The sequence below is a fragment of the Malus sylvestris genome, chromosome 16 (genome assembly GCF_916048215.2).
Source record: "Malus sylvestris chromosome 16, drMalSylv7.2, whole genome shotgun sequence".
In the NCBI taxonomy this organism is placed as follows: Eukaryota; Viridiplantae; Streptophyta; class Magnoliopsida; order Rosales; family Rosaceae; genus Malus; species Malus sylvestris.
The window spans coordinates 32843375-32915463 of record NC_062275.1 but is presented as its reverse complement, the minus strand read 5'-3'; the positions used below and the strand labels follow the sequence as shown (position 1 = coordinate 32915463).

At 38.1% G+C, this 72089-nt stretch overlaps 3 protein-coding genes across 7 annotated transcripts; all 3 read right to left on the bottom strand.

Moving 5' to 3' along the window:
- Positions 1–21324: 21324 nt before the first annotated feature.
- Positions 21325–25895, bottom strand: LOC126608547 (tobamovirus multiplication protein 2A-like). Its single transcript, XM_050276495.1, has 7 exons — positions 25738–25895; positions 24902–25161; positions 24355–24454; positions 24131–24211; positions 23940–24044; positions 22027–22242; positions 21325–21730 (listed from the first exon to the last, which is right to left on the bottom strand). Exons 2-7 carry the CDS (start codon positions 25138–25140, stop codon positions 21623–21625), a joined length of 849 nt encoding a protein of 282 aa, XP_050132452.1. The 5' UTR covers positions 25141–25161; positions 25738–25895; the 3' UTR covers positions 21325–21622.
- LOC126609299 (uncharacterized) lies at positions 25785–27267 on the bottom strand. The gene is given in 4 exon segments (XM_050277248.1): positions 25785–26082; positions 26180–26852; positions 26963–27071; positions 27153–27267. Coding segments are annotated over 3 exon segments (717 nt in total). The 3' UTR covers positions 25785–26082; positions 26180–26359.
- A 10258-nt stretch (positions 27268–37525) lies between these two features.
- On the bottom strand, positions 37526–43283 carry LOC126608644 (two-component response regulator-like APRR2). Of its 5 annotated transcripts, none has more exons than XM_050276603.1 (13): positions 43067–43283; positions 42584–42626; positions 42034–42254; positions 41431–41510; positions 41229–41295; positions 41048–41094; positions 40819–40896; positions 40171–40722; positions 39806–39946; positions 39140–39460; positions 38984–39052; positions 38794–38883; positions 37526–38146 (listed from the first exon to the last, which is right to left on the bottom strand). In XM_050276603.1, the coding sequence occupies exons 3-13, from the start codon at positions 42161–42163 to the stop codon at positions 37982–37984; spliced, it is 1740 nt and encodes a 579-aa protein (XP_050132560.1). In that variant the 5' UTR covers positions 42164–42254; positions 42584–42626; positions 43067–43283; the 3' UTR covers positions 37526–37981. The 5 variants fall into 5 exon arrangements, with proteins under 5 accessions (XP_050132560.1, XP_050132558.1, XP_050132562.1 ...); XM_050276601.1 differs by lacking the exon at positions 43067–43283 and adding an exon at positions 42802–42979; XM_050276606.1 differs by lacking the exon at positions 43067–43283 and adding an exon at positions 42802–42981 and having other exon boundaries at positions 38076–38212.
- Between the last annotated feature and the right edge of the window lie 28806 nt (positions 43284–72089).

Here is a 72089-nt window from a genome sequence, read left to right as displayed (position 1 = left end):
GTGGTCATGTTTAAGTTCGAGATGAAGCATCAACGGCCCTTAAAGAAATCACAAGTCCGATTCAAGATCAAGTGTCTACCACCCTTGAATCAAATCCAGTTCAAGATTAAGTCTGTGGAAAGTCCTTTGGAGGAAACCAGAAAACCCTCCAATCCAGTTCAAGATTAAGCCTGTGGAAAATCAACAATTGGAGGAAACTATAAAATCTTCCAGCCAAATTCAAGATCAAGCCTTAATGGCCCTTGAAGAAATTACCAACCCAGTTCAAGATCAAGCCTCAACGACCTTCGGATCGACATCTGCAGTAAGGGACTTCAAAACGCATCTTCTACACGTGACAAGCACATGTATACGACGCGCCTTAAAGTGGGGGCATTTGTAGACATCGAAATTTTGATGAAATAAATGTTGATCAATAATTTAAATTTCAACGTTCATGTGTCACATAAATTTTACACATAGCATGTGACTAAACGAAAAATTAAAATAAATCGGAAAAGTCATCAAACAGGACACGTGTCAACACCTGGTAAAAATGATTTATTTCATCTGATTATTTAAATCCAAAAAATCAAGTTTTGGAATTCTATAAATAGGAGGCCAAGGCATTCATTTTGGGGGACACCAATTCATAACCAATTCACCTCACACCACAACCTTGAAGCTTTGAAACTCCAAAGCTCCCAAGCAAATCCCGGAGGACTAAGAAAGCTCTCTTCGTTCTTCGTCAAATCCTCATTCAAAATCAAGCCCCAACGGCCCTTGAAGAACTTCCACTAATTCAAGATCAAGCCCCGACGGCCCTTGAAGAAAGTGTCCATCATTCATCATTCGTTCATCCCTAGATCAAGCCCCGACAGCCCTTTGGATCAACGACGTCAACAAATCCGCACAACTGTTTATCCCAAGATCAAGCCCCGACGGCCCTTTGGACCAACAACATCAAATCCACCCATTACAAAGATAGAATCAGAGGCTAAATTTGTAGAAGAGATTGTAACCCCTAAATCATCAATACAAATATTATTTTGTACACGTGTTCTTGTCTCGTTCATCGCAGGAATTTCCGTGTTTACAGCCGCGGTAAAGCGAAACACCGGAGAAGTTTTTTTTTTACCATTACCGAGGCTGACGGAAGAGGGGAAATCTCAATCTAGTGTGCCTGCTCCCACGGTTGTGATCTATGAAGCCGAGTTCGACAAGCTATGAGCGTTGGGGCCTGCGTTTCCAGTAGAACACGAGATTAAGATTCCCTTCTCCATCGCTAAGAAAGCTCCCATCACCACGCTGTCACGGAAATAGTCTGAATTCGGTGTCATCGAAGCTCTTGCTCTAGGGCTAGACGCCGGTGTCCAGTACTCTGATGATGATGTCACCGACCGAGTCAGATTGGGGCATTACCTTGGTGGTCTGGCCAAGTCCGAGGAACTCGGGGGTCTGAGTCGTGTGGAGCTCGTACTTGAGTTCAGGAAGCACGGAGAGTACTCTGGGTTGTGAACTGAGTGACGCTGCCTGCTCCGGCGTCAGCCTGGTGGAGAAGCCATAGATGGTAGAGGTGTAAGTGTAGAGCATTTCGACCGAGTCGGAGACGAATTTGAGCGACGAATCGTACCAGTGGGTGTGATGCTCAAAACTCGCGGGCATTTGGGATTTGGCCATGTGGATGATGTAAGTAGGAGGCGTGGTTTTGGGGTGGGAGACATCGGTATTGTCCGCCACCGCTGCTGCAGTGGAGAATCAGCAGAAAGCCTAGAAGGAGAAGAAGCAGCAGCAAAACTAACCCATTTTTGTTACTTTTTTGCAGTCGGTGAGTTTTGGGGTTCTCTCAGCTCAGAGACAGAAAGAGCTCTCTAGAGAGAGAAATGAGAGAGAAGCTAGAGAGAGAAAGAAAAAGATAGAGAGAGATTTGGATCTTTTCTGTTTTTGGGTTTTTGTGATTTTGCAGATTCACGGTGGAGGTGAAAAAATGGAAGAGAATCGACACAACTTTTCGTATCGATTCCCACAGACAGTGCCAAATGTTGATGCACAAAACTAGAGGTCTTGGTACAACGTAAATCTGACCGTGAATCTGCAAGAAATGTAAATAACACAAGATGTATCATGGTTCACCCCAAGGTTTGGGCTACGTCCACACTAATTATGTATTTATCTGAGGGAGAGAGAGCCTCTGTAATGTGAGAGGGGATGTGAGAGGATGAGAGCTTAAGGCATAGGAATTAGGCTCAGAAATGGCCTCCTCTAATTGTGAGGGTGAGGGTTCATTTTATAGATTAAGGACTCCTCACTTATTACATATTTGCCCCTTCTTTTATCACATAATTACATTTAAGTCCCCCGAGTATTTATACGAGGTCTAAATACGGAGGCCATAAGTATGGTATAAACAGCTTTCAATGTTAAGGCTAATGAAAAGGGCTTCGTATTCGGCTTGATTGTTGGTACAAATGAAATCCAACTTGAGAGAAAAATACCATATGTAGTAGTCAAGTGATTAGATGACAATGCCAACATCGGCCGAGGTCACAGTACTAGAACTGTCGAAATACATCGTCCAATTATTGTCACGTGTTAACACCCTGCCAATTTTGACGCCGTTGCCCCCAAAATCGTATGGAGAATGATGTTGAGCTAAGAAATCGGCCAGAGCCTGACCTTTGACGGCTTTTAAGGCATGTACTGCAAACTACATTCAGATAACTCCATTTTCCATTTTCCAATTCGACTTTTAACTATCGGCCGAGTGAGCATATATCGTGTTTATACCATATTTAAGGCCTCGTATTTATACCTCGTATAAATACTCGAGGGACTTAAATGTAATTATGTAATAAAGGAAGGGGCGAATATGTAATAAGTGAGGAGTCCTTATTCTATAAAAGGACCCTTCACCCTTACAATTGGGAGAGGCTCATTCTCACCCTCAGATGCCAATTCCTAGGCCCTCTTACCCCCTCTCAAAGCTCTCACTCTCAGGGTTCTCTCTCCCTCAAATAAATACATAATCAATGTGGACGTAGCCCAAACCTTGGGGTGAACCACGATACATCTTGTGTTATTTACATTTCATGTAGATTCACGGTCGGATTTACATTGTTCCAAGACCTCCGTTTTTGTGCATCAACATTTGGCACCGTCTATGGGAATCAACACGAAAAGCTATGTCGGTTCTTTCATTTTTTTCACCTCCACTATGAATCTGCAGAAACCCAAGAACCATCAACCCAACACCCACATTCAGAGACACACCCATTCAATCTACAGAGAGAAAGAGAGTGCTAGAGAGAGAAAGAGATGAGAAGGATTAGAAACAGAGAGCTATAGAGTTACTCAAGCCACCCACCGTTGAATGGCAAACCATGTAAACCCAGCAGCATCAAAAGTCCTGAAAACTATCAGGTCGCTTAACTCTGCCTCCTCTATCACCATCTCTGCCATCTTCCAGCCAATTGGCCACACCGAAAAATCACCACACCCCACTACCACCACCACCGATGCCGACAGCGTGAAATTTTAAATTTCCAACTTTGATGATGTAGACAAGCTCTTTCCGTCGATCTCCACGTCGAGGCTATTGAGGGTGGCGATAAACCCCCACATGGTGGTGGTGGAGCTGATGATAGATGTTGGGATGCGGATCATGCGTTCCAAGCTCATGCATACTCCGTTGATCAAAGACGTGATCTTGGGGTGATACGGTCAATGATTTATGACCACTTTTGCACCGACGAAGACGCTGTTGCCGTCGAAAAGTAGGTGATGGAGCTGAACGAGGCGGGGCTGAGAGGGATGCTGGTTTACGCTTTGGAGTACGCCGGCAATAACAAAGCTTGTGATAGGAACTTGCAAGGGTTCTTGGACACTGCCGAATCCACCAAATCCCTGCCACCTTCTTCGGTAAGCTGTATCATTATACCTCTGCTCAAGTTGCTCTAGTTCTGATGCATTTTTTCTATTACTCCACCGTAAGAACAGTTAAAAGAGTGAACTCATATTGAAATCTAGGAGAAGACGATATGAGGGTTTTTCTCTCTCATTATGTTTACTCTCTCTGTGACGCCATCCACCGCATTCCTCATGCTTAGGACTTCACCGTCATCTCTTTCCTCCTCCGCCTCCGCTGCTTACTCTTCATCACCGTCGTCTTCTTCTCAGCTATACTTGGTCTCTCTGAGGTGGCGGAGCTCCGCCTGTCCTTGCTTGTTTTCCACCTTGAAGGTGACTACCATGGTGAAGCTGGTGAAGAACACAGAGTCTGTTTCTTTGTTGCCCATTCAGTGTGCAGAGAGGTAGGAGACTAACCATTCTCGCACCTTTCTCAATGCGTCATATCCATTGCTTCAACTGCTATCTGCAATAAGGAATAAAGCAGTAGCAAGCATGGCTTCCCACACGCCGAACCTGGAGTGCCAGATGTATGAAACGCGGTACTCGGATGTTGACATGGCGGTGATGATCTAGGTGAAGAACATCACCGACATAGGCACCTACGTCTCTCTTCTCGAGTACAACAACATCGAGGGCATGATTCTCTTCTCCGAGTTCTCCCACCGTCAGATTCGGAGTGTCAGCAGCCTCATCAAGGTCGGACACATCAAGCCCGTCATGGTCCTTAGGACCGACAAGGATGGAGAAGATGATGAGGTTACTGTTATGGTGGAGTCCACCAAACCTGCCACATCTACCAATGGAAAACAAAAAGATAAGCTTTTTTTTGCTTTCTTTTTATCTTATTCCCTTTGCATGTGGCAGACAACACAAAGGATAAAGACAGTAGGTGAAGCAACCAACAACATCAGCACATGGAAACATGAAAAAACAACCCTTTGTTATTAGCGGTGTTGGTGGGGGCAGCTTATGGATTCCTTTTATCATAATCTGACCGAGGAGGAACTTAAACGTGTACATGAGTATAACTTTGACCATCCTGATGCATTGGACACCAAGAAACTGTTATCTTCAATGGACAAGTTGAAGCATGGGCAAGCAGTAGATATTCCAAACTATGATTTCAAAAGTTACAAAAATAGTGTACTTGAAATTCCCCCGCTTTGTTGATGCTGTGGCACAACTTGATGGCCCAGATCAGAGCACACCCCAAGAGCACCACCTAAGAAATAGAGTAGGTACCGCCGGCGACCCGCACTTCCAGTTCCTCTCATCAACTTTTCGGCCAACCAAATTTCTGCTCTGCCTAGCAACGCAAAAGAAAAAGAAAAAGAGAGATCTTACTAAAGCCAAAGAAGATACCCACACTTTCATCATCCATGTTCCTATTTTCTAAGAAAGCTATGGGAAGACCTAGGAGGAAGATAAGGATTTCCTTACTTTAAAATGATGTAATTTATTTTTCTTATCTTTCGGAGACATCTGTATAAACCCCATCAGAGGGTAATATGTATAAACCCCACCAGAGGGTAAAAAAATAAAAAAATAAAAAAACGAAAAACACCAAAAAAAATGGGCTGGCATGTTGTGGAGGGCGAAGGCCCATAAGACCAAAATAGCACCAACCAGGTGATCAAAAGTACGCCCAGTACTCCATAATTATTCCGCAACCCGCCGCTATTACCACCAACCAGGTGATCAAAAGTACGCCCAGTACTCCACAATTATTCGGCAACCCACCACTATTACCACCAACCAGATGATCAAAAGTACGCCAGTACTCCATAATTATTCGGCAACCCGCCGCTATTACCACCAACCAGGTGATCAAAAGTAAGCCCAGTACTCCAAAATTATTCGGCAACCTGCCGCTATTACCACCAACCAGGTGATGAAATGTACAACCCGTACTCTAATATCATTTGGCAACTAGCCATTCATGCCACCAACCAGGTGATGAAATGTACAACCCGTACTCTCCTTCATGCCACCAACCAGGTGATCAAAAGTACGCCCAGTACTCCAAATTATACATGAGCATTACTCATATCATTCATACATAAACATTCATGAGCATCACTCATGACAATCATACATAAACATTCATGACCATCATTCATGTCAACATTCATGACCATCACTCATGTTAACATTCATAAGCATCACTCATGACAACATCCATGAGCATCACTCATGTCAATCAACATAAACATTCATGAGCATCATTCATGTCAATCAGCTTCAAAAGCTTCATTTACAAAGCTTTAGCTTTAAAAAGCGTCATTCACAAAGCTCTAGCTTCAAAGCTTCACTTGCAAAGCTTCACCTACAAAGCTTCAGTGCAGGGTATACAAATACCGCCTCCGAACAACCGCCACTTCGGCCCATACATGGATTCAATTTGAAGTCTCCAGCCAACAGACTCTATTGACCAAAGACTTGGGGGACTACACTATACACCATATATTGGGCCTCAACTAGGCCTCATGAAAAATAATTGGGGGACTCTAGCCCATTATTTATGTATTGAGGAGCGAGCCCTTATTTTATAAAAGGGACTCCCTCACCATCATTAGAGCAACATCAACTCTAGCCCATTATTCATGTACTGAAGAGCGAGCCCTTATTTTATAAAAAGGACTCCCTCACCATCATTAGAGAGCAACGCCACCAGTTGAGCAACCGCCTCGCCGCCAGCATCACTCCTAACCTATCACTTATGTATTGAAGAGCGAGCCCTTATTCTATAAAAGAGACCCCTAATGCGAATAATATAAGCACACAAATTAAACCCTCTTTTGACAATTGTAGCAAAGTATGTAAGTAGGGATCGTTCTAAACCGGGGATTAGGAGGGCTTGCTAAAACCTCTAAACTGACTAAAAAAACAAAAAGAAACAAAGTTAAAAATGTAAACAAAAGATTTTAAAACAAGAAAGTAAAAGGGGGATTTGAGTTTGGTGAAGTTGAAAGTAAAAACGAATAAACTAAAAACTTAAATAGATTTTAAACAATTTTGGGTTGAATGGATAATGGAAGGCTAGCTAAGGGGTTCTTCTCCACACATGTCTTGCTTGCATACAAAATGATTTTCAATTGCTCTTCAATAAGTTATGAATACTCAACGCCCCAAATTAACCGTGAATTGCACTAATTAACTCTCAGTTTTTCAACAAGTTATTAGATTGGATGATTGCATACGACAACCCAAAACATTCCCTACAAGTTCCCTACATGAATTGCATAATAGAGATACAAGCAAGAATCATTAAGTTCTATGAAAAACATAAGCATTGACGAGGCACTCGTTACTATGATTTGCATGAAACTTATGCCAAGAATTTACTTAACGTGATTGTGACTAGCAACCTTCACTACTTGTGAATATAAGTTCATAACGATTAGGTGAAACTCCCTTATATTCTAGCGTCAAATTCATGCATGAAAATTAAGCGTGCACTCTCAACCAACATACACAAATTAGTTTTTATACGAACGGATAAGTAAATTGAATTCACAATTCAAGAAACGCAATTGGAAGTAATCAAATCATATAGCAAGCATAAACATGGTTTTGAATCCCCCCCTAGCCAAGGGGGGTTTAGTTCCTCATTATTACAAAACAAAGATAAACAAATTTAACCATTGAAAAACAAAGGGAAGAAAGCACCTAAACGTTCCAACGATCCATGTTGGATAGCAAGCGCGTCCAAGGACTTTTCTCCTTCTCCTTGCCGCCACAACAAGGTTGGAATGATGTTGAAGGGTTGGTTATTTGGAGGAATGGATGGGAAGGGGTTTAGATATGTAGGAGAGGCAAGGAAATGCTTGGAGAATGGTTAATTTCTGGATGATTTGAATGAGGTTGCTGCCATGGTATTTATAGGAAGAGGATGGACATGTTTAATGCAAAAATTTGGTGGAATGAAGTAGGTAAGGCATGGCAAGGTGGAGAATTGTTGGTGAGGGTAGGTTTTGAGTCATCCACTCACATGTCATGGTGAGTTAAGCATTGCATCATCCACTCAAATGTCATGGTGAGTTAAGCATTACATCATCCACTCAAATGTCATAGTGAGATAGGCATTGCATCATCACTAAAAAATCTATGGAAGTAAAACAAAGGGAAGGCCACGGCATTGATGAATTTTATGGGGTATGCATGGTTTTGAGTGAAGTTTTGGCCAATCCTTCTAGAAATTTATCCCTTCTTGCAACTTGTATTTGTTTCACCAGATTTTTAGCATGTTCCTAGCCTCTTTTTTTCTTCAAATTCGTCCATCCATCTTGCTCATATCATAAGTAATCCATTCCAAGCTCAAAACTGCTCCAAAATGCACCAAAATGCACTTTCTTGCTACCTTAACCCTTTGGACCTACAAACACACGAAAATGGCTTAAAGTACTAAAATAACTAAGAACTAATAACGTAAATGCAAGAAAACTAGTTAACTAAGTCGCATAAATATGCGTCTATCAACCCCCTCACCTTCAAGCGCCACAAGTCGAGCCAACCAAGGCAACATTAGCTACGAGCCGAGCGACCTCGCAGCATGTGCTACTTCTAGTTGAGCATCATTTCAGATTGAGCACCACCTCATACCAAGCATTAGTTCAAGACAACATCTAGTTACTTCGGCCCATACATAGACTGAATTTCAAGTCTCTAGGTAAAAGACTCTCTTGACTGAAGACTTGGGGGACTACTGTTTATATCATATTTAGGGCCTCGTATTTAGACCTTGTATAAATACTTGGGGGACTTAAATGTAATTATGTAATAAAGGAAGGGGCGAATATGTAATAAGTGAGGAGTGGTCACCCTCACAATTTGGAGAGGCTCATTCTCACCCTCAGAGGCCAATTCCTAGGCCCTCTTACCCCCTCTCAAAGCTCTCACTCTCAAGTCTCTCTCTCCCTCAAATAAATACATAATCAGTGTGGACGTAGCCCAAACCTTGGGGTGAACCATGATACATCTGTTGGAAATGTGCCCTAAATCCAATCATATGATGATACTTTACGGACATTTCACATGTTAAACTAATCTAGTTTAACTATAAAAGGCAAAGATTATTGTTTGAGCCGTCTCATATAAATGTTATATGCTTAAACGATAAAGTCCAAGGAATATGTGATTGGGAGAATGTAATCTAATGAAGTTAGATTCATGAGACCATTCTTTCGTAGACACATCCTAAATGTTCCTGATCATAGGATTGCCAATTGGGCATTGACAGTCCGTCAAGATCGGTACGTGCTATGTCTTCTCTCAGGGAGAGTGACTAGTCTCGAGTCATTGGTGTGTGTGACATCAAGACAAGTACGTAGGTGCTCAGTAGAGAATGAGTTCACTGAACGCGATCAACGAAGAGTTCTCATACTCATGTCACATGAGAATTCATGGTTGGGATAATGCAAAGTAGTCCTTTGACCTGAGGCATCACAGTTGTCTTGTGGTTAAGTCCTTGATCTTTGATTATGTCAAACGTCATTCCATTGGAGTGTCCACGGCATCGTTGGGGTTAAGCCACTTAGTCATGGAGGCAAGTGAATGCGCAACAAGGGATCTCTAACCTTCAAACTGTTTGAGGGAGAATACTCTATGATATGATTAAGAATCTTTGGCCAAAGTATGAATGAGATTTAGGAAAACGTTCCAAATCACATTCAAGGTAATCATATAAGCACACGAATCACATTGGATAGTAGACATGAATAAATAAACTATCAAACCAAACAATGTGGTCAAGAGTATTGTATTAGAGAAAGACCGTATTGCATTTGTAATCCCAAACTGAATAGGTTTTCTCTACCTCTTCTGATTAGCTTGGGTAACCATGATATGCTGCAAGGTGTCACTCATGGTTTGTGGAAGCCCTAAATGTGTGTAATCATTAAAGGGAGAATTGAAAGTAAGTTTCAATTCACAATCGATGTAAAATGGTTTTAATCGCCCACTGCCTCGCTAAAAGGAACCTAATGGATCGCACACCGTGTAAGGAGGAGATTGAAGAAACAATGGAGATGAGTAAGAATGATTAAATGGTTTAATCATTTATTTATGGCAAGGATTAATTAATATGTTAATTAATCAAACGAATAAGTTCGTTAAAGACCTCGGGATAGTTTTGGACCTTAAGGCCCAATGGGCTTCGAACGTCAAGCCCATTAACTTAAGTTGTATGACAACTTACTGAATAATGATTCACAAAGGCCCAAACAACCCAAAAATGCCCCAAGGCCGGCCATGATGTTTAGGGTAGTGAACTTGGACTTATTTACAAGTTTGCCACTCAAATGAATAAAGGTATAAATATGACTTTATAGCCAAAATTCATTAGGGTTTGTTTTGGGGAAAATTGGTGAGAACTTGTCTCTCCATTTCTCTCTAAAGAGGCCGGCCACCTTGGGGGTGCATCTTGCAATCCCACTACTCCAAGGTCACTCATTTCTTCTCCAATCTCTCCTTGGTGAAGAGACTTAGAGGTTCTCAATTTTGGGAACTTGGAGAAACCTATTCTTCCATCCAAATCCATAGGTTTTAGATGCAAGGAATGAAGGCCCTCTCTTTGGGTGATTAGCCTTTGCTTATGCAAAGAGGAATCTACAAAGGTATAAATCTCAACTCACTTTGTTTTGAGTTGATTATTGGTTCACCAATCTACTAGGCTTTGAATTTCTTGGTTAATGTTTTGTTTTTGAATGCATGCAAGCATGATTCCGCCTTTTAATTGTTATTAGCATGCTATTGATGTTATTCAAATGAACATGTTTTCTCAATATAATCCTTCAACATCTTGTGTTATTTACATTTCATGCAGATTCACGGTCAGATTTACATTGTTCCAAGACCTCCAGTTTTGTGCATTAACATATCGAATAACATCAGTTTGGGCAATGACTTAAGTAACAGAAGGGAGCATGTAATGCCTGAGTTTAGACACGGCAAAGAATAAAGCCAAGAAAAGTTTCTCGACGACTGATATTTCAATCGAGTTGAGATTTCAGCTGAGGTAAAAAATGGCATGCCCCCCATCGGTATTGGTATCTTGTGCCAAGAGATAACCAATGGATTCTTCGACAGCTGAGATGTACAATTTAAAGGGTTTACCGTGCTAAGGCAGCATGAGAATAGGAGGACTAGTAAGAGATACCTTAATTTGCGTAAAAGCTTTCATTTTTCTGTCGAATTAGAAAGAAATCAGAGAAGAAAATTAATCTTACCAAGCAAAGACTGCAACTGTTTATTTGTCGTTGGAGGTGAGGCGTCAATAATCGCTCGAGCCTTGTTCTTATCCACTTTAGTTCCTCAATGATGCAAAAGAAACCCAAAAAATTTCCTGCTGATACGCCAAGGGCACATTTAGCAGGGTTCATTTTCAGCTTATGCTAGCGCATGCAAAGGAAAGTTAGCTGAAAATCCTCTAAATGTGTTTGGCGGAGTTTGGACTTGACTACAACGTCGTTGATGTTTACTTCGACAAAAGTGCTGATCAGGTTGTGATAAATGGCATTCATGGCACGCTAATACGTGGCACTGGCATTCTTAAGACCGAAAGGCATAACGACCCATTCCTAGGTCCCTAATGTCGCAGGGCACCGGAACGCAGTTTTGTGGACATTGACTTCGATGATAAAGATTTAATTGTACCCAACGTGGCTGTCCATGAAAGATAAAATCTCGTGGTTTTCTACGACGTCGATTAACAAATCTAAAATTGGCACTGGGTGTTTGTCTTAAGGAGTTGCCAAGTTTAGATTACGAAAATTGATGCAGATACGCAAGGCACCACTTTTCCTTAAAATAGGCACAATGTTCACCAACCATTCGACGTATCAGGCTGTTTAAATAAAGTCAGCTTTTAAAAGTCGAACGAGTTTATCTTTTATGCCGAGTTGTACTTCGGTCGAGAATCATTGGGGAGGTTGACGGAATGGCTTACATCTGGGTTTGATACGTAGTTCGTGTTCGATCAAGTCTGAGCATCTCCTAGTAGCTTTAGGTAAAAGAACAACCTAGCGACTTGTGAACTATTTCACTTTGATCCTACAAAGATCTCTTGACCCATATATGAACCAGTTCTACATCTTAACGCTGAACTAATGAATAGAGATTGAGCTTCACGTCGAGATGAGAATCTTACATGGTGATGCTCATGCATCTCTCTGTCCAACTCGTTACGCAAATGACGTAATAGACCATCTTTGAAATCCTTAAGTTACAAAGTTCGGCCTTCATTGGTTAGGGGTAATAGGGCATTAATATATAAGGGCTAAGGTTCATCGGTCATTCCAACATTTATCTCCTCTAAAGAATCTTTGACTTCAAGTCAATTGTCTTCGAGTTTGGCTGGTGCAGCTTGGACTTTATCTAGTGATATAACTGGGCAGTTATCTCATTCGGCAAGGAACTCTACTAAGTTTATGCCAGAATTCTATTGTTAAGAAATGTTATACCAATGAGCCATTAGTCGTTCCATAATAGATAAAATTGTGGTTGTGCGTCTATCCTATCGTGTTGTATCAATAATCAGAATCATAAGCTAAATCAGCCAATCCAAGTCTCACCGAATCTTGCTAAATAGTTTTGGAGCCAACCTCGATAGCTTTCTGGACAGAGATTCTGGTTGGCTTTCCCTTTTCATTGAAACCTTGTAGAGTAATATAACCGACCTGATCGTCATAATAACGAGCTTGAATCTTGTTAACCTCGAATAGCTAACTATCAGCCGAATGAACTATGATCGATTTGTCATCTTAGAAAATAAGGACCTGATATAGTAAAGATGGAATACAGCCAGTCTAGTGTATCTAGTCATGATCGAGTAATGCATTGTACTCGGTCTTTGAATCAACTATAAAAACGCGATCATGCGATTTCGACCTACGATATTTACTTCTAAGGTAATACTCATTTAGTCTGAGATTTATCACCAACAAAGTTGCTCATGGTCATGCCAAATGGAATGAGTTCATCTTTAGAACGTGTTAGGGCTTTCATTATAGAAATAGGGATGATGTTGACCGTCGCCCTGCAGTCAACAAAAAATTTAGATATTGGATATCCTTCAATAAGGGCCATTATGTACAACGGCTTCAGATGATGAAGGTTGACGATCGAAGATCAGGGAAATAGCTCGACTAAGGCTGCTCTGAACTTGTCCTCCTTGCTAATCGGTTTGGCCTTTTCGATAGCCATGAAGTCGACTTGCGTAGTCTCTTTAGCAACCACATCACTATCCAAAAAACTTGGTTGAGATGTGGTTTGTTGGAATTCTGCGATTTGGACCATGCTGATTTCCATGATGTCGAGGACCGAAGGGCCAATCGGGTCGCGACCCTTATCCTCTAGATTTCTAGCAAAATATCTTGATCTTTGGTCTAATTAACAACATCATCTTTAGCTATAGGTAAAACATGTTCACCTAGTGTATCTGGCATGGCCGTTTCATTTTCAACTTCGACAACTGGTTCCATTGGTGCTGGGACTTGGTTCTACGCTTGCAAAGCCTTGCGAGTTCACTCCTGATATGCTATGTGAGCATCTCTTGTGTCTAGGTAGGCATCCAACCTTGTTACGCATTCCATTTATTTGATCATAAGGCTAAATAAGGACACAGTTGAGAAAACCTCAAAATGATGTCGCGAATACTGGAGCTCATCTAAAGACAATGGGAAGTCGATAGGATCGAGATCAATGTATAGATCCACGTCGAAGTCGAGAACACTGGCTTCACGGATGTGCTGGAATCTAGCCTTCATCCCCAAATCTGACCATTTCTGGATGATTTGCTCGACGTCAGGGCTGGTTAAAGCTAAATCAATAGACTCTTGGCATGCCCTTGGAAGGTCTTACAGGTTGTTAACCGAATATTTCTTGTGAAGCTTCTTCATGTATTCCAGAGCCTCGCCGAAAATCAACGGGTGGCAATTCCGCTTAACTTTGATCAATGGTTCCTGCGGCAGTAATGGAGGGAGTTTGCTTTTGGCTTCTTTTCTGAAGTGCTCGATGCGAGCTTTCATTTCGCCAGGCTGAATGAGGAGTGTAATTCTTTTCTCAAATTCTTCGTCTTAATTTCAAAGTCGCGATTAGTTACCTTTTTTCCTTGAAGAAACTCAGTCATGATCACCGGAGTTTGTTGATCATCCTCCCTTTTTACCGCTTCTTTAAGTTGCCATTTTATGACTGAAACTTTCTGAGCTGCTCACTAATGGGCCATGCAGTCCATCCTTTGTCACCGACATTCCTAGGACTCAGACATAACGATATACACACTGGTAAGGGAATTGTAACTGTACAAACAATGGTCGCGTGGCTTAGGTGGTTTGAAGGTTCGCTAGGTCATGGATGAACTTGAACTCCCAGAGTTGTGTACGTAGTAATCCTCATCATAAAATAGCCCGTCGAAATCAAGTCATCGTTTAGTTGAAGGGGGTTTGTTATTCTGTTGTTGAGGGCTGAGTCTATCTAAAATGTTTTGCTGGCGTTGACTTGAGCCGACCACTGATTGAGATTTTGCCAAAATCGTAGGTGCCGGTTCGACCGAAAGTTTCTGTGGTTTTGACTCGACTATGGTGACTTCTGATTGGCATCTACTACATAAGATTATTGGGCTCTCAGACTTATCAGAACATGAGTCAAATACTGGCTCGACATAGACTGGATTCAAGAAGAAACTAGGCCAGTCGTTTTAAGATAAAAAATCAATTTTCAATCGTGGCCGGGGATTCTGTTTTGGGACGTGATATGTCGGGATGTACTTAGCTTTTCCTTTTTTCTTATCCTTCGGCAAGTGGGTACCCACCATTTCTACCGTTGCTGAAGGGAAAAAAACAGCATCAACCAACATTGGTGCTTTCTTCAGGAACTTCAGTTTGCCACTGTCGATCAAGCTTTGAATGCCATCATGGAACACGATGCAATTATTTGTCTTGTGTTTGTTTGAGTTGTGACACTTGCAATATGTTTTTCCTTTTAAATCTTTGGTCTTGGGAAAGTCATACCCTAGCTGAAGTTTGATGATCTTTGCAAGTAGTAGCTAGTCAAAGATAGCATCGGTCTTGGTGATGTCAAAAATGTACACTTTTGATGTTTTGACGGCTGCGTCAACAAAGGCCGAGTGCATTTTGACATCTTTGGAACTAGCATGAACCAGTGCCTTGCATACATAAGGTTTGTCAATCACTAACTCGGCCTCATCTATACTAACATATTGGGATTCGTCGCCCTTGACTGATGCATAACTTATTGTTGGATTCTTATAAATAGTCCCACTGGTTAGAATTTTCGAGATTTTTTCTTCTTTGAGCAAATAATCATATTGCTTGACATGTTGAGCCAACTCATACATATCTCGAAAGTTTGCCCCCAATAATTTCCCTTGTATTCCACATCTAGGTCAATTTGGGTAAGCCTAACAAATTCGACCTTGAGGAGAGGTACTCGACACCAATTCCTGGCCGATTTAAACCTGGTAAGAAATTCCATTAGTGACTCATCAGATGACCGAGCCATCTTAGCCAAAGAAGAGACCGACACTTCCATTCCAGGTCGATATAATTGTCATTAAATTTCTTGACCAATTCCTCCCAATTTTGTATAGAATTTGGTGTAAGGTTGATGTACCATGCGAACCCTGTGCCTGTCAACGAGAAATTAAATAGTCGTAGTTTATGGAAATCACTGTTGACATCTCCACATTGTGCAGTGAATCTAGCCACGTGTTCTAATGAGGACAAGATGATTCCCCAGTGAAGAGATTGAAGTCTGGGATCTTGAATCCTCAGGGATACTCAAACCTTACGACAAAGGTCAGATATGGATGGATGAACTTTAGGAATTTCGGCCAGTTTTTCAATGTCGAACGATCATTCTTTGGACTTCAACCATATCAACAAAAGTCATTTTCTGTTTTTTGGCCAAATTCGGCCAACTGGTGCTTGGCTCACCATATATTTTTTCAAGATCGATCGTCCTGGGCCTAGTAAGCTCTAGCTCGGCCTGCACCAACGGCATCTTCTCCCTTCCCAACGGAGTATTCTTTAAAAAGGGGGGGCCGCCTGGGTTAATCGACGGGCTCATTTTCGTGAGCTTTGTCAACTAAAATTTCAAGCAACTTATTATTACTGAGTTATTATCAGGCATCGCTTCAAGTACACTATTCATATCTCGGCCAAAAATTTGCTCAAATTGCAGAGATTGTTCTTCCAATCATCATCAAAAGAAAGATTAAGATGTTGTACCAGAAATCTCGTCATCTTCGTCATCGTAATCTTCTACTAGGCCTTCAATAAAACCTTATTTTGCTCTATTGGTAGTTTGGGTGAAGGCCCATCATGATTCTGACCCCCGAGATTAATTTTCATTTCTCGATGAACCGTGTTTGTGGCTTCAGGTGTCACGGCAACAGAGGAATCCTATGCCTACAATGCATTATCTTGTATTGGACTTTAAACTATAGGTGGTAAACTGGTAGTCGACTTACTCATAGCTGTTTGCTTTTTTATTGACCGTGTCTCAATGGTCATGAACTTCGTAGCTTTAACACTGGGTCCCACTGGGTGTGCCAAAACGTCGACCCTAAAAACTACCTAGCCTATGTGGCGTGTCAGTAGAGCTTGGCCAGGGAGTAAAATGTATGTTGATGTGGTGTTGGGCATGCTAATGACTTCTTGATCTCGCGATTGCGGCCGAGGAAAGAATACATCTCGACCTTTAGATTCTAGAGCCTGAAGACAAGGCTGCTAGTTATGCAAAGTTTATTATCAAATTTGGCTTTCAGTGTGCTGAATGTAGTAACCTGGTAACACCTCACTTCATTGAGAAGGTTGATGAGATGACCTCTACCAACAAGGACTCAAAACTCTTTGTTGACCGAGACTCTTTGTTGACCGAGACTTGGATAAATAACTAGTCGGTCTCGAAGCAATGTTGTTTATCCAAATTAAAGGTGTTCCTCGATCGGCTGATTCTACGACTCCAGTGTTGTTTATCCAAACTGAAGATATTGCCGATTGCCTACACAGTGTTGTTTATTCAAACTAAAGATGTGGTGGCAGGAAAAAAGAAAATAAAAATCTCAAGGTGTTTGAGAGGTTTGCGCAGGGTAGTTGTGTGTTGAATTGGAAGGGGCTTTGAATGATGCACCCCCCCTCTCTATTTATAGTAGCGATTTTCCTTAATGAACTTTACCTGGACTAGGACTCCTAATTTGAATAAATCTCGACCCAGTCCTAACACTCATATGACTCTGAATCCAGCTCTCTAATTGTTCTAATTCATTCCCTTGATTCTTAGCATCTTTTCTGAATCGAAGCATCTCTGATTCTCGGCATCTTATCCAGACAAAAATCATATTCTGATAGGACTCGGCTGAACTTTACTAGGCTCGGCTTATGGCAGAGAATATTCCTGATACTCCTTATTGGACAGAGAACAATTATAGGCTCAGCCCAATGTGTTATTTTGGGCCAAAACAAGTACATATTAATAGAACCCTCTTGCCACTCAGTACTACGGTTTGGTGGTATTCCTCTTCGTTTAGAAGTGAGAGGTCTTAGGTTCAAAACTCGTGAATGGTGAATTCAATATCAAATTAGGTTGCTCATAATGTGGCTTAGTCGAACTCACCCTCCCTCTAGTGTAGAAATATCAATGTACTAAAAAAAAAATTAATCCTCTTTGTCAACCAAAATACGATGAAAATACTATTTAGTCTTCTACTATAACAAAAAGGTTAAGGACAATAACATAATGCACAAAACAATTTTTTTTTTTTTATTTTTATTTTTTATTTATTTTTGTTTAACGCTTACCTACAAATGATTTTGACACCTCTAATTGCAAAAAAACCAAAAATAAAAAATAAAAATAAATAATAAATAATAAATAAACATCTCTCCCTCTCTCCCACTCTCACGTTCTCTCATTCTTCTCTCTCCTTCAATTTAAAAAAAAAAATATTCACACATTTTGCATGTATACTAGTATATATGTATATAAAATGAGAATCCTAAATAGTGAAGCTTTCTAGAATGCCAAAGTTATTCCTTTGTTTCCTTCACAATCAAAACCCGAAAATGTGAAAGGACAAGGACAAACTGGTACAAATAAGTCACCCGCACAACTCTATAGTAACTGCATGAGAAAACCTATTCCACTTTCTTCGGGCTATTCATGATAATTCTGTAGAAATCTTACAGAAGAAGCAAGAACAACACAAAGGGAATATTGTAGAGAGAGAAAGTTTGTTAAAACAAAATATTCATTTCATTTCAACTTGTGATGTAATAGTTACAACTATTGGTATTTATTCCTTACAAAATAATCCACTCAATTATCTCAAGACATAACCAACAATATAAAGACACTTGTCATAATCTTATGCACTCATAAACTCATCACTCTATCATCCCCCTCAAACTCATGCTTCAACAACCAAGCATGAGGTTGGAACAATTAAAACTAAATAGAGGAGAACGCAGGCCCTTGGTGAAGCTACAAAAAGATCTAAGCTATGAGGAGGAACCAATTGCTACACTAGATCAGAAAGAGAAAACACTTCGGTGATACTTTTGGTGAAAGTCCTTTTGGCCAAACCACAAAATCGAAGAAGCCACCTGGGAAGAAAGTATGAGAGCTAAATATCCCTATCTTTTCTACTAGTTGTTGTAGAAGTTTCCGGAATAAAATTTTCTGAAGGGGGGTGGACTTTTACAACCTATCACTTAAAATAATGTTATTTTATTCTCGAGACGTGTGATATCCCTGAGTAGGTGTCCTGAGTAATTTTCAAGCCTTGAATCAAAATTCAATTCTTATACTTTCTTATGTTTACCTAATTATTAGGCCTGGCAAACAGGTCATGTCTGTCGTGTTCGTGTCATTTTCGTATAACACCTATTATCTTAATGGGTCGTGTCGTGTCACACTCGTTATCTTAACGGGTAAAGTGACCTAACCCGTTATGACCTGTTAAGAAAAATATTTTTTTTTTCTTAAGTTTGCACATACCACACATTGCCATATAAATATTACTTCAAAACATTAAAACATAATTGTCGTTTAAGTACTACATCTACACTCGAAAATAAGAGCCTAATAAACAAACATCCATACACTACTAGTCTATTACAGAATATTAAATGTCCAAGGATTTGCAAAATGAAAGAGTTTTTGTTTTCAAGGTAGTGAAGCCTTTCTCAAAAGTTTAAACCTTACCAATGGAACTCAAAGCTTGCATGTTATTCATTTTACAAAATCCTCAATTTTCATCGATCATCATGACATAAGATTTTGTGGTATCCACTAGTGTAAATATTTTAAATTGAAGATCGAATTCATTCATTGTATTCATATAAGGTCAAGGAGTGTAGCTGTTAAAAATCGTCAAAATTGGAGTTAAAATAATCGTTAAATCGTGATTTTTCGTTGATAACCGTCAACAGTTTTGTCCCGTTACTTGATCTCCAAATGTTTCTTTTTTGCGATTTTTGACGTATGTGATCTTGAAGCATATACAAACAAGTTCGATGTTGGATCGTTGAAATTAGCTTCGTAGAATGCGTATCCCATCAAAACGATAGATTCACTAACATTTAGAGTTTATTTATACTTTCATTAAGTATAAAATAAGATTTTATGGTATCCACTAGTTTAAATATTTTAAATTGAAGATTGAGTTAATTCATTGTATTCATATAGGGTCAAGGAGTGTAGCTATAAAAAATCATCAAAAACGGAGTTAAAATAATCGTTAAATCATGATTTTTCGTTGATAACCGTCGAAAAGTTTTGTGTCGTTACTTGATTTCTGAATGTTTTTTTTTTTCAATTTTTGGCATATGCAATCTTGAAGCATATACAAACAAGTTTGACGGTTGGATCGTTGAAATTAGTTTCGTAGAATGCATATTCCATCAAAACGATAGATTCACTAACACTTAAGAGTTTATTCATACTTTCATTAAGTATAACATAAGATTTTGCAGTATCCATTAGTGTAAATATTTTAAATTGAAGATCGAATTCCTTCATTGTAATCATATAGTATCAACGAGTGTAGCTGTAAACAATCATCAAAATCAGAGTTAAAATAACCGTTAAATCATGATTTTTCATTGATAACCGTCGAAAAATTTTGTCATGTTACTTGATCTCTGAATGTTTGTTTTTTTGCGATTTTTAGCATATGCGATCTTGAAGCATATACAAACATGTTTGACCATTGGATCGTTGAAATTAGTTTCGTAGAATGCGTATTCCATCAAAACAATAGATTCATGAACACTTTTTATTCATACTTTTATTAAGTATAACATAAGATTTTGTGGTATCCACTAGTGTAAATATTTTAAATTGAAAATCGAGTTCAGTCATTGTATTCATATAGGGTCAAGGAGTGTAGCTGTAAAAAATCATCAAAATTGGAGTTAAAATAACCGTTAAATTGTGATTTTTCGTTGATAGCTATCGAAATTTTTTGTCCCGTTACTTGATCTCTGAATGTTTTTTTTTTGCGATTTTTTGCTGATGCGATCTCGAAGCATATACAAACAAGTTTGACGGTTGGATCATTGAAATTAGTTTCGTAGAATTTGTATCCCATCAAGTTCAATGGTATATATATATATATATATATATATTTATTAAGTAGATTTAAATTTTTTTATTTTGTACGTATAACATTTAAGAAATTGAATGATATGTATATTTAAGCCGATCCAATGGTCACCAAATTTTAATATTTAATTTAAAAAATATATATATATATATATAATTATAGTTTTTAGTGGTATAAAATTGTTAAATTAATATATATATATAATTATTATAATATTTTTTTAGGGTTATAAAATTATAAAATTAATATTTTGTTTATCGTGTATTGTATTACCCACGTGTGTAACCAAACCAACCCGTTATCGTAACAAGTGCTTATCAGGTTACCTAATAACGACCTCATTCGTTATCATGTCGACCCGAACACCTGTTAATTTTGTATTGTATCGTGTCGAGTTATCAGGTCGTGTCAAGAATTGCTAGACCTACTAATTATATTCATGCATGCGGATGTGAAATCGAAAACGAAATTCAAATCGAAGCCTCGAGGGCTTAATTCTTATACTTTCTTACACTTTCTTATGTTTACCTAATTATATTTTGGTAATTTCACTTAAGATAATCTAAGTTAGCTTACTTAGCACTCTCGGTCACTCTCTTCCATCAATGCTGAAACTCCCCCTCTTTAACTCTCAATCTATGCACTCTCTGTCACCACTGTGGCCATCTCTACTTGTCCACGAAATCGAGCCATCACCACCATTTTTGTCATCCTCATGCTCTGGGCATTCTGCTGGTATCCTTGCATGTGTGATCAGTGAAGGGGAGGAGGTCAAAACCTGTAGATCAAGCACATCATTGGAACTGCCAGAATGTCTCAAGTGACTCCGTTCATAAAATTATTCACTCCATAATCTCTAACTAGCAGTACAATTTATACACCAACTGGTAATACATATAAAGAGAACACGCGCTTCTGCGGGGAATTAAGTAATGCTCCTGAAACAAAATGGAAAAGAGAAACAGAAAGAAAAAGGAAAAGAAAATTGTTGTACATGAACTCAAGAAAAAGGAAAAGACCATCCTCTGCAAATCTTGAAGTTCGAACATGGTCGAAGAAGTGGTCTTCAGAAACCAAACCCAAGTTTAAATTTTGGTTAAATCCACTTTATCACATGACAATGCATCGGCTCCTTTCTTCTTGTGGTTGAGCTGCAACTTGCTGGAATCTGTGTGACTCTGATGGGTTATATGTAAACTCAGCTGTATCAAGTCCGTACTGATTTATGTGCAAGTCAACAGACAAAACAGAGCACAGGCATCAGAATCGTAAGCTACAGAAGAGATTGTAGCAAAAATTAAAATGAACATTTTGAGTTTTCGATAGGAAAAATAAAAATGACAAACGGAATTTATCTAATCACAAAAATGTGGTAACCTGATAGTGGTGGAACAATCAACAAAAGTCTAAGGCAAGCATGCTAATATGGCCGTCTTACTTTGTGACTTCAATGGCTATATTTCTATACTACCATCTCACACAAACTTGGAATTATTTTTTCCAGAATCCCTCACCTTTTCCCTCATGCGTGTACTCCAAGCATCATTTCTGTTTGGTGTTCTCTGATCAAGAGCCCCAGCAACAGGTACACCAGTTGCTGGAACAGCTGGCCGGTTGCTGATCAATGGCTGCCTAATTTGTTGCCTTGGAGCAATGAGCTCATCATCACTGTCATACTCTGCTGGTCTATTCGCTGCCCTAACCACAAGAGCTAGCAAGAAAAGTAGAGCCTGAAATTCCATGGACAATCATTATATATGCAACATATCGCATGAGAAAACAAAACAATCTTCAACTGGTTATTTCCAAACCACTAAACCCAGATTCAAGAAATACAACACAAGAACGCTCATCTTAGCAATGATATTGTGCAGCTAAAGAAAGAATGCACCAAAACCTTATTCGGTTAATGAGGAAACATTAACCATATCTGGCAAAGCAGTACAAGTTCATGAGAAAATTTTAAGGAGCTGGCTGTCATTTTCTGATCTAACATTGTCTCTGGAACCAACATTAATGTCACATTGCGATGGTTTTGTTCTTGAACTTTTATGCAAACAGATCTCTCAATGTTTTTCTGGTAAGAAACATAATTTAATTAAAGAAAAGAATGTTACGAAGCAGCGACAAGATATCCACAAGTTTCCTAGAGTATTGATATATAAAGGAAGTTTCGTTAATGTCATTGTCATGTAGGAATAATGCCATTAGAAAGAGGACTTTCACACGAGCCCATCAAAACTGCATGTCATAGTAAAAAACACTTAAACCCGACTTTGAAGAGGGAAAACCCCCTGAACTCAAGTGTTATTGCGCCAGACTATTTTGCACCCAATATTACAGTTCTTGATGTCTTCCTAATTTTTTTATTATGAAGTGTTGCTCACTAAGGGCCATTTGATAACCATTTTATTTTCATTTTTTTTTTCACCTTTTATGAAAACTGAATACTCGTTTGATAACCACTTTTAGTTTTTTTAAAAAATGAAAAATAAAAAAACAAAAACTGAAAACCAAATAGTGAAAAGTACATTCTTGAGTTTTCAAAATTGGACTTTCAGTTAAAAAAAATTATAACTAATAACTGGAAATGAAATGGTTATCAAGCGGCCCCTAAAAGGGACTACATTAATTCAGTATAAAAAAAAATGACTCGTATCATTTTCGTGCTATTAACAAATTTTTTAATTAATGCAATGAAGAAAATTGTACTTAGAATTACAATAAGATCCCAGTTCATGCAAACAAACATACACTGCAAAATAAAAAAATGGATATTAGTTATACCAATCATGCTTATGCAAACAATTCCATCACTGCTATCGTCATCTAGGTGCAGAACAAGTAAATACTTCAAATCATATAATGAGTCATGATTACTATCAATTAAGGCGTAGGAAATCGATGACTATTAACTAGAAAATATGGATTCATACAATCAGGTGAAACTCAAACATATAAGTAAACAATACAAGCTGAGATCCAAAGCATTAAACCTTTTCTTCTTATCCTACATGTTGATTAGGCCAAGGCGGAACCAACTCAATGGTGGCAAGCAATTCAAGTCTAGCCAATGAAAACAGAAGTAAATACTCCACAGAAATTTCTGGTTAGATATTTTGTTTGCAGATTCTAAGTATACTTTTGCTTTCCTTTCTGTGCATGCACTACTTGATAAGAACACGTCCACCCCATTCTATTCATCTTATAACTTTCTATATGCAAATGAAGAGTTAAAAATATAATTCCAAAGAAGTGGAAGGGAGGGAACTTCTTCTTCCAGAAAAGAGACTGTCATGCCAACAGTCTTCCTTAAAATGATTGAACGATATAGTCCTAAATTTACCCAAAAAATAAAAAATAAAATCATATAAAACATGTCAAAACTGAAGACCGCGAGACAAGATTTTGAAATTGTAAAAATTACCTCGAAGACAACAGCTCCAAGAGCAACCCATCTCACAATGTTCCAGTGAGCTTTCAGAAATGCATATATCATCTCAAAATCTCCACTTGAATCCATTGGGATTTCCTAAACAGAAACTTATGACACTGGTAAGATACCGAATCATACCATTACAATTTAAATTTCAAAACATCAACAGATACAACACTTACATCTTCCCAGCTTTTGTCAAAGAATATAAAGGCGGCAGCTCCCAGCTCTACCAAGATCAAAAGGATCACCAGGACCGAATACTATGCTGACTTAAGGACCCCAATTTGTTAAAATAAAACCAAAACAAATAAAGCATCGCCTCATGCACATGCACATATTCAATATGACAGGCATACTATTATCTGATATACTTTTAGACAAAAAGAATAAGTAATTAGGATACACAACTCAAGCAGCAGCCATTCCGTGTCATAGCACCCACGCAACCAAAACAAGAGATGACAAATATAATCGCTCCAATTCCAATAAACAAGTATATGAACCTGCAAAAGCATGTGGGATCAAAAATGGGAGGAAAAAAGAAAGAAGAATTATCGGCTTGAACTCAACAGGTATAGCAAACACTATAAGTGTAACCTTTAACGGGTCATTATTATTATTAAATATAATATATATTATATATAAATTCATTAATATGGGATTATGGATAAATCTAGGATACTTAAGGCACATGTTCCTTCAAGAAAAGTGGAGGCAGAGGGGAAACATTAAACAATGATTGTAAAAGATAATCTAGGAAGTTCAGAAAATATTAATCAAATGCAAGAAGATAAGTCTACCACAAGCATACTTGTTACTTCTTATCTGTTTACAGCCATATCAAATATCAAAATAAACAACAAATTTCCTGAATCAGAATAAAACATATGTATAACTAGCTATAACTCAAAAATCGAAAAAGAATTTTAGTGGATTAGTAGTAGACATACCAAGCTTTCGGCAAATTATCCAAGATATTATCTGAAAGAGACACAGTCATGAGCATAGGCCGGCTCAGCTGTACCAAATCATGAACGTCGCCCACAGGCGAAGACATTACAGTTGTGTCCGCAGCTCTCAAGTATTCCACAAGCAAGTAGATCCCATAGCCCACCATGGCCAGCCCCACAAGGGTCAAGACAAAGTTCAATAGCTTCAATAAGCACTCCAAGCACCCTCTGCAGGCCATCCTCGACAACTTCTTCGACCCCTTCAGTTTCCAAATTCAAGTCAAATGGGTCCCTTCTATTTCGTCAATTAGCCCATAATTCTCTCTACTACTAATTATCACTAGGTCGCAATTAATACCGTCATTGTCAAGCATTTAGCCCAAAGATCAGTAACTCAATCACACAATCCAACTACTAACTATCAAAAGTTCACGATTATTTCCATAATTCACACATCGAGTTGTGTTTGGTTGCCTGGAAATGTAGAATCCATCTCTCCACAATATGCATTTTCTAAGATCAGGGTAATAAATCAAGGAAAATTATTTTTAACAAATTAAAAAAAAAAAAAAAAAACTAGATATACAATTCAGCTGTTGCTCATCGAGAAAACTGGCTTCATTGAAAACGTAATTACCTCAATTTACCAACCTACTAAACTATCTGATTTTTCCAAAGCTGAAAATTTAACCCCTCCAGATTAATAGAAATCAGATTTAATACGAAATAAAATACCAATAAACAATATATATTTTTTCAGAATTTAAAAAAGAAATCAAAATAATTAAAGTTTCAGAATGGTTTGAAAAATCTAGGAGAGATCGAACAAGACTTACAGATTAGAAGCAACGAGTACGAGGAGCTTGTCGGATTTTCGAGCTTCTTCGGATTCTAATACCAGACACAGAGGAAGAGGAGCAAAGGCAATCTCAGCCGAAGTAGGAAGAAGGGCGGTCAGGTGAGGCACTTTATTTTGTCTAATTGCCAGTTGGCGTTTTTAATTTGTCCCCCATCTCTTCGCATTTGTGCCCCGTCACTATTTTGTTTTCTATTGAATGACGTTAATGACCTAAATTCTCCTTTTCCTGTTGGACCGTTTCTGGGTGCAACAGTGGTAAGGCAAGGGATAATCTAGTCAAATCATTTCGGCAGATGCTTCAATATCATTGGACGATATGCAGCTGAAGGGAAAGTCAACATTGCATCAGCATATATAACATAATGAATCCATTGATCCTCAAGTTCAGCTTGACCGTCACATGGATGAGTATTACATACATGGGAGTGTGGCTTTGACTGAGGTGATGCTTCAATTCCTGAAAACCACACTAACAGTCTTCGTTCCACTTAGAAGTTACTCCCTTTCGGGTTAACTTAGCAAGTAGGACAACAATTGAAGAGAAATCTTTCAAAAACCCGTAGTAACTAGCCAAACCCAAGAAACTTAGACAAAAGTCTTTAGGCTCGGAGACAAGAAATGAGATTGTTAGGTATGATTCTCCGTTCACCTTGAAATTCCACTTGTGGCCTTCCAGGTGGACGAAAGAAAACCAACTTCCGATTAAGGAGATAAACAAGAATGGGTAGCACCCGGATCAATCAAAACTAGAGCAAGATAGTCAAAAGCATAGACGTACCAGTGATAACATTAGGATCTTCATCAGCCTGCTGACGATTCATTACAAACATCTGATTTTGTTGCACCACCCGAGGTACGACCACTACGAGATCTTTGAATCTGACTCCCTCAACCCTGTCGATTATTCTGCTATCGACAAGTATGCTGACTAAACTGCCAAGTTTGTTGTGGAACTTGAGGCGTAATAGGCTGAGGAAACTAGTGAACAGGAGGATAGGCATGTAGAATGGGCTGAAAGAATTGATGCCCATACGCAGGATAAGGTGCAAACTGCTGATAAGAATTATCCAGAACCTCAGAATCAGATTGCTGAGTCATTCCGTAAGATATCCTCGATTGTCGCTTCGAATTAGGAAAATTCCTCTAAAAATGTCCCGGTTGACCATAGTTAAAGCAAAGTCCCATATTGGATATATACTCACCATCGTGATAGGTGAAGCAAGTAGTGCACAAAAAGTATGAGATCCTTCTGAAAAAGAACCACCCTGAGATCCACTGCCAGAGAATCGACCACTGCCGGTAGAACCCTCACTGGCATGAGGAGTAGATTATTAGAACCACCGCTAGTAGTAGATCTGGATGGCTTGCCTTTCTTCTAAAAAGCTGCTTTACTCTTCATTTCGCCCATAGTCAATGCTTCCTTGATATTCTTAGCGTTAAACTTACTCTTGAATCCGCTGAATTGTCCTCCACCACCATCACTAGTGCTTGCTTGTTTACGCTTCATTGTCTATTTTTCTTTCTTTCTGTTATTCACTTGTTCAACCCGCTCAGCTTTGTGGAAAGCTGTCTCGTAGGGTAACACCATCATTCACCAAGGCATGGGTGCACAAGTTCGAATTTAGACCTGAAATAAACTGCTTCCTCTTCTCATCCGCATAATCACAAATACACAAGCAATACTCAAGCAAAAGTCAAAATTCCCGCTCATAGTCGACAACAGACATTTCGCCTTGTTCGAGAGCCAAAACCTCGCCTATTGATAGCTTGAAACTCAAGACTCATAAATTCTTGAACCACTCCTTGAATAGATCCTAAGTCCAAACCTCATCAACCCGAATGTTATGGCGCTCCGTCTTCCACCAATTTTTAGAGCTGTCGACCATGAAGAAAGTTGTCGGGCTCACTCATTGATCCACAAGACATCTCATTACGTCGAGAACATCATCCATATGCTCCAACTAAGATTCGGCTTTTCTCCGGCTCCTCAATCGTCAAAAGAGTAGGCATAATGACTCATAACAATTTTCGCCTAAGTGCAACCTCGATTACCATTAGGAATCAATTGAGCTAAGGCTTAGGAGTACGTTCATGCCTAGGTGGCATAGTTCTGTCAAGTAGACATTAAATTATTAGCACAATTGTTGGCATCATAAGATGTAAATGTATATCCCCTAACTATACTCTGATACCAAACTGATACACCCAGACCCCAATAACACAAGCTACGAGGCCGATATATATTAGCCACCACTAAATTGACCATATGGCTCCATCAAGAGATGACGTCACAAGCCAACTTAACGATGAATCAATAGTAAGATAATTATGATGTGAGAGAATTTGAACCAAAATGTTCGATACTGACAAATGAAAAACTGCTATAAAGTTTCCCTAATAAACCTTCCCCCTTTGCGACACATGTTCGGGGATTAAACCCGTTATTTTCACATCACATCAAAGTAGGTAGAAGTTTCACACAACAGTATACACATAAAAGTGCAGTACCATGCATAATCGAAGGTATGATCATGCAATTATTACAAACTAAGATAAACTGCAATAAAGGAATCATCACCCAAAGTCCAAAGGATGGATGCCACACCCACTCGTCACTTCCGGGTTCTCCTCATTCTTGTTACGTCCTAAGGGGTCAAAAACAAAGCGTGAGTGGGTCAAGTTTATCTAGTTAAAACCATTGGAAAATAATAACCCTCATTTTGAAATCACATATATGGTAAAAACTACATACATATAATACTACAATAATAGTAGTTGAAATCATACCACATCGCTTGTCATATCAAAGAAAGTAGAATCATTCACTAATCAAAGTAATTCAAATGTATAGCAAGCAGGTAAAGTGACGTCTATGGATCGATGTCTAGCGTCTACTAGAGATTCTAGCCTCTATTAGAAAATAAGTACCTGCAAATAACCTACAACCGTAACTAGTTATACGATATGTATGATACCAATGTTGTAAAAATAAATCACCAATAGCCTCAAGATATCATTCAAGTCTAACTAGATATAAGTCTCCTCAAAGACTATCGATAATCATAATATGCATCAACATTAAAAATAATCTAAAACATTTAGTTTTCAAAGAGATCCACTCACAGGTAAGTAGAGTGCCCTTTCTCGTTAGGTTCCTTGCCTGACTCCTTTCTATCCTCAACTAAGCATGTGTATCAATTATAAAAGCTAACATAAGCTTTTGAATAACATTCTATGAACGTTCGTCTAAAACTACTATTTGGACATCGATTAGCCCAAACAAAGGGCGTCATGTGATTCAGAACAATCGAACTTAAGACTTCTCACTTACACCTAGAAGTTTTGTTATTTAATATTTGCCTTTAGGTTGACTTCCATTTGTTCAAAAGGTGTATCAATTTACGACGTGCGATTTTTATGGTATAGAGAAAGATTCTCATTTCAATCAATTTTATCCTTTTTTTTTTTGTCAATTGGTAAATTGAATAAATACTAAATTATATGAAGTTAGATCAATCAAATACTGATATTTCTATGTAATGATTTGGCCTAAAAAATTCTTCCATTTAAATTGAGTGTACCTATCCTTGTGAGATAATAAAAATGAAAGACTAAGGATTTACAAAAAATGGGAACCCTATCATCAACCAACTAGCCCAAGAAAAGCCGAGGAGAGAAACAGCAACTGGAAAGCAGATTCCTATTATTATGGAGTAACTTTTAATTCCTATCCTAGATTTGGAATCATCATAATAAGATGGATGGGGACTCGTCTAACTTTGCTAACTCCCCCTTCTCAAAACGTATCTTGTTTGATCTGGAAACACGTCTTCCTATTCCATCTTTTCCTGAATCTCCTTTAACGGAAGAAATAAAAGCTCCTCCGTTCGTAAGATTTGTGAAAAATATCGATTCATCCATAGGCGGGGATAATTTATAGTAATTCGTTCTAACCCGAGACATAAGCAAAGAAAAGGATAATCTTTCTAAGAAAAAAAAAAAGCCTCGAAATCTAAAGGACCCGATGTACAAATGTATAACCGATGCACAAATGTATAAATAAATAAATAAGTAAAAAGTAAAAAGACCAATTTTGATTAATAAACATGTACAAATCTAAATATAACTATAGTCATCTATAAATGCATATGTTGCTTCTCTTTCATTACAGCTCTATTTAGGACAGAACATCCACGTCCATACATAACATAGAAATCACACTTGGTTTGGAAAAGTGCGGGATTTCAAGAAAATGAATCCTATGATATGTTAGGAATCCTTTTTGATAATCATCCATGCCTGAAATGTATCTTTATGCCTGAAAGTTGGATAGGATGGCCTTTATTTTGAATTTTCTTGTTCTTGATTCCCATGCAGATAATAAATTTCAAAAATAGGTCCTTTTTTTATACCGTGTTTCTTTAAAGTGGAATTAATCCTTTGTTTTTTCTTTTCCATTCACTCGGATATTTTCATCAATTTTGTTTGTATCCTCCTTTTTAGAGCTGGGCCAGGATTTTTCCCTCTAGTCATCTTTTGTGTGCTCCGCATGAACAGACTAATCAAAGATGTGAGTGATGTCGATCACACTGATATGGGAAGGGGGAAGAAGAAAAGAGATACAATCAAATATTTGTTACTACTCCATAACCCTCCATTTTAGTTTAATGTTTTTATCCAGCAGCCATGGTTATTGGCAAGAACTTATTGAATCCATCGTTTGGGCTCATAATAAAACAAGGCAGAAACCCCCGACCCGACATTCATTAGTTTCAAATGAAGAATGAAGAGTACCCTGCCCCAGAAAGCACCTACTCCTATATTATAAAAAAAGGTAAATTATATAGTTATCCTTCATGTTTGAGGTCTATTACAACCCCATACAACATCTTTAAAACATTTCACTTTCATACCACACCTATTATTTTATTTCAATATAGTACATCCGTTATATTTTCCATTCATTCATCCGTTAAGAGCTAACATGGCATCCACATTTGTGCCACGCAGCTGCCAAATTTATGCCACATGGCAAATTTTTTATTTTTTTATACATTTAAAAATAATTAATTAAAGTAAAGAAAAATTATTACAAAAATTGAAAAAAAAAATCCCCAGAACCCATCTTCCCTCCCCCCCCCCCTGACTCACATCCCTCTCTTGCACCCCACCCACCCTCTCCCTCCCTCCCTTCTCTCTCCACAACCGACGCCCACACCCATAAAAATGGCGCCCTCCTCATCAGATCCCACAGAGCCGCCGGCTAAAAAACCTCATCTTCCCCCTCTGTCCGTCCCCCCTCCATTCACCACCAAAACCACATCTGCAGCTTAATTCCTTCACCCTCCATCTATCCCCCCTACCTTCACCTCCAAAACCACATCTACACCCTCGAAACCCTCGAAATCACACCCCGATTCTCTGCAATTCAATCTTCTCTCTGCGATTCAAGCTTGTAAAAACCCTAATTTCAACTTCCCCAACTCGAAGCTTTGCTCTCTCTATGATTCAACCTCCCATCCAAAAACCCACCACATCCTACCCCACCCCAACCTCCCCCACAACTCCCCCACCCCACGATAAATTCATAAACTTTTTGTAAAAAATTTGAACTTTTGAATTCAATTTTATCTTTTTTTCTCACCTTTGGCTTAATTTATGTTTGGCTACAAAGAAAATGATGTTGAGTCCGTGCAGATCGTCGGTTCTCAGGTCGAGCCGACCGGATCTGTCCATGGCATGCAGAATCGCCGGTTCTTAAGCACCAGGTGAGGGGTGCGCGGCAGTGCTTCTCCTCTCACTTCACCCCACCAGTCACCACGCCACACCACACGGCCTTCCCATTTCTTTAATCTCTCTCCTTTTCGTCCCAAAAAATAAACAATACAATTTCTTCAAGTTCACATAGGAGAGAGAGAGATGGTGCGGATAATTCCCATGGTGTCTTTAATCAGACCTTTGCTATCGACGCTGAGGTTCGCCGGAGCTTCTCGCCTGGGCTTTTCCTTTGCTTCCTTCACTCCTTCCTGGCGACTCGCTTGCTTCCAACTCGCTATCGTGGGGTAGGGCTTTGCGGGGGAGGTGGGGGTGGGGTGGGTTTTTGGATGGGAGGGGAGGTGAGAGAGCGGAGGGAGGAGTTGGGTCTGGGGAATGGGTTTCAGTTTGGTTTTTTTATTTCAAGATTCAGGTTTTTTTATTTTTTTTATTTTTAAATTTTTTTTCCACGTGGCACACATTTGGTAGCCATGTGGCACAAATGTGGCAGCCACGTCATCACTTAACGGATCAATGGATGGAAAATGTAACGCATGTATTATTTTCAAATAAAATAGTACGTGAGGTATGAAAGTGAAATGTTTTAAAGATGTTGTATGTGGTTGTAATTAGACCTGGCAGTTTTTTACACGACACGAAAACGACACTAAAATAACGGGTTTCGGGTCAACACGATAACTTATCAGGTCACTATCGAGTGACCCGTTAAGAACCCGTTAATAACGGGTTCTTAACAAGTATACACGCGGGTAACACGTGGGTAACCCGTTTCGACCCGTTAAGAAAAAAATTATTTTAATAATTTTAAAGTTTAATTACTAAAAGATTTATTATAAAATACAATAGTCATATTAATATATACAATATATTCTATATTAAATATATAGTTTTGTATTATTGTTCTATATAAAGGTCGTACCCAGTGCACAAGGCTCCCGCTTTACGCAGGGTCTGGGAGAGGTGAATGTCGGCTAACCTTACCCCCATTTATGGAGAGGCTGCTCCCAAGTCTCGAACCCGAGACCCACCGCTCATGGGCGAAGGCACTTGCCATCGCACCAAGTGCGACCTCTATATTATTGTTCTATATAAATTATAAAAATAAAAAATAAAAAAAAAAGTTTTAGTCATTATTTATTTTTATTATGAGAGTTCCTTATTATCATTACTAGGATAAATTTTACATAACATATTCTTGTCCAAAATTAAAATATACTAGTATAGTATTTGTATATGCAAGAACTAAGAAGACATACATACAAGTATGAAAAATGTGAAAGAATATATAAACACTCGTGATTTATCATTATTCCTTCACGAATAGATAATTGTTACACTTATATTATCATTTAGATTTTTAAAATCCTTCAAACCCTCATGAATAATGTTTTTTATTTGAGGGAAAAATTAATAAAATTAATAATAATTATTGTAGAAGTGTAAAAAATGTAAAAAAAATATATATACAATCACTCATATATAAAAAATGTAAATACTTTAAATTAAAGATCAATTCATTACATTCTTATAGGGTCGAGGAGTGTATATGTACAAAATCATCAAAATCGGAGCTAAAATAACCGTTAAATTGTGATTTTTCGTTTATAACCGTCGAAAACTTTTGTTCCGTTACGTAATCTCTGAATGTTTGTTTTTTACAATTTTTTACGTTTGCAATCTCGGAATGTGTTCAAATAAGTTTGACGGTTGGATTGTTGAAAAAAGTTTCGTAGAATGCATATTGCATCAAAACGGTAGATTAAACAAACACTTAGAGTTAATATTATACTTCTATTGAGTATAAAATACGTTTTTGCGGTATCCACTAGTGTAAATACTTTAAATTAAAGATCAAATTTATTCATTACATTCTTATAGGGTCGAGGAGTGTATCTGTAAAAAATCATCAAAATTGGAGCTAAAATAACCGTTAAATTGTGATTTTTCGTTTATAACCGTTGATAATTTTTGTTCCGTTACGTAATCTCTGAATGTTTGTTTTTTACGATTTTTTAGGTATGCAATCTTGGAATGCGTACAAATAAGTTTGACGGTTGGATCGTTAAAAAATGTTTCGTAGAATGCATATTGCGTCAAAATAGTAGATTAAACAAACACTTAAAGTTAATATTATACTTCTATTAAGTATAAAAAAAGATTTAGTGGTATCCACTAGTGTAAATACTTTAAATTAAAGATCAAATTTATTCATTACATTCTTATAGGGTCGAGGAGTGTATCTGTAAAAAATCATCAAAATCGGAGCTAAAATAACCGTTAAATTGTGATTTTTCGTTTATAACCGTCGAAAACTTTTGTTCCGTTACGTAATCTCTGAATGTTTGTTTTTTATGATTTTTTATGTATGCGATCTCAGAATGTGTACAAATAAGTTTGACGGTTGGATCGTTGAAAAAAGTTTCGTAGAATGCATATTGCGTCAAAACAGTAGATTAAACAAACACTTAGAGTTAATATTATACTTCTATTAAGTATAAAATAAGTTTTTGTGGTATCTACTAGTGTAAATACTTTAAATTAAAGATTAAATTTATTCATTACATTCTTATAGGGTCGAGGAGTGTATCTGTAAAAAATCATCAAAATCGGAGCTAAAATAATCGTTAAATTGTGATTTTTCGTTTATAACCGTTGAAAACTTTTGTTCCGTTACGTAATATTTAAATGTTTGTTTTTTACGATTTTTTATGTATGCGATCTCGGAATGTGTATAAATAAGTTTGACGGTTGGATCGTTGAAAAAAGTTTCGTAGAATGCATATTGCGTCAAAACAGTAGATTAAACAAACACTTAAAGTTAATATTATACTTCTATTAAGTATAAAATAAGTTTTTGTGGTATTTACTAGTGTAAATACTTTAAATTAAAGATAAAATTTATTCATTACATTCTTATAGGGTCGAGGAGTGTATCTATAAAAAATCATCAAAATCGGAGCTAAAATAACTGTTAAATTGTGATTTTTCGTTTATAACCGTCGAAAACTTTTGTTCCGTTACGTAATCTCTTAATGTTTGTTTTTTACGATTTTTTATGTATGCGATATCGGAATGTGTACAAATAAGTTTGATGGTTGGATCGTTGAAAAAAGTTTTGTAGAATGCATATTGCGTCAAAACAATAGATTAAACAAACACTTAAAGTTAATATTATACTTCTATTAAGTATAAAATAAGTTTTTGTGGTATCTACTAGTGTAAATACTTTAAATTAAAGATCAAATTTATTCATTACATTCTTATAGGGTCGAGGAGTGTATCTGTAAAAAAATCATCAAAATCGGAGCTAAAATAACTGTTAAATTGTGATTTTTCGTTTATAACCGTCGATAACTTTTGTTCCGTTACGTAATATTTGAATGTTTGTTTTTTTACAATTTTTTACATATGCAATCTTGGAATGTGTACAAATAAGTTTGACGGTTGGATCGTTGAAAAAAGCTTGTCATTACGAGTGTTTATATATTTTTTCTATATTTTTTTACACTTCTACATTAATTAAAAAACTATTAAAGACTTTAGGTAAGCGAAAATATACTTAAAACAAAATTGCGTTTTTATGTTTTGGATGTGATAATATGGAATGTATATACTTATTTAGTATTATGTTTTTCATTTGATTATTTATTGGTTTAAAATATATTTTCCTTAACGGGTAACGGGTCGGGTCATATTACCTGTTAATATTATCGGGTCGATTTCGGGTTGGGTCATTTTACCCGTTTATTTTAACGGGTGTTACACGACACGACCCGTTAAAATATCGGGTATGACACGAAAACGACACGAACACGGAAAACACGACACGAATGCCAGGTCTAGTTGTAATAGACCTCAAACATGAGGGGTTACTATGTAATTTACCCTAAAAAATAAGAGTGATTTTGCTAACAAGCTAGAAAAGCCATTTCTACTGTGGATTTCTGACCACATTCTCTAAAGGGCCCTTTTATCTCTTCCTTCTTTAAGCTCGGGTTATGGAAGAAGGAGAAGAAGGAACCAAGAATAAAGTAACAGCAACAACCGGTTTTATTACCGAACTGTTCATGATGTTCATATCGATATTTTCTGGAAAAAAAAACTCATTGTCTCCCCCCTATATATATATGTATTTTAGGTCTAAACTTTTATCTTTTGCAAGTGAAGAAACCAACAACCATACTTTTGTATCCCCTTTTCAAATCCAATTTTAAAATGAAAATTAGATTGAGTAAGTTTTATGGGTGAACGACGAGAATAGAATATGCGCATGGTGGATTCACAATCCACTGCCTTGATCAACTTGTCTACATCTGCCCCCACCACCCATCAATGCATGGTGTTCTTCTACTTATCTCTAGATGGTGAAGATGTTTATGAGCAATGCCATCATCTACTTGAAATACAACACCGGTATTAAAAATCTTTACTTCACTATTATGTTACTCAATACGCTCGCAAATAATATTTACAGGGGCCCATGCGTGTGTCTTGTGGGGGATGGGATGTTGAGGTGAGAGGTTTCGGGGATGTTTACGAGAAATGCCATCGTCTACTTGAAATACAACACCGGTATTAAAAATCTTTACTTCACTATTATGTTACTCAATACGCTCGCAAATCATATTTACGAGGGCCCGTAAATGATTATGTCGGTCCCAAAAAAACAGGGGACCATTTATGCATTAAGATACCAATTCATGGATCTTTCGGTTCGAGAAATAAAAATAAGTGGACCGAGTCTATTTTTCGTGATTGAACAATGAACGTCACTACACACTAGGAAAGTGTTGTGGCAGGAACCACGCATGAGAAACTTGGATAAACTCAACGCCACTATTCTTGAACAACTTGGAGTCAGACATTTTTTTCCCAATATTACGGATACGAAAATGATGGAAAAAATTGGATCCTTTAGGTCATTCTGGCTGGTTCTTTGTGCCCAGTTTTGGTGTAGCAACTATGTTTTGATTCATCCTCTTTTTCTAGGTGTGTAGTGGAGCATGTGTTTAATTCGATGCAAAGTGAATAACCTTACCAGGGCTTGACATGCCACTAATCCTCTTGAAAAAGAGGGGTGCCGCTTTGAGAACTCAGACATAGGTGGTGCATGGCTGTCGTCAACTCGTGTCGTAAGATACACCAAATCCGCATTTCAAAATCCTGGAATCCTGTCCCTTGGACTACTTTCGTAATGGTAGAATGGCAACTAGCCCTGCAGTGGTAGAACCTGGTGAACTAGACGTACTAAAAAGAAACCTTTTCCTCTCTTACGAAATTCAACTAGTCGTAGTTAGCCTAAGGACCAGAAAAATTAAGGAACCCTCGAATATTGGCAAAACTACAACTAACGTTAACCAAGGAAAATTATTCATGTTAAAACCAAGATAAACTTGGACCAGAAAAACCTGTGCTCAAACTAAATAGCTTTTGAGCACAAGTTTTTGTCGGTAAATGAAAAAAAAATCAAATGTGTTCAAGTAGAGTTAAAGTGGAATTGATCCTTCATTTTTCCCTTTCCGTTCACTCGAATCTCTTTCATCTCATCAATTTATTTTGTCTGTATTTTATGCGACGCAAATAATTTTTCCTGCAAGAGTTTTTTTTATTTTTTTATTTTAGTGGTTAAACAATTAACCACTTCTAATGATCTTTTCCTTTTTCTAAATCATGTATGTCACGGAAGAACTAGCCATATTCACAAGTCCCTCATGGTAAAGGCAGATGGCAGAGTAAACAGCTGTCCCTTCCATTATTATTATTTTCTTATTTTTTTTTCACACCCAAGGGCGTGGTTGTTAGAACAGGCTTAGCAACGATTACTAGTCCATGTTTGGTGCGAGTAAAGACTGATTTTAATGAGATTAAGTCGGATTCATGTCAACAAAATGCTTTATCAGGCGGTCTTAGCGAAACCCTCCCCCCAAAAAGTAGAGGACTTGAAATCCTCTGCAACCGTATTATAGAAGGAAAAGAAAAAAGAACAGAAAAACCAAGGAGAATTAATTTTTATTATTCTGCTGCTTTTTAATACGACATTGTACCAAACGTTTTATAAATCAGTTTAGCTTAGTCTATTCTAAACCAGTCCAAATTAATATCTGAAACTAGTCCAATTCAAGATAATATGTGCAACAAACGCACTAGCTAGGCCCTTGTCTTTTGGAACTATTTACAATGAGCAATTTTGAATAATTTCCACACGACGAGGAAACGTGTCTAATTCATGGCCATCCCAATTGTCAAATGTCAAAAGCTTACTGTCCCTCTCCGTAGGGAGCGCTTTGGATGACGATCGATGATGTAGTCTCGTTCTCCTCAACCCCACGGCATCAAGTGTCCAAAACATGTTAAAATTTGACAGAAAAAGAATACCTTGCTGCCTAAATTGTACACGTAGTTATGGACCTTGACTTGATTAGCCGAGTGAAGTGAGGAGGACAACACTAGCCCTGTGTATGGGAGCCGTTGATCTGAGGAATGTTGCAGATGCCTTGCCTTGTTAGCTCGGCTAGTACACCTTCAGTGGAAGGAGGCTTGAGGCCTAAAGGGAAGGGTAGCCATGGCTTGCTTATTGCCTCCTTCATAACCTTGTCAACCACCTCTTCTGACTGCAGCATATATATTACCCTGACGGTTAGATATGTCCCGGAGCTGTCATTGGCACTTCAGAAGGACTGAAAATATATACATGACAACCATTTTGAAGTACTAATAACGATTCCCGTCAAGTACTGCATGCAAATATGTGTTTTGAAGCCAGAGTAGTCATAGCGTATCATAAAATGTATTGTCTAATTCAAGTAGCAAATGATTCAACCAACATTTTAGCCCAACATGGATAAGCATTATTTTGGTGCAAACACAAAGTCGTTCTCGATCATATAATTGAATGAGTGGCTTTTCCTTGTTCATTTTGATTTTTGTAATGCTTTTCACACAAAATGATGACCAATTGGACAAATAACAGTTGAAGGCTAAATTTCACTTTTGGTACCAGTAGTTTATCAAACATTGCAATTCAAAAACAAGTCCCACTTTGAATTAAAATGTCTGGTAAACTACTGTTGGTTAACCTCGTGAGCCCCTCGTCACACGGAAGGGCATTTCAGTCAAGAAAATGAACAGACATTCAAGGCCTTGTGCTTGAAATTGTGTGTCACAGTAGAAATTCAAGGTTTTCACTAAGTTTAGTTAGATGCAATGTCTAAATTTAGAACAATGTGCATGAACGAAGAAGCTGGGTTTGTGGTGTTACCAGATGAATGTTGAAAGAGTTTCGTGGCATGCTGTACCTATGGCCGTTTTCAACTACATGACCTCCTGCACTTTGAAAACCTGATGCATTCTGCAATTTTCAAACAAATGAGTGTGAAACAACACCTGTGCGTATATATTACATATATAACCAAAGAGTAGTAGAAATTTTAATTCATTGGCATACTCACTTGAGGATAAGAGGAATAGCCACCTTGCTCAGGTGGCATTACTGGGCAACCCCATGCTTCAGCTTGCATCTGTACGGTTTAGCGTTTAGGTTTAAACACAAACAGATTGTATTTACAAAATATATTTACTTGTGAGGATGACGAACAATACATTACCCCTGGATAAGGGTTCCAGTACTGCCAACTTTGATCTGACAGTTGCCAATGAGAATGGGGATAGCCAGGTTGGCCCCACATCTGGACGGTGGCTGGATGACTGCCGGCAGGTGGCTGTGATCCCCACATAGGATAGGCTGGTGGCATTGATAGAGTGGTATTGTTGTAATGATATGGAGGGAAGGCCATGATAGGCCTGTGACTATGAGGATAATAACTCGTTTGGTGAGTTTGATCTCTAGCACCTGGAGGATGATGCGGTGGCGGCAATCTCCGGTCTTCGTCCTTGGGTAGAATGTGTCTCTTATGCATGCGATATTTCTGCTTGCATGGTAACAATACTAATCAATCATCGCATGTTCACAAACTAAATGCCAAATATGATATGAACACTCAACAAAAAAGGATTAATTAAAATAACTGAAGCTTTAACTGGCAGGTAGAAGAGTTTTTTGGACACAAATTTTATCCCATTCATGGGAATCGATAGGATAGAGCTGAGCTTTGGATCATCAGCAATCATAGGAATGTGTTTCGGTAATTATAAAATAACGAGTATAAAAATGTTTGCTTGCAATCGCAATCTGAAATTGTTCAATCACTCAAGGAAATGATTATAACGAAACAGAACATGATTGGTTATCAAAGAATTAGAAAAATACGCACCTGGAGATGGCTTGCTACATTATGCCTCGTCAAACCTTCAGTTTTCATCAGATCTAGTATTCGAGAAGGAATGGCTTGATCCACACCCAATTGCTCTACTGCCTTCATGAATTTCTTATGCAGTTCAGGTGTCCAATCTACCTGAAACCAAACATAAAATCGCAAATGTAATAAGATTTTCAAAATCTTCAAGTGCTGTTACGTACTTAATAATTGAAGTAGCACAACTTAGTACATAATTTTCCAAGAGGACAACTAGTGCACTAATGCATGACCAACACACATAAATGTTGTCTGCACTAGTAAGGGTACGAACTGAAAAAGCTCAAACAATCTATCATGATATTGACTGTTAAATTAAGTACCTTCATCTTCTTCCGATTAGATTTGCACGAAGTATTGGGAACTGATGCTTTGCTCAGATTTTCAGCAGCACCACCATTATCATTGCCACTGTCTATATCATCCGGGTGATGGGACATATTAACCTCACTCTTAGACCCATCACCTGAGTCATTTTCCTCTTTAATCACCGTCTTCCTAGGCATATGATGAGGTTCTCTCATGCGAAGATTCCTTTCATCAATTGGATTGCAAAACATAGTTTCGATTGATTTAGATTCACTGTCATGCTCCCCACTCACCTTCTCTGACATGTAGTTAATTTGATATAGGCAATCTCCATGATCCAGTAATCGTGATCCTTGTTTAATCTGCGGCGTTGAAGGAGCTGGGTACTTATCACTCCCTGCTGATTGTTCTTGGTCATTTTCATGCACCCGCAGAACATTTTCTGTTTCCATTGAGATTTTACAGTTCTGTTCTTCATTTTCCTGTTTGGGCTGCAACATGGATACTACTGACACTTTGACAGGCTTGAGCGTTTCAGAGATGACACTTCCTCCTGCATTGAATGCCTGCTCAGGATTTACAAAATCAGAAAATTTCTACTCGCAAGAATCGCATAATACTTTGTGGTAGATCTTGAAACAACATTTCCATACTCGACAGACCTTATGGACCACATGCTGCCAAATATTCCTAAGTTTGTCCTCAGAGACTGGTTTAAGCAGGAATTCAACTGCACCAAGCTGAAAATAGACCGACATGACAACATATGAGGGAAATGAAGTTAGAACCTTGAGTTGTGGTTTGAGTATTAAGACGGTAGAGCTAAACTTGAATCACAAAATTGTCGGTTCCATTGAAAGGTTAATTAACAGGTCAGAGCAGATAGCTTACTGTTATACACTCCATCATGGTGCTCAGGCAATGAATGTTTGAAGTCACTGTAAGAAAGAAGTAAGCGGGTTGACAAACAAAATGATTAAAGAACTAAAATAGAAACGAACTACAAATCACAAAATCCAGAACACAGTTTCATGGTGAACTTAAAATGGTTAGAATTACTTTCTAAACTTACTAATGATAGGCAACTCCTTAACAGTTTCAAGAAATTGGAAACCCCAATGGCCATTGTTTGCATTTACCTGGGACCAATGAACAGAGTGGATTGCTTTTGTCATCCAAACATTTAAATTAGCTATTAAGAATCATTGCTCTGCAGAAGCATGTTAAACTTCTTTGAAAAGAATTACGTTATAGTTTCGTTTTAAGTTCATTACCTCAATAATTGCAACATGGAAACTTTCAGGGTTGCTTGAAAATGCTGACAATGCTTCGGTTTCATTGCAGAATGCAGTAACTGCAATCAACACGATAATGTTACCCAAAATGTGTATACGCAAGCCAAACAGTGAAACAAACAGATTAAACTAAAGCAGTATAATCATTTAGAATTAAACCAGCACTGCTATATATGTCATTAAGCTATTTAGATCTAAACAGCATGAATTTTTTTCCCTGCATTCAACACATCTGTTTAGCTCAGAGATTTACATTATTTAAACTCAAACGCCTAGCCAACTATTCAATTTAACAAAAAAGTAAACAAAACAAAAAGGGAAATAAAACCAATGGTGGTGTTGAGAATTGTAAGAATTGATTCTTCTTCCATGGTCAGGTAGCTTCCTAAGCTCCATACGAGTAAAATCCAAATCGACATCTAAATGAAATAGAGAATGCATCTATATAAAGAAGCATCATAATTAAGATGCTTTTGAAAATGGAGACCAGCATACTAATGAACAAATGAGAAAAAAGTGAAATTAATATGTTTCTAGTTTCGGAAACAAAATTGTTTTGCCAAGAAAGAAATAATCTCTAACCAATATAATCCATCGCCTCAAGGTTTGATCTTATCTGGGAAGCAGAAGTGGTGTCTCCATCAAGAAGAAGAACTCTGAGGCCCTTCGGGAAATCATTCCACTGCTGCAAATCATTGGCAGTGCAAACCATAGCTGGTTTGGCATCCTTTCTCAGGCTGCTGTCCTTGTGTACTGCTGTTGCAGATCACAGCTTTTAACCAACACCATCTAATTAATCAACTCTGCAAGATTAATCAAAACGAGATTTATAAAAATAAAAATAAAAGATTGTTTAGCCAACCATCTTTTCTTGATCTGATAATATCAAAGTAAATAAAATAAACCATATGAGTAAGTAAATCACAATAGACTAAACAATTTATAAACTGGGGTGCTGCTAACTTATAGATTCCCAGTACATTTTGGAAATCTAGGGACACCCCATTATTCAAATTATGCATTAGGTCTTATTTTCTGGAAAAAAAAAGAAAAAAAGATAGAAGAAAGAAGAAATTAGACAGAAAACAGATGATAAGAGTTCTCAATTGGAACAATTAGAGAGAGATTTTACCCAAAGTCTGAAGATCTTATTTGCTAATGCTAATTTTCCAGAACTACAAATAGACAAAAACCAAATGTAAGATCTATGCCAAATAAATAAAAAATTGTGAAAGGTACAAGAAAATGGGAAATTCTTGAGAGTGAAAACTAAAACAACAGACAGTAATATATGTAAGATCTTTATCATCTCAGAAGAAAATGATGAGGTTAACTAAAAAAAGGCAATACCGTCTGAAACAAAAACTGGGAAATTCTTGAGAGTGAAAACTAAAACAACAGACTTCACAACTTAGGCAAAGGCATGCATGGACATATAATTAAGCTCAAAAGCACCAGAAAAGGCAGCACTATAATATAGCTTAAGAGTAAGTTCCCCAAAGCGAAAAAGTTAAACGCATACACTAACACGATCGATATGTCGGTCAAAGAAAATGCAGTGAAGGATAAAATCTCTCTTACTCTTTACCAAACACAAATGGATAAAAACTGTCACCTCAAATGTGGAAAGAAAAGGCTTTTTCTCCGTCCTTCTTCAGGTCCTCTTCCACTTCTTGGATGTATATAGACGGCTGCTTATAAGTTACAACAGAGAGAGAGAGAGAGAGAGAGAGAGAGAGAGAGAGAGAGGCTTGAGTGCGTTTTCTGAAGGCTGTCTGAGACCTCCTCTGCCCACATTTACCATCGGGTGTTTACGGACCACAGAATATGCAGAGGTTCCCTCTTTTACAGGCCAATATAAAATTTCTCTCTATCTAAGAACTATTTTTAGGGATTTGGATCCTCTCCTGAGCTAATGGAGAGATCCTCCAGGTCGTTGGATTTTTATCCTACGGCTATAATTATTATAACTTTAAAGGGATCCCCTGTTTATAGCCGTTGAATAAAAATCCAACGGCTCATGATTAGGAGGATCCTCTCCATTAGCTCAGGAGAGGATTCAAGTCCTATTTTTAGTGCATATCCCAAAAACCTACCGGAAAGTCATTTTTTCTCCTAATGATATATAAAAAACAACTTTAATGGAAAACTTTCGTTACTATTTATTTTAACAAAAAATCATATTTTTACACTAAAAAATCAATCCTGCTACTATTCATTTTACTCCTTATTTTGTCCTTATCATTAAAACTTAAAGTTTTCAAGCATTTTTCATTAGTTTTTTTTTATATAAAATATTTGCATTTCCTCAAAGATAATGCTAGAGAAATCAATGGATATTGATGATTGAATTATTACTTAAATGTTCACGAACTTGTAAATATCAAAATGGTCTATGTGTTAAGTCATATGGTCAATTTAGTCTCCATGTTTTCGATTTGGCTAATTTAGTCTTCGTGTTTGTCTCTGTTAGCTAATTAAAAACATTTTATTCAATCTCTGTTAAACAATTCATAAGAAAAATTATAAGAGATATAATTACTCTTTCTCTTTACAGAAAAATGCAAATCAATGAGAAAAACACATATAAGAGATAAACTTCCAATCTGAAAAATGATTAAGGTTGTGACATAGAAAAAAAGAGGGTAACGTTAGGGAGGAGGTCAAAGAGTTGGGAGGAGAATAATTTATCATTTAATTTTTTATTTTGTTTTACTTTTAAATATTTTAAATCAAATAAATAATTTTATAAATAAGTTTATAATAATTTTTATTTATTTTTGCATAAATTAGATGGAAATGTCCTTAATTGACTTACGGAGATAAATACAAGGACCAAATTTGTAGTACCCCACATCAGCGGGGTGGGTTGGTCCCTGGCCTTATATGTACATGCCCCTCTCTTCTTAGCATGACATATTTTGGGTGGAAGCCCAAAAACAAATTCGTGAGGGCGCGGTCCAAGGCGGATAATATCGTGTTACAGCGGAGTCGGAATGTGGTAGTTTGGTATCAGAGCCAGACTCACCGTCCGTTTGGATGTGCCGACGAGGATATCGGTCTCCCTAAGGGGGGTGGATTGTAGTATCCCACATTGGCGGGGTGGGGGTTGGTCCTTGGCCTTATATGTACATGCCCCTCTCTTCCTAGCATGACGCGCTTTTGGTGGAAGCTTAAGAACAAATTTGTGAGGCATGGCCCAAAGCGGACAATATCGTGCTATGGCGGAGTCAGGATGTTATTGGCCAAATTGAAAACATAAGGACTAAATTGACCCAATGACTAAAACATAGGGACCATTCTAACATTTAAGCCTATTTCTTATTGGAGACATATCATTTAGCTTATTTCTCTACTTGCAAATAATATATTTTATTGTAGAATTTTATAATTGGGATCATTCAATTTCTTATTCTTTATTTGAAGATTACTCCTATAAAAGATCATTCGAATCGGAAATGATTTATCATTCTAATGTATCAAATAATCATAGGCATTAACACGTTAAAAACGAATTGTTCATTTATTTGATACATTTGAATGACAACACGATCTTAGTTCTAAATGATTCTTTTGTAAGAATGGTTTTCAAACGAAGATTAAGAAATTAAATGGTTCCAATTATAAATTTTTTATGGTCAAAATAAGTTATTTATAAGTGGGAGAATGAGCTTATCTTTCCAAGGGGCAATGCCAGCATTATTCTTTCAGTATACGGAATACAAGGTGGTACACGACATGTCATAGTACAAGTGGAGGGATATTAAAAAATATATTCGTTCTCTGCTTATATTATAACACGTGATATACCAACTTGTATTCTGGATATATAGAAAATATCTCCTCATAATATTACACTCAATGCATATTATTTCATATATTACACTGCATTAATTTTCTTGTGTACATAAAAATTGTTACCTTGTCAGACTATTTTTAATTTAAGGGTAATACTAGGAAGACTAAATTTGCAAACTAAATGATGTGTCACAAATAAGAATAAGAACGTTTATCAACGTTTAAGTAATAAACCAATCATTAATTTTTATGTCTTTTAGTTTCCAAAATTTTCTCTACAAATATAATTTCCCTAGCATTATCCTTAATTTAAACATTAAAATAGACATGTATATGTTGTTAAATTGGGAATCTCAACCATTTATCCGCATGTTTAATTCCTATCTATTTTTTTTTTCCAAATAGCAATGATGGGAGAGAGAGAGGATTGAATTCATGACCACGTGGATAAGGATGAATTGTTATACCAACCAAGCTAAATATTGGGACATATAAAATCGAATTTAGTGGACCACGTATGTAAAGATGAATGCTCCTAATCAATTTAGGTATAAGTGAAAGATCTTAGGTTCAATTCTTGCTAAAAGTGAATTTGATCTACTTTGTTGCTAGCTCATTGTGTTAAGCACACATATTTTTTTTAGTACAGATAATATTTTTTGTTTAAAAAAAAATTCATGTTCATAGTCTAATTGTTCATTAGTCTTTAATAAGCTATAGTGGGCATTTAGGATTTTCCTCTTTTAATCAGGACATGGCTTGGGATTTAGTCACACTCAACTAACATTCCATTTTTAATTCTTTTAGCCATCATACCACATCACACTTTTCCATGGATAGAGATTTAAAGTGTCCTTTGTATCATGATTTTTCTTTACTTTTAATTAGAGCTTTGATCTCCATCGATAATTTTCTTGTCATATAATGCCCACAATTGAATCATGATGCAAATGCTATTGGTAAAACACTTTAGTGTTCGTTTGAAAGTGATTTTAAAATAACTAATAATATTTGACATAACAAAGAAAAATATTTGAAGTACTTTCTGAAAGAACCGATTGTGTGCTTCATTTAAGAAGCAGTTAAAGTGTCTTTTTTTTGTTAAATTAGTTAAAGTGTCTTTACATGAAGCATTTGTTTTTTTTTCTTAAAAATCTTGATGTATGCTAAATAGAAGTGCTTTTAAAGAGAAAATTGTAGCAATGTTCCCTCAACTTTAACTCAATTGGAGCAATGGTCTCTCAACTCATCAAAATGTGCAGCTATGGTCATTTTCGTCAACTTCATTAAAAGTTTTGTCAAAATGAGTCACGTGCAATGTGTGTGAGGCTGAATCAAGAGGCAAATATGAGAAATTAAATGAGAAAATTGTATAAATGGTCCCTCAACTTTAACCAAATTAGAGAAATGGTCTTTCAACTTTAACCTAATTGGAGCAATGGTCCCCCAACTTTAACCCGATTGAAACAATGATTCTTCTTATTTTACTCGTTTTTTATGGAAGTTCTAACGGGATTGACGAAAATGACCATAACCACACATCTTGTGGAGTTAAGGGACCAAATGGTCATAAGTTTTTAGTTGAGGGATCATTGCCCTAATTGGGTTAAAGTTGAGGGACAATTTAAAAAAATTGCTTATTAAAAAAATCAAGAACATCAAAAGTGTTTGGAGAATCAGGGATGGTTTGGGATTGTAGTGCTTTAAAAAAAAAAACAGCTTATTAAAAAAACCAGGAACATCAAATGTGTTTGGTAAAACAAAAAAGTGATTTTCAAAAAAAATAAAAAACTATTGCCAATTAGAAAAGCAGATATAAAAAAGTGCTTTGTTTTCAAAGCATAATAATCAATGCTCATTTAATGAAATTTTCAAATGACAAGTATACCTCCACATATTTTACAAAATTACAATCATTGCCCCTACATTATTCTCTTTGACAATTATTATATCACATCAAATACCATATTCTTTTTAGTCATTTAAAATATTCACTGCAATTTATATAAAATTTTACTAAACACTCATATATTATTTTTTTTGTTAAAAGCACTATTACAAAAAAAAAGTTTACCAAACACTCAACAACTTCTCGCAGCACAGTAGAAACAGTTTTTTCTAAAAAGTATAACAATACCAAAGTAGCCCTACATGTATTTTAAAGAAGCATTTCCATTTATATTCCTCTCCTCACATAATAATATAACATTATTAATTGAAAACAATAAGATGATATCAGTCTGATTAATTATGAAATCCTTCACTAACGTGTGAATTTTCCAGTTTTTAATGCTCCCAAAGTAAAAGAGTTTGTAGGCAAATACTGTTCGGGCAGGAATTTCCTTGGAGAAGGCCCCTGGTTCGAGCACACAACTCCCCAAGGAGTTGGCACTTTGGTTGGTTGTCGGGCTCCTTCTTGTTTAGAGGCTGCAAGAGGAGAACAAAATTAGTTCTGAAAGGTGCCTTTGTGGGGCCTTAGGTGTAGGCCTTGAGGCTCATAATCAAAACTAACTAAGTTCTTAGGCGTGCCATTGTCATCTCAGTGTGGCAGATGCATAACAAGTGCATTTAAGTCGATTACTTGCTCCCCAAGTTATTCTGACTTCGTGTTATCAAAGGATTGTTGTAGATAAGTTAAGTCTACATTAAGTTCTTTTTTTTGCCTTGAGACCAAGGACTTTTAGTTCATTATCTTGTATGCTTTAAAGGTTGAAAGTCCAGATCTAGCTTAAGCCATCAGTCTAATTCCCGTTCATCTTTTATGATAGTAAAACCACTAAATGGAGATCTGAGGACCAATGGAACTTCTCATCACCAAAAGACTGGAAATAACTTGAATATATACTGGAGAATACATCATAATATCAGCTTTACTAATGGAAAGACAAAACAAAGAGAGTCGGGCAAGATTTCACCTTGTCGGGCAAGGTTGAACGTCTTGCAGTTTCTTCTCTATATGATTACAAAGGGTTGTGTGTTTGGAATGGGTGGATGGTAAACAAGTTTACATGAAAGAATTGATACTACGCCACTAGGGGTGATAACATAGCTTTAAACTAGACAAAAGATGGTTTTTGTAGGGAGTTATCCTGAAAAGGATTGAGGTCTGGGTTGGTTACAGCTTTTGTATGCAAATGTGGCTTGAGAGTAGAGTTTGTATGTTTGTTTGTTTTATTGGTTGAGTGTCCTTGTCTCTGGGCCTTATTTTCCCTTTTAAAGGCAATGATCTTGGCTGTTGCAAGCTTTGCCCGAAAGCACTTCAGTGAGTCATTGCCTTTTTACATGTTCTGCCATTCAGAAAGTGCTTTTGGGTTGAGTGTAGGTTGATTTTCATCGGTTGTCACTTCCCTTGTAAGCACCTATCCTTTGCATTAATGAGGGACTGTTATATTGTCTTTGAGATAGATGGATGAGCTTGGTGTTGGGCCTCGGGCAAGTCTCCTTTCTTTAGTTCTTTTGGTCTTTCTTTCCTCTAGGCCCAAAGTTTAAATATTAACCTAAACGAATACAATTAGTAATGTGGAATGAAACATGTGAGTTTATATGACACATCAAATACTCACTCCAAAAGTAGCTTTCTATACTCCTCTGTTAACCACAAGCTATTTTGCGTGGTAAGTAAACAATTTCCATAATGATAGGCTACACAATTTTAGTTTCCATTAGTTGCTCATGTTAATAGTTTTCACTCTTTCATACTCTTGTTTCTTTACTTTTTGGATTTATTCAGTTTCATGATCAAAATAAATATCCGTGTTTAAGAAGAAAAAAAAGTGTCTGATAAACATGGAATTGGATCCTCGCCGAGGCAATGCCTCAGGATCCTATTGACCGAACAGCATGGGCCGTTGAATTTTGATCCAACGACTACAATTATTATAACTTTTAGAGGGACCCTCCTATTTGTAGCCGTTGGATTTTGATCCAACGGCTCCATGTTGTCCGGTTAGTAGGATCTCGAGGCATTGCCTCGGAGAGGATCCAATTCCGATAAACATTTCCCTCGTTAAAGAATACATTACATTTTGCAGTCTTGTGGTTTTGTTTAGTTGCAGTGTAATGTTGTGGTCCATTTATTTTGAAAATTGGTAGACAAAACTTTCAGATCACGCCACTTAGTTATATTGTACAATGGTATTCCTTCTGCTTGTAAATCGGAGCTGGCGCTACTTGTATTAAAAGAGTATCCCCTTAATTGTTTTGTGCATAGAATCTCTTATGTGGCGGGTTGTGAAGTGATAAAATTTCTAGTTGCTAGGATTCAAGTTTTTTTTTAGCTTTGGAGTATTGGTTCTGTTCATTTGTTGCTTCTCATACTTGTCACGCCCCCAAATTTGCCAATATGGTGGCTATTAGATTGACCAAGTTGGCCTCGGTTTTTTTTTTTTTTTTGATACTTTTTTTTTGTCAAAGGAAATTTTATTACAAAAACTACACTTTACAACAAAGGCTCAACACACACTTTAAATATAACAAAAAAAGGCCTAAAAACTAAAGGAAAAAAGAAAAAAAGGCCAACAACAAAAAGGCATAGAAACTACACAGCTTTCGCCATAAGCTTCCACCACCATCTCCACCCTTTGAAATAGGTCCAATGCTCGATTCCCCTCCTCTATCCAGTAACGCCTCCATAGATGCCACCTCCAACCACAAGTTGCTACAAGAGCACAACCATAAACAAGGGATAATCGGGAGCCAAGTGAGCAAAGCCGACTATCAGAATGAAGTTCGTGGATACCCACGAACGACTTTGTCGAAACCGACATATTACAAGGAGAAAGTGGTGGTGGTTAAGCCGGAGCAACTGCCGGAACTCTACACATAATCTTAGAAAGAAACATGGTTGATTATCAGATCGAAGAGAGGCATGAAAAAGGTATACCTTCAAGAGTAGAGGAACAGAGGAGCTTCAGACCTCTGGGACCTATCCCTTGCTGCCACCTCACCTTGTCTCTTTCAGCCCTCTTTTCCCTTAAACTCTCTCATTCTCTCATCTCTTCCGGTTCTTTCTCACTCTAACTCTCCCTCTCTCCGTCGAACCCACACCGTGAGATTGCAACTACCAGCGCTGAGGCTAGCGACCACCTAACCCTTACCAGTTCTCCATTTTCTCTTCATCTCAAACCTTAAGGCTTTCTCTATTCTCCCTGTATTCACTACATAGATGCAGTCAAACTGTGATGCATCCACCACCGGTGCCGACGAGATGTCGCCAATTTCCGGTGAAGGTGAGTCTGAAATACCTTGGGATGAATATCTCTAGTTGCTTAGTGTAAATCTAAGTGTGATAAGTGATTTTGGGTAAGTTTTGTGACAGAAATAATTTGGGAAAACTATTTCCCAGTTTTTCGGCGAAGGACCTATGTGTTGCAATCTTTTACCAGTCACTTTTCGTCCACAATGGAGAACCAAAATGGTATAATTAGAATCCCTATCCTCATAGCTTTATTTTGGTAATTAAATGTTGAGTTATGGTTAAGATTTGAGCTCGATCGGAGCTCGGGAAGCTATCCCGGCCAACCAGCCTAGAACCGACAACCAGACCCGCGACGGGGATTGGGTTGACTCGTTTCAGAAAAAAAAGAAAAAAAAAAGGGCCCAAACCCATGACCCGTTAAGCCTAACCGAATCCGTGGGCTAGATCCGACCCAGCCTAAACCCGGATTCCTTTGTGATTTGGAAGGAATATTCCCTTGGAATATTCTGTTAACCTTTTAGTTAACTTTAACAGAATATTCCATCTAAGAATGGAATATTCTGTTGAAGTTAATTGTTGACCGTTAGTTTACTTTGGTTGACTTTTTTGAAATTTTGTCGGGAACCCTCCTAGGCTAATTTCGACGTACAAAGTCCGTTTTTGACATCCGTTTAGTGAAATTGCAAAGTGTTAACGTAGTTGACCGTCAGGGCGTCTTGGTTGACATTTTAAGGTTGACAGTTGACTTTTTCGTTGACTGTTTACAAAATTTACCATGGACCCTCCTTAGCATATTTCGACGCTCTGATTCCAAATCGGCACTCAGTTTTCCCAAATTTAGTCATTTTAGTTGAGTTTTACTAACATATCCTAATATTATGCTTAGGTGCGATTACTATCGGAGACTTTGGCTATCCTAGTTTGAACGGCTACGACTTCACAAGTATTTGTGAGTGGGTCTTTTCTTTTATATAGTGTGTGTGTGTATATATATATTTGTTAGTTTCCATTTATACATTTCATAAAGAGTTTTTCTACAATACGCCTAGATTAGCGTGACATTTATAAGATTTAGCGCACTGATAGAAATTATGAAGTTATGCTACGTCCTACGGGATGCACATGTATGCGTATTATTATTGATGCCTTAATTATATTTATAGCCATGAATAGTATCATGGTGACGTGAATTATCAATTTACCATTTTATGATTTTATTTACGTTATCTGCTCATCGTTGCTGCACCGATGTTAGTACTCGCCTAGGCCAGGGCCAGTCTTTCACGTGTATGTTCACATTACACTGTACGCTCACTTTGGATCCATTTTAGGTGCCAATCCTGTCCTAAATTGCTATAGGCAATTAGGAATCGTATGTGATGCGCATAACTCCAATCTTCATGTGATTGTAGTACTAGAGCGTAAATCATTATTACACCCAGTCCTGTTCATGTCAGAATACCTCTGCATGAACTCGTGTATCAGCATGTGTCGATAAGCACTCGATGTGATATTGTGATTACTAGAAGTTATATGCTTATTTACGAATTTGTGACGTATGGAAGTCTTGAGATATTGTAGACTACGGTAAGTATTTTTCATACTATACGTAGTATGTATATTTTGGAAGCTATACTTGTTTTAAAGTGAGGGGTTACTATGTTTTTGAAAAGGTTTTTACAAAACTTTATTTTTAGGCCCACTCATCCTTATTTTTCACCTCTTCAGATTTTAGTGGCAGTGTTCATGTCGACGAGGATTCTTGGCAAATCTCGGTATAAGTGGTTACCTTCGATGGTATAATTCTTATCCTACTTTACTGTACTTTACTTATGCTTTGACATAACGTTTGAAATGGGTTCATTCCCGTTCACAAGCGCCCTCTTATATTTAGGAGTTTTTAGGTTTAAATTTATTCACATTTTTCACATCACTACAGTTTATGGCTTCGTCACCCTCCGAGTGTCGGCCAACACAGCTTGATTCGGAGTCCAGTGGGCATACCGGGTCGGGGTGTGTCATCAATGGACTATTGGTGATCACAACCAAGTTAATATAGGTGAAGAAAATTAGTTATTCAAAGAAATAAAAACTTTTGATTTGTATTTCACCTTTTTTAGTGAGACTTATATTGGGAATTACAAATAAGTTATCACAAGTATAACAAAAGAAAGATCAAGATATTGTGAATGTGATGGTGTTAGTTGAAGTATGTAAGTAAAGACTACAATCCTTGAGAGATGATGGCTTTGAGGACTTGTCTCGTGATGTAATTTTTTTTTTATTAAAATGATATTAATATTCCTAACATGGAAGATTTGCCTTTCGCATTTGGAAAAATAAAGCGTAAAGCTCCAAGACTCACAAACTTCCATTATTATCATGTAGACCTCTATTTCAAGTCCTTTGCATGCAGCTAAAAGAATTGAATGATTGCTTCAATGAGGTAAACACCGAGTTGCTTCTTTGTATGACATATTTGAGCCCAGCGAATAGTTTTGCATCTTTTGAGCAACAAAAAAAGTTCGTTTTGCCCAATTTTATTCTCAAGATTTTGATTGTGTACACCTTATGAATCTTTGAATCAAGTTGACAATTATATTTATGATATGAAGATGCATAGTGAGATTTTATTGTTGAAATAAATTAGTGATCTTTCAAAGGAATTGGTGAAGATTGGGAGGAGTGAAAACTACAAGCTAGTGTGTCACGCCCCAAAAAGGAGCACGTAATAGTGCCATGCTCTATTAGTAATGCAATATTATAGTGTTAAAATCCAACACTATAACACTTCATTCCTAACAGAACATAAGGCTATTTGAGGGGGATAAAATAATTTATTTTTAAGCAATACAGAAGTGGAAGTCATTTTGGTAAAACGAAGAATGAAAGGGCAACAAAATTTGGATAAATTTTTTACATCAAAGATGAAGTTTACAACAAAACCAAAGAGTTCAAGGTAATCATCATACTAAACCAACTCTTTAGTACGATTTGGAAAGTACAAAGTGCTAAGTTTGGCTACAAAAGATTCCTTCAAGACGGTAAGGGAATCAAGCATATGTACGAACCAAAAACCTGTGGAAAGTCAATGAGCGACTAAGAAGTTGACAAGTAACATACAATGCTTTTCCCGACTTTAGTCCATATCATCTATTTGTAGGTGCACCGGTCCTATAATAAAGTAGGGGTGAGCATCACAAACGTTCATCGCTTCCCTTCAGGGAATCCACCCCAACTAGGTTTGAAAATAATATACGACACTATATATACTATAGGAAAATGATTGATGCACAACAAAAGCTTTGTTTAGTTTTGAAAATAGATTTTATGCTCACAAAATTTCCTTTTAAAAAGAAAATAGGGATCCCAATAAATCGCTACATGCCTGATGACCGGTCCAATGACCAACTACCCCTTTACCTAGACCAACTCCGAACGAATATATTTATGGTAAGGTGTAGCGAGAGTGTCCTTTAATGCTCTACCCTTAGATATCCTAGTACCTCTCCTAGAAAGGTAGCGATACTAATCCATTCATAGTAGCCCTTTTGGAGGTTTAGGGATCGAAACCCAAGGCGGTCGCTATAACCCCTTCACTCTCAAGTCATCACTTTAATTTGTAGCATAAAACAACAAGCATATAATGATATAAAACAAAACCATTTTTCCTCATGGTTCTATCACAATAAAATATATGCAGCTTTCACAGGCATTCGTATATTTACATATACATACATGCACAAAATACCATAACTAGGGTAAGTGAGGATCCCCTACCTAGTCTCCAAACCAAGCAAGCAATATTCCTCACCAATACCTCGATTCCAAAGCTAAAATGAAGATCCACATCACTACTGCAATAGCTAAGCTCCACGTACTTGAGCAAGTTCATTGATCACTCCTAAATCATCATGTATTTCTTGCACCCTTATATTTTCTAATCTCTCTCTATACATATATAATGTATAAGAACTAAACTTAAGTATATAGCATAAGTTCACAACATGTTTGCATGCACTTGCCTGTCAAACTCTCATAATCTCTCTCTATAGAGGCTTAACATGCATGCTATCTCCATCTCTCTCTCTCCTACGAGAGCTCACATGCTGCATGCTGCATGCTGCCTCATTTCCAAAAACAATGGAGTGAAGCTCCTATTTATAGTTAAAAGAACGGTAACTAAATGCCTTTGATTGGATGATTAGTGGGGCTAGTTCCACCTGGTAGGCTTATCTTTAAGTTTAGAGAGTTGTCTCCCACAAATCAACAGCTCACTATTTGCATGTAATATTTATGCCATCTTACCCCTATATTCTGCCACCTCAACCTATCATCCCACTCAAGGGATTTGGATCCTCTCCTTAGCCCAAGGAGATGATCCTCCTGATCAAGTAGCGTGGGCCATTGGATTTTCATCCAACGGCTATAATTAATATATCTTTAAAGGGACCCCCTATTTGTAGCCGTTGGATGAAAATTCAACGGCCCACACTGCTTGGTTAGGAGGATCCTCTCCTAGGGCTTGGGAGAGGATCCAAATCCCTACTCAAGTACCACGTGACATTCTAGCTGGCATGTTGGTTAATCCCTTGTGGCAAACTTAGTCACTTAGTGGCTGCCATGTGTCATCAATTTAGCCATTCTTTGGTTGCCACATGGTGTTCTCCGATCCGTCAAATTTAAAGTTCCACTGTAAGTTCGTTTGAACTCCGAAAATTAATCTAAAAGATGCCACGAGCTCGTAATCTCATCCACTTTCATCTTTTTACCTCAAAATAATCTTTGAACTCAAGTAAAATTATCACCCATTTCAAATGAACTATAAATCGTAAAATTCGAAAACACTCCAAAATTCATAACAACACTTTCTAAGCACTTTAAAATTTTGGGGTTTCACATAGTGTATAAGCTTTTTACATTGGCTTTGGTGTCACTAGTTGCAACCACTTCAGTGGAGAGAGCATTTTCTGCTATGAATATTGTGAAAACATCATTGCATAACAAAATAGGAGATTAATGGTTGAGTGATAGCATGGTTGTTTACATTGAGAGATATGTTTTTTATTTTATTAATAATAAGCATATTATGTGACGATTTCATGATATGAAACTCGACGACAACAATTCTAACTTGTTTGCATTGATAAATTATGAATGAAATTAATATTGTCTGTTATCTAAAAGGATTTAGTTGCCTACATTTTTTTGAGACATTTTAGCGATCGAGTTGATTAACCGCAAAGTAAATATGGTGTTAGGTAGGTAGAGACGGGAGGGAGAGTATTGTGTATGCAGATTATGAATATTGGATTCGTGCTTAAGTACTGTCGGCTCTAACATGTGGTTAAATAAAGAGGCCAACATGGATACGTTGCAAATGGGATGAAACCATGAAACCCTAGATGAGGTGACCTTAGTGTTGAAGCTACTTCATTGTTCTTGTGTCATATATCCAGGTACTGGTTTGTTTAGTTGTGAAATGCATAGCCGATGATGGATGTGTTTGGGTTGATATTTAAACATTGGGCCTTGTATAAGGAAAAGCCCAAAGGCGTCAAAACAAATTGAATTTACCCGAAGCCAAATATTGAAGCTCAAAGACAAACTGAAGCCTTCTCAGCCAAGACTAGGCCATGTGCCTAGGACTGAAGTGACAACTGACATAGAGTAGCTCACTACCAACCAAAAAACACTTTTTGATGACATAAAGGTGTAAATACAAGATGACTCACTACCCCTAGAAGCCCAAGAAGGAGGCTAAAGCAGTCGGGCCAAGGTGCCTATAAAATCCAAGAGAGACAACAGAGACAAGGACACTCAACCAATCAAACAAACAACATACAAACTCTGCAATCAAGCCAGATTTGCATCCAAAAAAGCTAAAATCAACCTAGGTTCAGTCATTTTAGCAATAGTTCCCTTAGAAAAGCTATCTTTTGTCTAGTGTAAAAGCTCTGCTACCTTCCTTAGTGTTGTAGTATTGATTCCCTCGTGTAAAACCTATTTACCATCCATACCTTTTTAGTATACAACCTCTGTAAACTCAAAGAGAAGTGGTTGCAAGAGGTTCGACCTTACCCGACAAGGTGAAATGTTGCCCAAGTCTCTTTATTCATCCTTTAATTTAGTAGATCTATCATTTAAATGTACTTTTCAGCATATATTCGAGTTATTTCCAACTATTTTCTATCTAAGAGTCCCATTTGTGCTCAAGTCCGGCTAACTTAACAAACATGTTAACATTAAGAACAAACTGGAATTGAAGAAATGGTTTAAAAAGCTTTGGACTCCCTATTTTTTGGATATAAAAGATTATGAACTAAAAGTCCTTGTTTACAAGGCAAGAAAAAGAATTTAATGCAGACTTAACCCATTTGCGACAATCTTTTGATAACAAGAAGTTTGAGTAACTTGGAGTGTAAGTAATAAACTCAAATTACATCTATTTTAACATCTGTTATACTGAGATAACAGTGGCACGCCTAACACTTTGTTAGTTTTGATTGCGAGCCTCAAGGCTTACACTTAAGGCCCTGCAAAGGCACTTTTCAAACTAACTGTGAACTCCTCTTATAGCACACCAAGCAGCAAGAAATCACCCAATGAGACACTAAGTGCCATTTACCCCTTGGGAGCTGTGCGAAGGGACAACACCATCTTTGCCCACGAACATAGTATTGGCACACCCAGTAGGACTCATTTTCTTGTATGCTAAGAAGAAGAAGGAAAGAGCGAACTTTTATGTGGAACACAGAGTACGGGCCACCTCATTCTCTACCAAGATTAGACATGACAGATTTCCCAAAACATTTTCCCTCTCTACAAGGCCTTGCGATCCTAGAGAGCCCAACTTCTTATGAAAAGTCGGGCGGAAAAGTTACAAATGAAGACTTGCAAGTCACTATGGTGCAAGTATTGAAGAGTATGGAAAAGATCTCTCTAGAGATTAGAGGTGATTAGATCTAGAGTACTCTACCCGAAAAGATGGTTATTTTAGGGAGATGATGAAAGAGGCAAGTCCTAAGAAAGAACCAGTTATTCCCTTATTTCCTTTGCTCGAGGAAAGAATGATAAGGGGAAGAAGAAGGTGGAACCTGGAACCAATTAGCCAGAAGTAGAGGAGATCTTGGAAACAGATTTGCCCAACCCTCTATTATTTGCACTAGATAGTAAGAGGCAGATCGGGAAAGACAAGAGGAAGTATGGAATGAATCAACAAGTTGGGGAGTCCAGTGGGAAATGTGGGTCCGTAATAGCGGGCAAGCGCCTTCTTTATAGGCCGTCATCATTGGTTAATAAGGGAGGAAAGGCTAGATAGAGACAGCTTGAACCAAAGAATGAGGCTTTCTCGGGCAATGAGGGTAGCCCGAAGTGGGAACCTCCTTACACCCCACCCAACAATCCAGCTAATCAGCAACTTAGAGATGAGTTGGCTAACCCAAGAAGGATGGTGGTCCAGAATGCCCAACCATAAGCTCGCTCGTTGTTCAGGATCACCTACCAAAAGCCCTACATCGAATATATTGATGAGCAGAACCATTTTCCCCTCAACTTCAAGATGGCCGCGTTCCCAAGTTTCAGTGGAGAGGACAATCCTAACTATCGTGTGGCCTTTGAAGACAATCCTAACTACAAGTTAAGGTTGTTTGGGAATTCGTTGGTTAGCTTATCATCCCAATGGTACTCTCTTTTACCTTTTAATTCTATTGCCAACTGGGGGCAAATGGAGATAGCTTTCCACGAACAGTTTTATAAGGTGAAGCCAAAGATGACAATCGACGATCTAGTTGAGGTGAAGCAACATGAGCATGAGTCTACATAAGACTTCATGATGAGGTTTAGAAGGACAAGAATGAGATGCCAGTTCCTTATCAACCATGCAAAACTTATATCCATTGCTTAGAAGGTATTAAACATGCCCTTGAGAAAGAAGTTTTATGATGCACAATTTAATGAGCTACAAGAATTGGTAATTGCGGCCACAAAATATGAAAAGCTGTCAATTGAAGAATAATAAGTGAAGCACTCATCCAAGGTGCCTCATTTCTACAAGAACAAAGCTGTAATTGACCAATTGGAGTTTGAAGCCCTTAGCCCGAAGAAGATGGCAGCAATAGAGGAGAGGGAATAAAGCTATGTGCGACCAAGATAACCACTCCTTTGAAACCTTAAATGATGAAGGGTTTGGTCCAGCCAATCAAAGATAAAAAAAGTAGTGATGAATGATGGTGGATTCGTGCTTATGAAACCTTACAAGTACCAGGCTTATTCGTTTGATTTGACCAAGGTATCAGAAATCTATGAGGAGTAGGTGCTGGCAAGAGTGATTGTGCCCGACAGCACAAAAAAGATGCCTAAACCAGAAGAGTTAGGGGGAAAGAAATACTACAAGCTTCATTACATTTTTAATCACTCCATCACTAACTGTGTACAGTTCAGGGATTAGATCCAGGACCTAATAGTTAAAAGAAAGCTGTTACTGGAGAAACTCCAAGCAAATATGATGATTGGCACAGATCCCTTCCCAAAAGCCCCAGTCAATTGAAGGATGATTTGTGAAAAACATGTTCATTTGAATAATATTTATAGCATGCATTTAACAATTAAAAGGCGGAATCATGCTTGCATGCATTCAAAAACAAAACATTACCCATGAAATTCAAAGCCTAGTAGATTGGTGAACCATGACTCAACTCAAATCAAAGTGAGTTGAGAAATTTATACCTTTGTAGATTCCTCTTAGCATAAGCAAAGGCTAATCACCTAAAGAGAGGGCCTTCATTCCTTGCTTCTTAGATCCATGGATTTGGATGGAAGAATATGGTTCTCCAAGTTCCCAAAATTGAGAACCTCTAAGTATCCACACCAAGGTAAGATTGATGAAGAAATAAGTGACCTTGGAGTAGTGGAATTGCCAGATACACCCTCCAAGGGGCCGGCCACTTTAGAGAGAAATGGATAGACAAGTTCTCACCAATTTTCTCCAAAAGAACCCTTAATGAATTTAGGCTATAAAGTCCTTTATATACCTTAATTCATTGGAGTGGCAAACTTGTAAATAAGTCCAAAACCCACTCCAAAACTAAATGGCCGGCCATTGGGATATTATTGGGCTAATTGGGCCATTGTGAATCATTATTCATTAAGTTGTCATACAACTTAAGTCAATGGGCTTGACGTTCAAAGCCCATTGGGCCTTAAGGTCCAAAACTATCCTGAGGTCTATAACGAACTTATTCGTTTGATTAATTAACATATTAATTAATCCTTGCCATAAATAATTAAACCATTTAATTATTCTTACTCATCTCCATTGTTTCTTCAATCTTCACCTTACACGGTGTACGATCCATTAGGTTCCTTTTAGCGAGGCAGTGGGCGATTAGAACTCTTTCAAATCGATTGTGAATTGAAACTTACTTTCAATTCTCCCTTTAGTGATTATACACGTTTAGGGCTTCCACAAACCATGAGTGACACCTAGCAGCATATCATGGTTACCCAAGCTAATCAGAAGAGGTAGAGAACCTATTCAGTTTAGGATTACAAATGCAATACGGTCTTTCTCTAATACAATACTCTTGATCACATTGTTTGGTTTGATAGTTTATTTATTCATGTCTACTATCCAATGTGATTCGTGTGCTTATATGATTACCTTGAATGTGATTTGGAACGACTTCCTAAATCTCATTCATACTCTGGCCAGAGGTTCTAAATCATATCATAGAGTATTCTCCCTCAAACGGTTTGAAGGTTAGAGATCCCTTGTTGCGCATTCACTTGCCTCCATAGCTAAGTGGCTTAACCCCAACGATGTTGTGGACACCCGCGGATAGGGTGACTTTGACATAATCAAAGATCAAGGACTTAACCAAAAGACAAATGATGTGAAAAATAAGTTAACACACAAAATTAAACCCTCTTTTTATCAATTGTAGCAAAGTATGTAAATAGGGATCGTTCTAGACTGGGGATTAGGAGGGATTGCTAAACCCTTGAAAACTGACTTAGAAATGTAAAAACAAAGTTTAAAGCACTAGATTAGACTCAAAAAATGCAAAACTAAACTCTAAAACACTAAAACGAACCAAAAGAATCAAAACAGCAACCAAACACTCAAAATTGCCTAAAAACCACTTTCTGGGCAGTTTTGAACACAAAACATCAAATTGGACGAATTTGGGTTTTAACTTGTACCAAAACACTTAAAAACATAAACCAACACACTTTCCAATTAATCTAGGAATTCAAAATAATTGGGGATTTGATTTGGACGAAAATAAACTTAAATGGCAGATTGTAAGAGAAACAAATTGTAATACAAAGTTATGAAGAATCAATGGATGATGGAATGGCTAAGGGGTTCTTCTCCACACATGTAATATATGCAACGTAAATCAATTTCCAGTTATCAATTCAATAAGTTATGAACCTCAACACTCCAAGTTAATTAGGTCCGCTTAAATTAACCTTCAGATTTCCCTAGGATCATTGAATTGGATGAATATGCATCGCAAACAAATTATTCCTAACAAGTTCTTTATATGAGCAGCATGATAAAGACACAAGTTAGAATCATTACGTTCTTTGGAAATCATAAGCATCGACAAGGCATTCGTAACTATGAAAAGCATGATACTCTTGCCAGGAATCTACTTAACATGATCGTAACTAGCGACCTTCACTACTTACAAATATAAATTCATAACGATTAGGTGAAACAAATTTATATCATAGCATCAAATTCAAGCATGCAAATTAAGCGTGCACTCTCAATCAACATACAAGAATAAGTTCTAAATCAAATGGTTAAGCAAATTGTATTCACGACTTATGTAACAATAACTGGAAGTAATCAACTCATTTCGCATATATAATCATGGTTTTGAATACACCCTTAGCCAAAAATGAAATTAGCCAATCATACTTAAAGCAAAACAAAGATTACATGAATTAGACATTAAAATCCAAAGAAAGAAAACACCTAGAATGCTCCAACTTGGCAGCAAGTGCATCCAAGATTCCTCCTTTCCCTTGCTTGCGGCAGATTGGGTTATGGACAGGTTTTGGGTAGTTTTATGGTGTAGAATGGATGAGGAATGGTATGGAAAGGTTTAGGGTGAGTGTGGAGGAGTGTTTGATGGTTGGAAGGTGGTAGAGAACTCGGCAAAGATGGTGGAATAAGGTGGATTGGCTGTTATGTTTTCTGGGCACTAGAATGGTGTTTTTGGGGTGTTTTGCTGCCTAGGGTGAGTATGGACGAATTTTCTGCATGAATGATGAATATGGGAGGTTCAACCCTTTGCCAAGGGTTGTAAACATGTATATATAGGCCCCAAAAACCCTAGAGAATCAGATTAGGCAATGGGGAAATGCACAGCAAGGAGGGTGAATTTGTGGTGTGCAATGGTCCAAGGATGAAAATGGAGCAATGATGCAAAGTATGGAGGGTAAAATGGAGTGGTATTTCAGCTAGGGAGCATGAATGATTGTGTTCATTGCATGGAAATGAAAAGGGGAGGTGAAATGTTTCAGAAATTAGTTAAAGGTGCAGCAACATGTGTTGCACAAGACATTGGATCCCAAATGTGGATGATGGAGCATCAATTGGTGCATGGAATGGTTGTGAAAGTTGTGTGAAATCAGATGGGTGAAGGGAACAAGAGGTATGCAGCAATTGAGTGTGATAATTGAGTGTATTGGGGCATGAAATCAGAAATATTTTAGGGGACAAGGATGATTAAGCATGCATGGGAATCCAAAGGGAATGCAATGTGGATTGCACGGCAAGGATGCTCTTGTTCTTTTGTGGCTGAATTCATGATCCTTTGTACACTAATTCTTCACATTCTTAACCTCTTTAAGTCTTCAATTTCGTCCAAACCTTAGTTCCAAATATGTGACATGCATTCCAAGCTCCATTTTGCTCCAAAATGCTCCAAAATGCATCTTCTTGCCTACTTTGTCCTTAAAATCTGAAAACACATGAAAATGACTTTAAACATTAAAATAACTAAGGAAACACGACATAAATGCACAAGAACAAGCCAACTAAGTCGCATAAATATGCTCCTATCAAATTCCTCCACACTTAGCTTTTGCTAGTCCTCGAGCAAACAAATAAATAAAACGAAATGAAACGAATACAACACAACCTAAACCTTCCAACATTTGCCTCAGGGATTTCCAATGCACATGACATGTTAAAGATTATCATCCCCACAGATTTGAGTCATCTCTACACTTAAGCACATACTTAATCATAGTCACTACTTACTAGTTCACATTTAAGCAATTAAAACAATGTTTTGAATGTAGTAACATGCCTTAGAGAATTCACTCAATTTCTTACAAGATATGCACTCAATTGTCACTCAGATTTTCTGACTACACACCCTATACTAGTTATATGTGAGAAGATTGATGTAGATATGAAAACGAACGCTCACATATATGTATCACAAAGAAAGCAATTTTTGGAGTTAATAAGCATGTTTAGATATGATCTCATGAATGGAATGCTACTACTTAGATGCGAGAGCCAGTGACACCATATGCTCATACCAAATTCAAACTCCACAAATTGAAATACATAACACTCAAGATTGAAGTCAAAGGTTGTAACGGGCTTGGGGTGTTGGCTAACAAATGAAGGATAGGGATAACAAACGTTCTTAAAGCAATAGCAAGCAAAGTAATGAACTTGAAACTTAGAATTCACTTAGATTGCAGAAATCAACTTTTAAACACGACGGGAAGATTCAAGCAATAATTAGGGCCGAATTCAAAGTTTTGGACCCCTTCTTCAAGAAACAATACTTTAGGACTCTTTTTCACATCTTTTCAACTTTTTTTTTTTTTCATATACTTTTCACACTTTTCTTTTTTTTCTTTCTTTCCACCCGTGCCTATGGCACACTACTTACATGAGAAACAAATTCCCCCACACTTATTTTTTGCCATACATAATCAAAAGGAATTCAATTTGAATCATGCTTTACTATGCTTTAAGAACAAGGGTATGGATGGTCCTAATCTAGGCTAGGTGAGGATAACGTGGGTTAACAAAGAAAGTAGGCTAACAAGGCTCAATGGGGTTAACTTAAACAAATAATGAAGTAGGATACACGGCAATTTGGCTTTGGTGGTGGTAACTACACAACTTCATCTTGAATATGTGTTATGCAAATCAATATCATGCTTTGAATGAAATGGGCATGAGTTCTAGCATTTGGAACTAAATGATGAAACGCCTTCTAAGTAGTAACCAAGCAATGAAAAATGAGATCATGCAACGACTTTAGAAAACAATAATGCACAGATTATCAACTCTCCAAATAACGTTTAGGCTCAAGTCTCACAAGGTTGTAGCGTTTGTTTGAGTTCCTTTCTTCAAGCATGTTAGAAAAACTAATTTTTCCTTTATGATTGCATGTGAATTCATAAATTATAACTACAACCAAGTATAAACCAAAGAGCATATCAAACTTTCATCCATGTTTATAATTCTCTTTAACAGTCATGTAATTAAAAACCAAATCCTCATCATTGTGTTGGAAGGTACCCTAAGACACAAATAAGCACACAAAAACAACTCTTTTTGGGTTTTTCAAAACAATTTTTTCAAATTTTTATGAAATTTTCGGATTTTTATGTCAAAACATACTGAAACACTCCAAAACAGCTTAAAAACACTTAAACAGCAAGGAACAACACTAGAAGTAATGGGTGATAATTTTCTACGAATTTTCATGCAAAACAATAGTTACCAATTCCCCCACACTTAAATCGAACATTGTCCTCAATGTTTCAAGCATATACTCACACCAAAAACAAGCAAATAAAAAACGACAAATAAACATGACAAATATGGCAAAGTAAAAACCAGACAGAGTAGAGTTTAAGAACGCAAATCTGGTTTTGGAGATAGTTGATCTTGTTGACTTTCCACAGCTTTGATCTTGAACTGGATTGGAATTGTACGGCGAAGCTTTGCTCTTTGGTGATGTTGCAATTCCTTATTTGTTCTCCAAGCAGATGTGGCAGCTTCTCTAGTTCTTCATCTCAGATTCCTTCTGCTGGGTTGATTGTGCAAGCTGCATTCTTCTCTGCTTGTTTCTTCTGCACAACGGGCAGGCACGAGGTAAAGGTGTTGGTCTGTTTCTTTCTTCAATCTTTCCAAGTGCCCACCTCTTGCTTTCTTTCTCCTTGTCCCTAGTTGAGGATGAATCAGCACGTTGTCTCCACATGCTTCGAGGTATCATCTTCACTTCCCTTATACGTGAGAGACGAAGAGAAAGCACAAGATGATGAGTACTCGAGAGCAGGTGCTGGCTGGAGAAAGGACAGGGAGAAAGCATGATATGAGATACTCGTGCTCTCAACCTTTATGATATGAAATACTTGTGCTCTGGATGGGTTGTTTGCAGGGGTATCCCAGGGGATGAGAAATACAGAGTGACTCGAGAGGATTTGTTGGAAAGCCATTTCAGAGAGGATAAAGGGTTAAGTGAGGCTGAAAGTTGGGTGAGGCTGCTTCACTTTGAAGTTCAACATTTATAGAATTTTCTTAATGGCTAGGAAGGCATTGTTCCATTACTCGCGTCGGCCAGCCTGGGATAATTTAACAGTAGTTTTCACGTGCATTCTGCTTCTCCAGAAATTTTTGACAGATTGCGCGTGATTTACGTAACGCAGATGTGCAATTTGACAGATGCTGACACGTCTCGATAAAGCAGAGGCCTCATTAATATCCGGAATTTGCGCTTCGAGTTCTGAGCTTCGTTGAGGGCAGAGATTGCATGTGACAAGTGCTGACGAGGCTGAGAGAGACAGATGGTTGGAATCGGCGCTTCGACAGACTGCCCGTGATTTTCGCAAAGCTGAGTTGCGTGTGATGGGTGCTGACGAGGCTGAGAAAGCTGACACTCTTCGATATCTGGAATTGGTGGTTTGTGAGCAAGCCCAACTTTTGAGAAAGTTGGCGCCTCTTCGATCTCTGAATGGCTTCTTCGATTTCTGAGCTCACCTCTTCGATCTCTGAAATCCCATCGCGTGCTGATTTTTATAGAGGTATGCAGGACGTTCAAAGCACTCTTGAATTTCTGCCTGTAAAAACTCCCGTTTTGCACTTCTACGATCTTGACTTGTCCGATCTCCTCTTTCTTTAACACATCTGAAAAAATGTCTGGCCCTTCTGACCGTCGTTTTGACTTGAACCTTGGTGAAGGAGCAGCCCCTCCTTTTCCAGACAACATATGGCGTCCGTCCTTCATATCCCCTACTGGTCCTCTCACCGTTGGGGATTCGGTGATGAAAAATGACATGACCACTGCGGTGGTGGCCCGGAACCTTGTCACCCCCAGAGATAACAGACTGCTTGCTAGACGGTCTGATGAATTGGCGGTTAAGGAGTCTCTGGCTCTTAGCGTGTAGTGTGCGGGTTCTGTGTCCAACATGGCCCAACGCCTATTTGCTCGAACTCGTCATGTTGAATCGTTGGCGGCTGAAATACTGAGTCTTAAAGAGGATATTAGAGGACTCAAGCATGAAAATAAACAATTGCACAAGCTTGCACACAATTATGCCACAAATATGAAGAGGAAAATTGACCAGCTGCATGAATCTGATGGTCAGATTTTACTTGATCATCGGAGGTTTGTAGGTTTGTTCCAACAGCATTTGCCATCGTTTTCTGAGGCTGTACCGCGTAGTGAAGCTCCAAATGATCAACCTCCGGTACCTCCTCCATCTGTGGCTCCACCGACTGCTGAGATTCCGCCGACTACTGAGACTTCTCCCAAGCAGCCATTGTGAAGGCTCCCTCTTGTCTTATGTTGTGTTTCTTTATTTCCCAGTTTCCTGTTCATTTCCATGAAGTTTAATGTTAAAATCCTTTGCATATTTGTTAATGTTTCAAAATAGAAAGTCATACCCCAAAAATAATTAAACAAGCAAAAATATTAACAATCAAGCAAAATAAATGGGTTGCCTCCCTTGAAGCGCTTGCTTTAACGTCTTCCAGCTGGACGATGCCACATTGATCAACCCTCATGGGAACCCACGACATGCAGTGGGATCTCCTCCACAACATGCTCCACAAAGTGCTCGTAGTACGGCTTCAAGCGATGTCCATTCACCTTGAATTCTTGCCCGGTTCTCAAGCTCTTAATTTGGACTGCACCATGCACAAAAAGATTAGTAACAACAAACGGGCCAACCCACTTGGAACGTAACTTACCAGGGAATAGACGAAGACGGGAATTGAACAACAACACTTTCTGCCCAATTTCGAAAGTCTTGCTTCGAAGCATCTTATCATGGAATGTCGTGGTCTTCTCTTTGTAAATTCTGGCATTCTCATAAGCTTCATGCCTTATCTCATCAATTTCACTCAATTGAAGCTTTCGATGAATTCTAGCTTGGTCCACATTCAAATTGAAGGTCTTGATGGCCCAATGAGCTCTATGTTCTAATTCCACGGGAAGATGGCAAGGCTTGCCATACACAAGTCAAAAAGGAGACATACCAATGGGGGTTTTGTAAGCCGTTCGATACGCCCATAATGCATCATCCAACCGTAAGCTCCAATCTTTTCTATTTGGCCCAACGGTCTTCTCCAAAATCTGTTTGATCTCACTATTCGACACCTCGGCTTGGCCATTGGTTTGGGGGTGGTAAGGTGTGGAGACCTTATGCGTCACATGGTACTTCTTGAGTAATGCCTCAATGGTACGGTTGCAAAAATGAGACCCGCCATCACTGATTAGCACCCTAGGCATCCCAAACCTAGAAAAGATATTAGTTTTCACAAAATCTGCCACAACTTTAGAATCGTTAGTTCAAGTGGCTTTCGCTTCCACCCACTTGGAAACATAATCAACGGCAAGTAATATGTAAGTGAAACCAAAAGATGAAGGAAAAGGACCCATAAAATCGATACCCCAAACATCAAAGATTTCAACAACAAAGATGGGTACCTGCGGCATTTGATCTTTTTGGCCAATATTTCCTGTCCTTTGGCATCGATCACATGTTAAACAAAAGGTTCTAGCATCTTTAAACAAAGTAGGCCAATAAAAACCACATTCAAGAACCTTAAAAGCTGTCCTTTGGGTGCCAAAGTGACCCCCACATGCATATGTGTGACAAAAACTTAAAATTGAGTGAAAATCTGATTCATGCACACATCTTCTTATAACCTGATCTGAACAATATTTCCACAAGTATGGGTCATCCCAAACATAAAATCTAGCATCCTTTTTAAGTTTATCACGTTGGAATTTGTTTAGGGTGCTAGGAACTTGTTTAGTCACCAAATAATTCACCAAATCTGCGTACCAAGGAGCACTTACCTGAACGGACAAGAGTTGTTCATCCGGAAATGTTTTGGAGATGGGAAGATCCTCTTCTTCACGCACCAACCTGCTTAGGTGGTCCGCAACAACATTATCACTCCCCTTCTTGTCCTTGATTTCGATGTTAAACTCTTGAAGTAGAAGCATCCAACGAATGAGTCTAGGTTTAGCTTCTTTCTTGGTGAACAAGTACTTCAAGGCTGCATGGTCAGTGAAAACAATAACTTTAGTACCAATTAGATATGATCTAAATTTATCTAAAGCAAATACAACCGCCAAAAGTTCTTTTTCGGTTGTAGAATAATTCAACTGAGCATCATTCAAAGTGCGTGAAGCATAATAAATAACATGTGGCTGTTTATTTTTTCTTTGACCCAAAACAGCGCCAAGTGCATAATCCGATGCATCACACATCAATTCAAAGGGAATGGACCAATCCGGGGGAGTTATGATGGGTGCCGTGGTGAGGAGCTCCTTGAGATGCTTGAATGCCTTCTCACATGCCTCGTTGAACTCAAATGACACATCCTTTTGTAGGAGACGGCATAGGGGTTGTGCAATCTAGGAAAAATCCTTGATAAATCGTCTATAGAATCCTGCATGACCAAGGAAAGAACGAACCTCTCTCACCGAAATGGGAGAGGGTAAGTAGCGTACAAGATATATTTTAGACTTATCAACTTCAATTCCACGTTCAGAGATAATATGACCTAAAACAATACCTTGTTTAACCATAAAATGGCATTTCTCCCAATTTAACATAAGGTTTGTTTCAACACAACGTTTCAAGATTAAAGTGAGATTATCCAAGCAATTATCAAATGAATTACCAAACACACTAAAATCATCCATGAATATCTCAATAATTCTCTCAACATAATCAGAAAAGATGCTAACCATAAACCTTTGAAACGTGGCAGGAGCATTGCACAAACCGAATGGCATGCGTCGATATGCAAACGTTCCAAAGGGACAAGTAAAAGTGGTCTTTTCTTGATCAGCCGGGGCAATAACAATCTGATTATAACCGGAGTATCCATCAAGAAAGCAATAAAAGGAATGACATGCTAACCTTTCGAGCATTTGATCTAGGAACGGTAATGGGAAGTGATCTTTCCTTGTGGTTGCGTTTAGCTTCCTATAATCAATGCACACTCGCCAACCAGTTTGAATCCGGGTGGGCACAAGCTCATTCTCCGCATTCTCCACAACCGTCACTCCAGATTTCTTGGGTAAACATTGGATAGGTGAAACCCAACGGCTATCGGAGATGGGATAAATCACCCCACAATCTAGAAGTTTGATTATCTCCTTTTTCACCACTTCCATCATCGGAGGGTTAAGACGGCGTTGAGCCTCTCTAGTTGGTTTGGCCCCCTCTTCAAGAAATATGTGATGCATACAAGTCGTAGGGCTTATACCTTTAATATCGGCCAATGTCCAACCTAGGGCAGATTTGAACTCCTTCAAAACTCGAACTAGTTTCTCCTCTTCTTGTGCCGTGAGGGATGAGGAGATGATGGCAGGTAGTGTCTCGTTTTCCCCCAAAAAGATGTACTTCAAATGGCTTGGTAGGGGTTTAAGATCAAGTATGGGTGCCTGAACGATGGATGGAAGCAACTTGTTAGTTGAAATTGGAATGGAATCAAAGTTAGGAGACTTACCACCATGCTTAGGTAGTGACTCAAGGGCAGCAACTAACTCAAAAATTTCATCACTAGGGGGCACGGCATGGCCTAGTCCATGTATGCCGTGGGTTGCCCTAGAATCTGCCCCCTTGGTTGTGAGTTCCATTCCTCGTGTAATGACTTTTCAAGCGCATCGTCATTCAAATCTTCAAGATATCCCTGCGCCAAAGAGTCAATTATATCAATAGAGAAACATGAATGGTCCTCACTAGGGTACTTAATGGAATCAGAAAGATTAAAATTAACAACTTCCCCATCAAATTCCATGGACAACGTTCCACTATACACGTCAATCTTTGTCCGGGCTGTCTTCATGAATGGCCTTCCAAGGAGGATGGGCAATGAAGACGCATGATCTGATTCATCCATTTCGAGCACATAAAAATCTGCTGGGAAGACTAAATGATCAACCTGCACCAAAACGTCTTCCAACACTCCTTTTGGATAAGCGTTAGATCTATCGGCCAATTGTATGATTACACCATCATGTTTCAACTCACCTAAGTTCATAGATACATAAATGGAGTATGGCATAACATTTATAGAGGCTTCTAAATCTAGCATGGCAGATTACCAATGACGCACGGAATTGTAAAGCTACCCGGATCTTTGCATTTGGGGGGTAGTTTGTGTTGCAAGATGGCGGAGACATTCTCACCTACCTTTACCACTTCCTTAGTCACCATCCTCTTCCTAGTGGTGCACAACTCCTTCAAAAACTTGGCGTACCTCGGGACTTGCTTGATTGCATCCAACAAAGGTATGTTTACTTGAACTTTCCTAAATGTCTCAAGGATGTCCTTTTCAGCTTCCTCTTTCTTTGTTTGCATAAACCTACTAGGAAAAGGAGCATTCGAAGGAAAAACATTAGTAGGAACCGAATTTGACACATTCTTACCTTTATTGGCCGATTTGGACAGATTGGGGACATTAGAAACTTGCGGCAAAGGTGCTCCCACCTTTGCCGTGAGTGGGCTTGCTTCCTCCTCTTCAAATTGAAGTTTTTCATCCTCTTTGTGACCTGTTTTTGATGAAGAACCTGCCCCAATCTCTTTTCCACTTCTCAAGAGTATGGCCTTTGCACTTTCAAAGCCTCCCTTCGGGTTTGGAATGGTAGAACTAGGAAGCCTTCCTTGGTCTCTAATCTGCCCAACAACCTCGGCAATCTGCCCCATTTGTTTCTCTAGTTGGTCCACTCTTTTGTTTTGATTTTCCTGCCCATTAGTCAAAGTGGTTAGTAACTTAACAAGTGTATCATTATCCAAAGCATTACCTGAAGTATTTGGGGCAGATTGTGGTTGGACTTGAGGGGGTGCGTATGGTTTGTTGTAGAAGCCCGGGGGTTGTTGCCTAAAGCCTCCTTGTGGTTGGGCTTGTTGTGGCTCTCTCCATTTGAAGTTTGGATGGTCTCTCCACCCCGGATTATACGTGTTGGAATATGGATCATGTCTTGGCTGATTTTGGCTTTGAAACCTAATGGCATTAGTGCTCTCCCATCCACCATTCTCAATGAGTTGAGGACACTTTTCGGATGCATGTCCTTGGATAGAACATACGCCACACACCATGGGTCCTTGAATCTTCATTCCCTCGGCCATCTGTGAAACAAGAGAAGTAAGATTAGCTAACTGAGATTGAATATTGGAAGTGGAACTTACCTCATGCACTTGTTGCCGTAGGGGTCCTCTTTCGCCTACACCTTTGTATTGTTGAGCGTTCAACGCTCGATTAGCAATCAAGATTTTTGCAGCCATGGGCGTTTTGTCTACCAATGCTCCACCCGCCGAGGCATCGAGCATTTGACGTTCTAGTGGTAGGAGCCCTTCGTAGAAGTATTGCAAAAGCAATTCCTCCTTCATCTGATGCTGTGGACAAGAAGCAACAAGTGATTTAAATCGTTCATAATATGTAGGAAAAGACTCACCTTCATCTTGTTGAATTCCACTTATTTTTTTACGAAGAAGAATGATGCGAAAAGTTGGGAAAAACTTCTCCAGAAACGCCCTCTTCATACTCTCCCAAGATGTAACTGTACCGGGAGCCAACTCGTACAACCAATCCTTGGCTTTGTCCATTAAAGAGAACGGAAAAGCCTTCATCTTTAAAATACTTCCGTCAACGGTAACCGGAGTCATACTTGAGCACACCACTTCAAATTCTTTCAAATGTTTGTTCGGATCTTTCATGGACAGCCCATGGAACTTTGGAATGTGGTGGAGCAAACTTGACTTTAACTCGAACTCTTCGGTTTTACCTTGGGCAGCCATGGGATATTGGATACACAATGGTGCGGCATTATCCAAACCCGAGGCGGCAAGCTCCTTGAGCGTACGGTTGTCCATGGCTATACCTTGCGCTTCTCCACCCACTTATGCCGTGGGATCCTCCTTGTGCTGTTGTTTCCTCCTTCTTCTCAAAGTTCTCTCGAAGTCGTCGTCAAAGTCCAAAATATGCTCACGAATAGGTTGGGAACTTCGAGTCATGCACTAGTACCTAAAAACAAAGAAAACAAAACAAATCAGCAACTTAAACAGAAACTTAAACAAAATACAATAATTCGAAAGAAAACAATCCAAGAGATTAGCAAAGTTG

Excerpts from the sequence above, each read along its gene's own strand:
- LOC126608644 (XM_050276603.1), bottom strand. The coding sequence starts at position 42,163 with ATGGTTTGCACTGCCAATGATTTGCAGCAGTGGAATGATTTCCCGAAG. Across the intron at positions 41,296-41,430 it reads TCCATGTTGCAATTATTGAG|GTAAATGCAAACAATGGCCA; the intron begins GTAATGAACTTA and ends CATTGGTCCCAG. Across the intron at positions 40,723-40,818 it reads GGCAGCATGTGGTCCATAAG|GCATTCAATGCAGGAGGAAG; the intron begins GTCTGTCGAGTA and ends AATCCTGAGCAG.
- LOC126608547 (XM_050276495.1), bottom strand. The coding sequence starts at position 25,140 with ATGGCCTGCAGAGGGTGCTTGGAGTGCTTATTGAAGCTATTGAACTTT. Across the intron at positions 24,455-24,901 it reads GATAATTTGCCGAAAGCTTG|GTTCATATACTTGTTTATTG; the intron begins GTATGTCTACTA and ends ATGCTTTTGCAG. Across the intron at positions 24,212-24,354 it reads ATGGCTGCTGCTTGAGTTGT|TATTCGGTCCTGGTGATCCT; the intron begins GTATCCTAATTA and ends AAGTCAGCATAG.